The 67,911-nt window shown below is 38.2% G+C and overlaps 2 protein-coding genes across 2 annotated transcripts; both read right to left on the reverse strand.

Annotated features, from left to right (window-relative positions):
- Positions 1-24,586: 24,586 nt before the first annotated feature.
- On the reverse strand, positions 24,587-35,659 carry si:dkey-90l8.3 (LIM domain transcription factor LMO4-B). The gene is made up of 5 exons (XM_033973154.2): positions 35,339-35,659; positions 30,153-30,368; positions 28,701-28,797; positions 27,162-27,320; positions 24,587-24,849 (listed from the first exon to the last, which is right to left on the reverse strand). The coding sequence occupies exons 2-5, from the start codon at positions 30,365-30,367 to the stop codon at positions 24,841-24,843; spliced, it is 480 nt and encodes a 159-aa protein (XP_033829045.1). The 5' UTR covers position 30,368; positions 35,339-35,659; the 3' UTR covers positions 24,587-24,840.
- A 7,679-nt stretch (positions 35,660-43,338) lies between these two features.
- Positions 43,339-49,778, reverse strand: ccn1l2 (cellular communication network factor 1, like 2). The gene is made up of 5 exons (XM_033973390.2): positions 49,564-49,778; positions 48,256-48,469; positions 46,891-47,244; positions 45,416-45,615; positions 43,339-45,068 (listed from the first exon to the last, which is right to left on the reverse strand). The coding sequence occupies exons 1-5, from the start codon at positions 49,630-49,632 to the stop codon at positions 44,781-44,783; spliced, it is 1,125 nt and encodes a 374-aa protein (XP_033829281.1). The 5' UTR covers positions 49,633-49,778; the 3' UTR covers positions 43,339-44,780.
- Positions 49,779-67,911: the final 18,133 nt, after the last annotated feature.

Below are 67,911 nucleotides of genomic sequence, written 5' to 3' on the forward strand. Positions count from 1 at the left end.
TTGGATGCAAGAAGCAATCAAAAGTGAATTCTCATTAAACAACTAATTTGTGGGTTTGCACGTCTTTAGCTCCTCACCTCCTCTAGCCTGCCTCCTGTGTCAGCCTCCCATTGTGCGTCGTGACCAGGTGCGAGTGAGCAGATAAGAAGTACAGGTGCCCCGTGGTTCAAAAAGGTGAGGGTACGGCGGCCCATCTCTGCCCCCCGGCCTTCCGCTGGCATTTCCAACTGCAGCTTATCAACACCGCTCTGAAAAGCAGCCCGACCAGCAGAGCTACGGGGATTTGAACCCTCAACCTGCCACCCAGGACCTAATAGACACGAGCAGACACAGGAGCACTGGAGCGCTCCTCTGTAGGGGTAAAAAACAGTCACCTCTCACCCTGCTCTGCTGCGATATCCCCATTGAAATGCCAGGCCCAGGATACTCTATAGAAGCATACATACAAACTACACATTGTGACATTTCAACACTTTAGACTGAATTGGCCTCAGATCTTCAAAGTTGCACAGATAGAGAAGTGTCACTGTTAAGCTATGCCTTTATCAAACCAGACCGATTCATAAAGGAGATATTCTTTTTGGTGACGTTAAGGGATCGGATGTTATGATTTCCGATGGAGGGCAGGGACTGAAATAATTCAATTAGTGAGTTACTGTTTTTATGAAAAGGGTTTACTGCAACAGAAACATTTAATATTATCTTTAGCGCAGCATCTTCTGAAACAGTTGATTGTTTTGTTATCGCAACAAACCTAGAAACTCTCCAGCTCAATTTTAAACTATCGACAGTTTAGATTAGAATGTTATGATGTCCCAAGAATCCAACCTGTTTTTCCTTAGTCTTGGGCAGCTAGTAATTCAGGAGTAGATTATGTGCCCTCTCACCCGAAGGTTGGCAGTTCAATCCCCACTCCCACCAATGCACACACCAGTGTACAGCGATATGATATTAATGTGTGTGAATTGGTGAGTAGTTCATTGTCGTGAGGTGCTTTGGGTGCTCTTTTATTAGTCAGTGTGTAAATATCCCCAAAGCTCAAAATCCCCTGTTGTGACATCATGAAGCAGCAGTTTTCAAGTTAACACCTACTTTTTACCTTTTGTTCAGTAGACTGTGAACATTCCATTCTGAAACTAAATATGGTGAAAAAAAATATATGGTCAAAAATGCTCTGTTCCATCTTGTGATGTCATGAAGTGATAGTTTTCAACTAACTTTTACCATTTGTTTTGTAGAGATGTTCGATTCCAGATCTAAAATTATTCACATGATTCTAGTAAAACACAGTGGGGCACGTCCTGTATTACCACTTGACATTCTCAGGCGGAATAGAGTGTTTTCAGTTTGAGAGAAAAGCTCAGCACAACGCGAAACAACATCATAACATAGAACAGATTAAGCGTAATATTGGCCCTTTAATGCTCTTGGATATATCTTCTTTGCCTTAAAAGAATGACATGTGGCATCTAATTTGTCTCTCCAGCCAACTACCACCAATCACACACTTACACACGATCGTACAAAAACAAGCTCTAGGACACAACCACAGTAGTCAACACAATTAACACTGCAATGTAACCCCAGGTGCCAATTTGTACCTTGCAACCGACCCATCCATCAACCTATACCAATCTTCTAAACTAGCTAGCCCAAAATGTCAACTGTGTATCCAAAGTAGCTGGCGTACACCTCACACTTGGCTGCCTCCCTGTATTCCATGTCTATTTAAAGCCTTCTTTCTGACTGATCTGTTATATAATGGAAGCGACTTGTAAATGCGATTTCCACTAGTGATGAGTGTCGGCGCACTAACTGGTCCCCTGACAACGCGAGTGTGAACTTATGAAATTCATTGTGAAAGTCAAACTTGACAGGGTTGTGTTTCCATTCACGGGTGCCATCCAAACTTCTGCAGTCAACATTTGAAGCTTTATGAAATTGGTAACTGTTGACACCTTGTTACTTATGTGAATAAACGCAACCCAAACATAACCTGCTTTTACACACTATCCTTTATAGGCTGAAAGGATTCAAGGAGAGATATTATGCATTCATCTGAGTTGTAATGCAAACAGTACTGTATTAGGCTGTGCAATTGTTTGAATTTTAATCAAGATTAGATATTCTTTTTAATGGAGAGAAATACAGGCAATAATTTGTCAGTAAAAGCACGTGGTTTGGAGCAGAGTTTATATTTTGGAGGTATACATTTTTGCTACTTTTTGTGTTAAATGGCACTGATTAAATGTCTGCACTGTTTGTACTCAGGAATTTAATCATTTTATTTATTTAGAATCAAATAGAAAATTGGAATAATAATGCGCAGGGAAAAATGGAGTACAATATATTTCTTTATGTTTTTTTTTTTTTTTTTTTTTTTTTTTTTTTTTTTTTTTTTTGCATATTGCCCAGCTCTATTCTGACCTTGTGCTTGTTTTAGTTCTTCAAAAAAATTGTAGATTCTGGGTCATATAATCTTCAACAATGTCACAATTACATTTTTCATTGAATAAAAACACATTATATATAATTTGCTTGCTACTTTTTGCTATTTACTGATTGCTCAGTGATGGAGCTGGCACTGTCACCTTGTGTTGTGATGGCATTCTGACTGAAGTATAGCATATAGGGCAGGCAAAAATCAAACTGAAAATCTAAAATTTTAAATTGCACAAAAAAACTATGAATTTCACTTGCTGATATACTCGCATGAACCCTGAACATGGTAATATTCACAGTCAATCCAGTGCCGTTTTTGAACACTGCAGCCCACTGCCATGAGGGAGCGATATATGATCCAGGTCATTCATCTTAATTGGACAAATGAGGCCCACAGTGTGAGCTGTGAAGGAGCCCCTCTTACACTGCATACTAAGACGTGTGTGGGAAGTGAAGAGGGAGCCCATTCACAAACACTAACTGAAACAATCTATAATGTTTTCACTTAGGATTTCTTGAGCAATATATGAGGTTCTGTGGCAATTTTTTTCAATACATGATCAGATTATCTCCCACATTTCCAGGTCAGTCCCGATATTGATACTTTGGCTGAAAGTATTTGACAATATACTTTTTTCATCCTACCAGTTCTGAATCTTAAGTAGACATTTCTTTTTTTAATGTACAAGTAACTTAACTATAACTTTTAAGAGTCCGTCACCTGTTTGTCTCCATGAAGTCTTACTGAGAGTAGGGTTGCTTCTCCGCAGATCAGACGTGTAACTGGACCTTGTGGTGTCACCAGGTTATTTCCATGGAGATTACTTTTTTTTTATTGTAAGCCTTTATTGTATCCTGGAACCAATATCTGAACCTGTGGTCTTTTGTGGATTGCCCTATACCTACCATTTGTCATAATTTTCCTGTCATCAATTTCAAGTATTGGCATTTCACTTATGTGTAATAACCAGTGTGTATGGCCTAACAATTTATATACTGCAGTCAAATGAAAATCATGATTTTAGTTGGTGCATTCATCAAATTGCAATGATGGCAATAATTTAATAGAATGTCCTCTGCAAACAAAAAACAAAACAAAACTGTATTGTTATATCTTGCAGTGCATGTAGTTTAGATCTCTACAAGCATGTTCTGAAATGCATGGAATTTTTGTATTAGTTCAGCAATCAAGTCTTAAAAGCATTGTAACATCATTGAAAACATGAAAAAAGAACTGGTTATTTTAAATGTTGAAGTAGTCCAAAGTTATTCCTCACTTACTGTATACATTCTGTGCATCCTAATATTTACCATGACGAGTTTATAAGCACTTTTCACAACACAAGACAAGTGTGCTTTGCTGTGAAGCTAAAGCTAACAACAACTAGCAGGCTAATGTGGAATTAATGGACCTGATTATTGGACAATGAAAAGCATAATCATTAGATGCAGACAGCACGCAGCAGACATATTTTGACCTCAATATCAGTGTTTACAATATATCTACTGGGGCAATTTTGCTCAAATACATGGGGCAAAATTGGAGACAGGGCTTTTAATGATGGAGTTGTTTACAATTTACCCTCTGAACAGAATCCTACTTTTTAAAATATATCACAAATCTAAGTTCGCAACACAATTTAATTATTTTTCCAAATCGTGCTACCCAAGTCTTTAGCTCTCAGGGCGCTTGAGTGAGTGAGACACGGCGGCACATTGTTGCATCTGCTTCTCGTTACAGGGCGCTAATGAACGCACGTGCGCTCCACCTGGTTCACTGGAGCATGGGTGTGTGGGTGGGTGTGTGTGTGTGGGGGGGGTTGGCCTTTCCCTGCTCTTCCGTAGTAAAGGAGAGGGAAGGGAAAAAAACGGTCTCAAGACAAACAGTGCAGCGCAGCCCCCAGACACTCATATGACAACGACCTAATGAAGGTGAAGCTCCTACTGCGTGTGTACCTGCAGACACATGACTCATTACCAGGCTTTGAACATGGGAAAGGGCACGCGGGGCTTTAAGGCAGAGCTGGAGGTTTACAGTTAAAAGTAAGCCTGAACGATTTGGGAAAAATATCTGATAAGCATTACAATTGCGATTAGATTTGCGAGTTGAAAGTTTTAAAATCATCCAGAAGAATTTACAAAACAAAACTTACAAACTAATATAAGAATATGTTTATACAGTTCTAAACTACATGGGTTAGCTGTTTTAGGCAGAATAGGATAGGATATTTTGTTATTTGTGGAGGAAATGATGGTAATTAAATTGAACTGAATTGCGATTTTGATTCGATTGTGAGTTTAAACTGCCAGAACAGTCCCCTCCTTGTGTGTAAACTGTACTTGCATTTTGGATTTTTTGGTTTCGATGACATAGGTAGACGTATTTCATTTTAGAATATTGGCGCTAATGCATGAATCAGGATGAACTATTGCATTAACTCTGTACCATTATTATAATCTGTTACCAGAATTTTACCACAGGCACAAGAAACCTGTCATATGGACTTGAAGGTTCTGCACCCAATTTGTGCAAAACTAGTTCATTCTTAACTATTTGCAGTGGTTCAAAGTTATTCCTCACTTTCCTATTACATTCCGAGCATCCTAGTTATTCACAGCAATGAGTTTATAAGTGCTTTTTACAACTTTCATAAGCCAGAAGAGTGGAGTTTTAGCACCAGCACTAACTAGCACGCTAACTACTTCCTGGTTTGCGGATGATAAAAATGCTTTATAATTAAATTCAGAAATGATTTAAGAGCAGCTTTTACTACATATGTACAAATTTTACTTTATTACATGAAAAAAACTTGAACAACTGGGCTCACACTGCTGATATTGTATTACAGCTCTACCATCAAAACCACATAGACTGCAGAAAACAATTTTGGCCTTTGCAGTTAGGTAAATTGTAACCATTAAAACTGTGATTTTATTATTGATTTTGAAGCCTACAGGATAGTTTTGTCCCTGGGCAATTGGGCTATTCTTAAATTAAATCTGAACTCAAGGTTATCCTCTTCCTGTACAACCCCGAGATAAGAAGAAGTTAAATTTGTCTCATTGGTCTAAATTAGTTTACTTGTGGGTTTAGCTGACTCAGAGGAGCCAAGGTCTTTAATCAAATGAAGGCGGCCATTTTAGAACACGGTGAAAGTCACGTGACAATGGACTTAAACTAATGTTTTGTTTATCAGGGTCCCAAGCCTGGTGACAGTAGATCTGTTGGGTAAAGATTTTCTCCATTATCAAATAGGTTTTTTTGACTTTTGAATCTGAATTTTCTTGATTTTAGAAATCTGTATCAATATATCTCTGTGGATAGTATATAGTGTTGCATATTTTATCGCATTCAATTGTAATGAGCCTTGTGATTCTCAGTGTTAGTTGGTATAGTCCCTGCTTCAACAAATGCTTTCTGTAATTTAGTGTTGTCATGATACAAAAATTTCATACTCGATACTAAGGAATAGATTTGACATTGACATTGATAATAAAAGACGCTCTTTATTTAGACAATATAATGTGATGTGAACGTGGTCTTATACTTGTTCTGATACAGCTCAAGATCATTCTAAAGCTTTTCAGGAAAGGTTCATTTCTGTCCTGGGAATATAACTTTTTTTAGTATCACTACCTGTTCAAATGAGTATCTTATTTTGATACTAGTTTTAGGAGTGATTTGTATCTGATTTTCGATACTTTTGACAACGTTACTGCTATTACGTCATTTTATAAGACACTTCCATCCCTTCTAGTGCTGTTTATACTGAATAGATGAATAGGTGAATAGATATATCTTTGCCTGACCAAGTTACCAGTTTAGATTAAGTTTATTGTCATACTGTGAAACTTTCCAGCATCTCCATAGTGACAACTAATCGATACGAAAACCAATATCAAAACTAGATCGAGTGTCGAGTGAGCTTTATCAGAATGAATATAAGACCTCAAGGACTTTTTTGTATATGAAAATTACATTCTATTGCTAAAAAAGGAGCGTTTTTATCTTCATTGTGTTTATAAGTGTATAACGTATTTGTTATTTTACTCCTGCCAAATCTTACTTTTCTAAGCAGTCAATAGATACGCCTACATTAATGCACATCTGTTAAACATTTCTGAGTAAAATTAAAGGGCAGATAATGGACAGGCCTTACTAATTAGCACAGGCAGCGTCAAACACTTAGCTACAGCTGTCCTCACTGTCCCAGGTGAGGGTGTGGGGTCCCGTGGGTGTAGGGTTCAGTTTGGAGAGGGTCGTCCTGTGTTATCTGGGAATGTACAAGTGTGAACCACATGAGCACATTCATAAGATTAGAGGGTTTTTAATTTGAATATGCTCAGTAGGTCGCAAAAGGGTGAATAGGATGAGACATTTTAGAAGAGATGACTTGTGCTCTTTGAAATGTAACACTGTGTGACACAAATTTGCCTGGGCTAAAGGGTTAAGGTTAGGTGGAGTTCTACTTTGCTCTGCTCCGCTTAGTGCAGTTAGTAACTTGTTAAGTCCATATTGATTGGTATGTCCTGTTTGTGAAGTAATCATATGTTGAAAGTAGGTATTGACCATATTAGCTAAGGTAGTTCTGACCAAGCCAAGCTCCAGAGATGGGTTGCTGAACGCTGTACGGTAGTAGCTCACTGCTCCTGACAGGTTGCCCCAGTGGCCCTGGTGGAAGGATGGGTCAAATGCAGAGAATAAATTTGCTGTCTGCATCTAATTAAAGTGTTTTATTGTCATATAGTTATTAAGTGTGTATTAGCATGCTAGTTGTTGTAAACCCCACTGTCACAGTAAAACTCTGCACTGGTCTCTGAGACTTTCTTCCTGACATCCAGAATATACACTCCTTCAGTACTTTACAGAGATGTGAGTCTGGTCAATGGTGAATCTCCCTGTTTTCAAAAGTGTGTGATTGACAGGTGGATTAGCCAATTGGGGACAAGCACGGTCTGTCTGTATTGGAAAAGTAAAGGAAAAAATAACACAGGAGGCTGAAAAACATTGCAGAAAACTGAGGTGAGACCAAAGAGCTCCACCGTTTCACATGTGTCACTCAAAAAAACCCCAAAACAATCTGAATGTACCATCTGACTGGGCTTTATGAGGGCATGGGGACCAGATATAAAAAAGACAGATATCGTTCTGGATTTGCCAGGCAATGAGAGTTGTGACAAGCACATATTAACTCATCATGGTGAATAATTATGATGCTCTGAATTCATAGGGAGAGTGTGGAATAACTTTGGACTGCTGCAAACCATTTCAAATTAACTTGTTTTGTTTTTTTAAGACATAAAAATCAGATATAGTGCCTTCAACATGCTCTGTTTTGACATCACTGAGCCAAGAGTCAGACCCCTGACCTCTTGCCTTTAAAGCAGCTGACTTCCTGACCATGAAGCACACTTGACACTGAACCTATAAATCCAATTTGATTTTATGGTGAGGTTACAGACTATTACAAACCTCTTGTTTTTGAGCTGATTTGAGGGGAACGAACATATGTCTTTCCACTTGCAGCTGTGCTAGAGGCAATTATATTTAATTCAGCATTTCTTGGACTTGTTCGCTCGATAAATACTTTTGTAGATTAGGGCCCAGGTGTTTAGAACAACAAACATCAAAGCGTTCCTGCCCCAGTTAAAGCCTGAATCACCATTGTTATCTCCTATGACTTTGCTGCTACTTTCAGACTACAGGAAGCCAGCTCTAATTGGCCTGTTACTGTCAGGTAGGGGCCCCTGTAGGCAAACCAGCCCAAATCAGTTCAACAAACCCTATCAGGTGAGTAGTCAGAAATGAATGTGTTGGTCTTCAAAACTTTGGTTAAAAAATCACATCATGTATAACAGAAAAATACAGGTCAGACTATAAGAATTATTACTACCCCATTTACTACTTAGAATTACAGCTGAAGAAGAAACAGTGCATTCTTAACCCCACACACTACGAGATTTTTAAGTCTTAAACGACTTTTAAATGTGCAACAAAAAGCGCACAGCACAGAAAACAGAATCATATGAGATTTTAAATTTACAAGTGCAAGGACTGGAGCAAGATATGGCAGCGAGGAGACCACATACAACGAGCTAAAAGTTGTGAGCTATCAAAACTATAGCTCACCTCACATCGGCTTTTTCCTGTCTACAGTAAAACAACTCACTTTGACATTTTCCAAAGATCAGAGCATTGCACTTCTACTTTAGATCCAAGTCAAAACTCTGTTATTTGTGAAATGTGCTGCAATAATTCAGATACATTCTTTTAATGCACAGAAGGCTGGCAATAAACTATACAGGAAGTAGAATTGTGTTTGCTGCAGCAGCTTCACTCAGATCTGCGCTGGGTGGATGTAAACAGAACCACTTGAAGAACAACTGTTTCCTTTTTAAATAACGCTTAAAACTCGATTAATAGCTCCATTTTGAGGGCACATTCTAATGGATAATGTGGATGGGAATGCAACAGTTTGACAACTTTACAAGAGGTGATTAATAAAGTCAACAAATTATTTTTGCTATTTCCTGAGTTTGCATCTTGCCCCTCTGTGTGTGTCACTCCATCTGTCCCTGACGCACTGTTTTATTGGCTGGTGCAGTGGTGGTGTTTTGTGGTTACAATATGAAACGGCAGCTCGGAATTGCACCAAAACATCAAACACATGACATCAGTGGATTCAAAATCACATACAAAGATCCAAAGTCATGCCACACCTCCCTGAAACCGTGGAGAAGCAAATTGGGGGATTTTTTAATGTCAAAAATCCAAAAAAAGGCCCCCCAAAAATCTGTAATATGCATCGTTTTATCATACTGAGGACAAGATTGGGCCCAACGAGATTATTTGTACCCAGGAAACTTTTTGAATTTTCTGCTACACCCAAAGTTTGAGATTTTGGTATTTTGACTAGTACTTTGTCTATCTCTCTGTGTTTGTAATGTATAAATGAGAGAATCCTCCGTTTCCTGAAGCGTGTCCTCTCTGACAGCCGTGTGTAATGGCGCTCGCTGGAGCTGGGGCCATAACAAAACTCTTAAGTGCTCCTTCATTTATTATGCAAATGAGCCTCTTTTACATCTGAAGGCCGGTTTGTAGAAAAGGATGCAACTACAAAATGTTCCCAAATTTGTGATCAGTGTTGGTTGACTCTCTATATGTGTAACAAAAAGTATTATAGAAACAATTTGATTCTTAAAAATATGCATGGATTAAATCACTTACCAAACATTAGAGAGTAAAGTAAGTGACAAATTTGAATCAACAACCTACTTATTTTTGCTCTACCACCAGAGACACGGTATTCCCAAGTAGATCGACACATGATGGCCAGACTATTTAGGTTATGATAATAATAATGTTTAGGTTATAATTTTTTTTTTTTTTTTTGGATCTCAATACAATCCAATCAGGAAGCAGAATGGAATCCAGTTGGTTTAAACTAGGACCAAAAGCCTCTTTCTTATCTGAACCCTCCTAAACCCCAGCACCTGCAGCCACACATGAATTAGTGCCAGTGCAGCCTTTGCAGCTCAGTGATGTCTGGAGCTTTCACATAAACTAAGAAAAACGTGTATGTGTATTTGCAGGTTAAGACACTGCCAACCCAGTTACTATTAAGAGTGCAAACTATACACAGTTTCTGCCAAGGAGCTATAGAAATGTGTTGTATACAATAACAGATCAACTATTATGAGACAACTCTATTAATCTGTTTTAGTACATCATTTGATTGGCCCAAACCTTAACCTAAATATCCTTATACCCAAACCAGTAAATATTCCTGGATTTATCTTAAAGTAAGGGTGGGTTGCTCGGGAAAGAAACATCAATAGGACTACATAGCAACAGTAGGTGGTAGACTCACTTAGTTGGTAGAGGGTTTGTCCTGTTATCTGACTGTTAGCACTGTCCTGGCATGAAAATCCTTGGTACAGCGGTCAGATCCTCAGGCCTATCATAGGTTGGCGTTCTGGTCCAAGCTCCCTCGAGTGAATACTATCGTCGTATCTTCATAACAGAAAGTTTTCTTGCACAGCGTAAGTAAATTGGAGTTTTGAGTAGACATCTTGCCACCCTGCTCTACTTTCCCTCCTCTCACGTTGGTTAAGAGACAGCAGCACGTTGTATTAAGAGGTGTATTACGGTCCAGATGGCTGCTATTGAACATGTATATAACCGAAACAAGGATCACACATGGAGGTGCCGCTGTTGTCACCTTGGATATGTCCTCCTGTGATACGTGTCAGCTAGCACTACCAGCGCTAAAGTTAATGCCATCCTACATTGTACATACAAGGCAGATCGATTTGGGAAAAGTATGGGCTTTTTTTGCAAACAGTGATGTATTGCACTGAAAAACATACAAAAACAGGCCTTCTTACTCATCTTACGCATCTCCACAAACCTGATTCAGGCCTGGAAGAGGGTTTCGAACAGCTTGTCTCTGTGGAAATGCTGTTCCTTTGGCTATAATATTCCACAGTATGTGTACAGGGAATGTTCCGAAGTATGATTTTAACATCCTAAGTCCATGGAAATAGGTAATTGACATCTGACCTCCAGAGAGTTATCGGCTATCGACCCGAACAGCAGGACAAATACTGGATCAGTATATGCAGATATGTTTCAGCTGCACATATGACATCAAACCAAACTATTTCTAAGTCTTTGCAGTTGCATGCTTGAGCCCCACCTTTGTTTTTTACATATGGGTGCCGCATTGTGCTGGGAGTAAGGTGAGCGTGTTATTGAGGAGGTTGTGTTGTTGATGGGTGGTGGGGGGGTGGATTGTGAATTGCACGCGGTGTTAAGTCAAGCAAGAACCCTCAATGTTGCTAATTTATTTACAGATTTAATTAGATGGATAGAGCCCTCACAGATATAAGAAAAAGAGGAGAGAGGAGAGGAGATGTTGCCAGCGTTACAGCACTTTAATTATTGGTAGCAGGCTCCTGATCCCCGCGCTCCACTGTCTAGGGAGCTAGTTAATTAAAATCCTCATTATTTTACTTTTAATTAGTTCCCCCCTCTTTTGTTTCCTTTCACCATATGGCCGTGTTCCGTGGTCAAATTAACGTAATTGAGCTAATTAAGCCGATCACTTTAATTATTCAAAGCACCGCGATTGGCCAGGAGAAGTTTGCCTCCCTCCTCTCCCCTCCCTGACATTCCGGCGTGAGGCTTTTTTTTTTTTTTGGGGGGGGGGGGGGGGGAGTTGTTGTAAAAGTCGTTTCTTTGTCGTTATTACAGGGGGAGGATGTCGGTTCTTTTAGAAGAGCTACAGTGGTTGGCATGTTTGAAAGCTGTCTCCTGTGCAATGTGAGGTATGCAGTTCAAAGTAAAGCAAAATTCTCATTATAGTGCGTTAGAGGGATGTTTCTCAAAGACTGATGCAATATGTGCGTGTCTTATGTCAGTCTATGTAGGGAGTGGGAATAAATAGAAAAAGGCATGAGATTCTGGATGTCTAACGCAGGAGAAGTTTACTTACGATCAGTAGGGAACCCGACGTCTGAGTGGCTGAAACTGTCCAGTGTCCAGGTTGAGAAGGGTCATCTCCTATCCAACCTGCTCAACCCAGAGTCCAGAAGATGTACAGCTTCTGGAGATATAGGCTCTGCAGTTTGTGTCTGTCCGTGGCAGCGTACTGTCATGGAGAATGTGAGGATTGTATCAATGATGGCCGTTTAGAACCAGACCATTCTCTTTCCTCAGCTGCCACAGGAAGTACATCCTCTGCTCGGCCTCCTTGATGGGTGACAGTAGCTCAGTTGGAGTGTTTTTGTACTCTGGCCCACAGGTTGGCAGTGTCATTCCAGCTCCCACAGATGAATACTGTTGTTGTGTCCTTGGGCAAGACACTAACACTTGTGTGAACGTGTGTGTGAATGGGGGAGTTGTTCCTTGCTGTAAAAGGGTGAAGTCTTTGAAGGTGGAAAAGCGCCACTTGAGGTCCTGGTTAATGGTGGTGCTGAGGAAGAGGAAAGAGTCCACAGTGGTGATGGGGGTGTCAGTTCTGTGACTTTCCTGAAGTCCACCATCGTCTCTACTGTCTTCTGGGCATTGAGATCCAGGTTATCAAGGTTAGCAAGGTCATCAGCTGGCCCACCTCACTCCTGTTGACAGATTCATTACCATTCGTGATGATCATGATGAAGGCTGTGTCGTCCACAAACTTCAGCTTTACAGAGTCATGGCTGGAGATGCAGCAGTTGGGAGAAGAGAAGGGGAGAAAGTACACAGCCCTGTGGAGATCCTGTGCTGATAGTTCCTCAGCCAAATGTGCTGGGGAAAAAATGCTCAAAATTGGCTCTACACGTTGGCATAGCTTATCACCCATCATTTGCTATGAAGTCTGATTTTGTGGAATCCAGAGCAACCCATCTTTAGCAATAATAATTTTGGTTTCCAGAAAAGGAGTGCAGTTTATTTGAGAGTAAGTTGTCTGACATAATAGGACTTCTATATTTCTTTCAAGTCACATTGATTATCTCCTTTGTTTGAGACATTGCCCACATTGCAGAATTCAACAAATAAATACAAAAGATTGCAACACACACAAAGCTCCAAGGCAAACACATTGTCTCTATATAATTAAATTCTTCCATTGATATTCATATTAAGTCATATACACAAAGATCTAAAAGAATGTTGTAGGCTAGCTATTGTAAATATGTGATGGCAATGAGTTGGTAAAGAACATTACCAAGAGGCTCATATATAGCTGATGTTTACTTCTACATTTCTTACAAGTTACCCCAGTTTGCACAATATATCACAATCAATCAGTTCATATTTCAGTCTTCCAGTCTTCAGTCTGTTGCATCGGTAAACTATATCACGACACGATTAATATTATGTTTAAATATGTAATGACCATATTGTTCGCATTGTCACTCCATCTGGAAATGCTAAATAACTCAGAAGCCAGGAGCAGATTGAGGGCGTATGTAATGACACTTATAATATTTTTCGCAAAATAAATGTGAATAATTTGTCACACCCTAACACATTGTCACATGGTACGAAATATTTAAGATATTCCTTCCCCTCCTCTGCACCTGTTGGTTATATCAGGAGCCTATTTTGTTGTGTTGCTTCAGGCATCTTTACACTTTCATACAGCGGAATTGATAAACATTAGAGTTAGAGTTTAGAGTTTAGACTCACTCCATGTACTGATATATTATTTACAAGTCAAATGCAAAATCTTAACAGCCTCTGAAAAACGTGTTTTGTCCCAGTACAGATATATTGTATAAGCAGCTCTTGAGATCAAAATAAGTCTGTTGTGTGCCATCTGCATTTAATTATAAAGAGTTTAATTGTTGGAGAATCCGGATGAGCACTGTTAGCGCTGGCTAGTCGTGGTTAGCATTATCGTTTAATGCCACATTGTGGAAAATTTTAAGCAAAGCAATAACATCTCCAGAATGACCTTCTTACTACATAAGAATAATAATAAGGGTAGGATTCAACATGTAGTGCAATTGCAAGTCCGCTAAATAGATTTTGCGTTAACCAGTAATGCAGTATTAATTTATTTTGTGTAGAAACAGAGAAATATATCTTTTGCGATATATTGTTGAATTAAATATGGATGAGAAACTATAAAACTGAAACTACTTGCCATTGATCCAATAAGCATAAAGCAGAATTATCCACAAAAAGATTGTAAATTAAGTGTACCGTATCTTAATATGTAATCGTATTTGTATCTATAATGATAAGTCAATGTAATAATATTGACAGGCTTAATTGATTTTCATTGTATTTTTAATAAGTCAAAAATAAAATTGATTGCTCAATTCTTTGCTACATATATAGTTTATTTTTTATAGACTGTAATCTTTGTGAACGTTGTTTTTGTAGCACTTGGTTTCTCAAAGACACACTCCCATAAATAGCTTCAGCGGGCCCGTACTGCACAGAAGGATTGCCCGCATAACTAAACGCCATACCCATCATTCAGGAGATTTACAAGGAAGAGATTCTGACATCCAGGTGGCTTCTTTTACTGCTAATACTTTGTTCTTTGTGCCGAAGGCTGGACAAGAACTGGTCCAACAGGTTAAACTTTCCTCCGCTAACTTCTGACAAAGTGTGCAACAACTTTCATTAAGAAGAGGAGCAGCGGAAATGTGCAAATATGTGTGTGACAGGTGTGATTGATCATGATACCTGAGGTTAATGAGTATAAACACTGATTAGAAAGTATTTGGAATCATAAATCAATCATCAATCAGAATCTATTTAATGTAGACTGTTGTATCTGAGCCAAGGTCAGTGTTATTAGTGTGGCGTTTTTAGTATCGGTTTGTATATCTAGTTGTAGTAGGAGTAGTAGTAGAAGTAGTATTCAATTCATTTCAATTCAATTCATTTATTTTTGTAACGCCCAAAATCACAACAACAGTTGTCTCGAAGGGCGTTCATGTTTTGGTTGATGGGGGAAACCGGAGTACCCGGAGGAAACCCATCCAGACACGGGGAGAAACATGAAAAACTCCACACAGAAAGGCCTGGTGACCCGGGGATCGAACCAACCTTCTTGCTGTGAGACATGAGTGATGGCACTCAGTCACCGTGCCGCCAAGACACAAAAAACAAAACAACAGGAAGAATCAGACACAACAAGAAAAATCAGACACAACAGGAAAAATCAGACACAACAGGAAAAATCAGACAACATAAGAAATCGGCCAGGAGACCAGACGAGGAGGAGGAGAGCCGGGCGAGGAGGAGGAGAGCCAGGCAAGGAGGAGGTCCAACTGTCATCGGGGCATCTGAAAGAGATACACTCCACAGGGGGAGTGGGACAGGGGACAACATGTGAATAGCATTGCTGATGAGAAAATAGGGCAAAGTAGAGGATAGTGCTCAGGTTGCCATACTTCCCCCAGCTAGTTACTCCTACTGCAGCTTATCTTATCCCGGGTTTTAATAACCCTAACTCCCTCACTAAGTAACCTGGTCATACGCTATACCGAAGAGGAAGGTTTTAAGCCTGGTCTTAAATACAGAGACTGTGGGGGCCTGTTTAACATCAGCAGGGAGTTGATTCCATAGCACAGGAGCTTGGTAACTGAATGCTCTCCCTCCCACTGTACTTTTGGACACTCTAGGAACCACTAATAGTCCTGCATTCTGAGAGCGGAGTGCTCTGTTTGGCTGGTACGGGACAATAGCATCTTGCAGATAGGATGGGGCCATACCGTTTAGGGCTTTGTATGTCAGGAGGAGGACTTTGAATTTGATTCTAAGCTCGACAGGAAGCCAGTGCAGATATTTTAGTACAGGACTGATGTGGTCTCTTCTTTTAGTTCCTGTTAGGACTCTGGCCGCTGCATTTTGGACCAACTGGAGGCTCCTTATAGTACTTTTGGGGCAGGCGGCAAGCAGGGAATTACAGTAATCAAGTCTGGAAGTAACAAATGCATGGATGAGTTTTTCAGCATCGTTTTTAGGTAAAATATTTCTAATTTTAGTTATATTTCGCAGGTGAAAGTATGCGGTTTTACAAGCTAGGTTTATATGGGCTGTGAATGAGAGATTATGATCAAATAGGACTCCAAGATTTTTTACAGTAGGGCTAGAAGCTATATTCACATTGTCGAGTGAGAATATCTGGTCTGACAGAGAATCTCTTTGACCTTTGGGACCAACGACAATGACCTCTGTTTTTTCAGGATTTAAGAGCAGGTAATTCAAGGTCATCCAGGTTTTGATGTCCTTCACACAGGCACTGAGTTTATCTATTTGATCAGTCTGATTTGGTTTCATTGATAAGTACAGCTGAGTGTCATCAGCGTAGCAGTGAAAATTAATGCCATGTTTTCTGATAATGTTACCCAATGGCAACATATACAGAGTAAATAGGATTGGACCAAGCACAGATCCTTGTGGAACACCACAGGCTACTTTAGAACAGGGAGAGGTGCTCTGGTTTATACTAACAAACTGGTACCTATCTGATAGATAGGATTTAAACCATTTGAGGGCGGTCCCTCTGATTCCAATGTCACATTCTAACCTCTGCAGTAGAATGTTGTGATCAATGGTGTCAAACGCTGCACTGAGGTCCAGTAGGACCAGGACTGAAGCCAGCCCGTTATCAGCAGCTATTAGTAAGTAATTTGTTACTTTAAGCAGTGCAGTCTCTGTGCTGTGGTGAGCTCTGAATCCAGATTGAAATTTTTCAAATATATTATTGTCCTGCAGGTGGCGGCAGAGCTGTTTCACCACAACTCGTTCTAGAATTTTTGAGAGGAAGGGAAAGTGGTAGTAGTTGTTGTTGTAGTAGTAGTAGTAGTAGTAGAGTAGTAGAAGGAGTAATACTAGTTGTTGTTTTTGTTGTTGTTGTTGTTGTTGTTGTTGTAGAAGTAGTAGAAATAATAGTAGTAGCAGTAGTAGTAAGTAGTAGTAGTAGTAGTAGTAGTTGTTGTTGTAGTAGCGGTAGTAGAAGTAGTAGTGGTAGTAGGAGTAGTATCTACATTAATATAGTAGCAGTAGTAGCATTTTTACCAATTGGGTTGTATATCTAGTAGTAGTAGTAGAAGTAGTAGCAGTAGGAGTAGTAGTAGTAGTAGTAGTAGTAGTAGTAGTAGCAGTAGTAGTTGTTGTTGTTGTTGTAGAAGTAGTGGGAGTAGTAGTAGTAGTAGTAGTAGTAGTAGTAGTAGTAGTAGTAGTAGTAGTAGTAGTAGTAGTAGTAGTATCTACATTAATATAGTAGCAGTAGTAGCATTTTTACCAATTGGGTTGTATATCTAGTAGTAGTAGTAGAAGTAGTACCAGTAGCAGTAGTAGTAGTAGCAGTAGTAGCAATAGTAGTAGTAGCAGTATCAGCAGTCGTAGCAGTAGTAGCAGGTAGTAGTAGTAGTAATAGCAGTAATAATAGTAGCAGGTAGTAGTTGCCAGAATGTCACGCCAGAGTACGTAGCTGGACGAGTAGATGCAAACTCTCCACAGAAAATAACACAAACCAAATCTAAATCACACTTATATGAATTCATCTTTCACTTTTCATTGGAAATTTCTGGAGCGTATTTCAACAACAATTGTAGTCAGTTATAATACACTCAAACAATGCAATCGCTAGGGCGCACAATACAGTAACCTCCAAGGCTGTACATTCAATGAAATATGTTTTTTCGCTATAAAGTTTTTATTATAAAGTTGCAATTGTCAAAATAATTAAGTATATTGACATAATGGATTTGTACGATTGCATTCCACTGGTTTCAAGGTTATGTATTGTGTGGTAAAAGTTACATGCCCACTCTGTCAAAATGAGCCTAATAATTTATTTTCTGTTTTGCCAAGGTGAATTGTGAGCTAGGGTGAAATGGTGAGTCTTTTTTCTATTTAACATTTTGGATTAATTAGCATAACTGGAGTACTGAAGCTGTTAGCTGGTATTATTTAAAAATCCCTCACAGTTAAATTACAATAATGTGAATAATCCTAACGCCAAATTAAACGTCCTGTACCTGACTTTTAACCCAAGTATTTGAGCAAAGAGCCTCTGTACAGATATATTGTATTTTCTTGCACATATTACCATGGTAATGTGCTGTTTATTTTACAGCAAAAACTCCGCTCTGGTCTCTGAAAGTTGTGAAAAGCGTTTATAAATTAATTGTGAATAATTATGATGCTCAGAATGCATAAGGTATCACTGCAAACTGTTTAAAATGTTCTGTTCACATTTTAAAGTCAAAATAAGATACAGTGCCTTTAAACTAAAACAAAAAAAAACAAAAAATCAAAACAGAAAGAATAATTTGCCCAGCAGTACAGTGGGTCTTTCTGTGGAGTTTGCATATTCTCCCTTTGCCCCCTGCTATATATTACACATTTTCAAGTCATGTTTTCCTTTCATAAACCATTCTCGTTTTGATTAAGCTCTGAACGTCTTGCTTGGTTCTGATTTTTCACTTAACCTCCCACCATGGCCAGGCACGCACAGTAAAAGTCATTGGTGTCTTGTTAAAACTTTAACACCATTGTTAACTAAAGTGTAAACTGAGCCCCTGTCCCCTGCTGTTCACACGCCGCACATCTGGTGAGACAAAACACAACTATTATTTAGAAAATGGCAGTGCAAAGTTCCAAGCATTCTTTAGTTGTGTTTAAAGCAACTAGAGGGGTTGGTAGTTCGATCCCAGCTCTAGATTGTACATTCTGCTGTTGTGTTCTTGGGCAAAACACTTTAAGTAGTAGTGGCTTACAACTGTTGATTGATTTATTTTCACTAAATTCTTACAGCACTAGTAGTATGTTTTTTTTATTACATTCTACTAGTGCAAAACACATTTACACGCAAGGTTTAGCAAAAGTATCAAAAATCGGATACTGATTGATACTAAAACTAGTATCAAAACTAGTTACTCATTTGAGCAGGTATCAATATTTAAAAAAGTCACATTCAAAGGACAGACATGAGCCCTTCTAGGTCAGATCTGTGGAGAGGAAACCCAGCTCACAGTAAGAATACATGCATTTCAAGTTATTTTGAGCAATAAAAACATCCTTTAATGAGATAAATGAAAGATACATTGAATGCTGTACTGTGGAACATTTCAGGCAAAGCAGTAACATTTCCACGAAGACAAGCAGATGGCTCCTTTATTAAATACTATATGTTAGTTACCGTGTATAGGCAGATGACATGCTGTTGGATAAGTAGCAGCTTTACTACATTCTTCACTGCTCTCACACTGTACAAAGTCTTTCCATCTATGTAATTCTAATTAACACGTCTAAGTTTGCTTCAAAATGTGCTTAATTACTCATATAGAGAGACAGCGTGAGTGGTACATGGATGATATCACGTATCAGGAACCCTGGAAACTTGTGTCTTTTTCATAATCTACCAAACTAGGCTTACTTCAAGTAGTTTTATTGATCAGTATTTGAAATTGAGTAATTATTCTTGATATAGTATCATTCATTTTTTGATTTGTCTGTCCATGTCAACTAATCTGTTAATTATGAGTTCTGGTTTGAAAAGCAATAGGTTGTAAAAAAAAAAAAAAAAAAAGTTGTGAATGTGGCTCTACGCATTATATATGTATTGTATGTCTGACTATTACTAAATAAAAAATAGTTTGTTTGTTGTTTTTAGAAATGCAATTATATTACCCAGAACTTGAGAACTCAAAATGCTGTGTTCTTTCAATTATTGACATATTTCCCTGTCTTAGTTTCAGAATCCAACTTTTTGGGTTACTCTTTTTAACAACTACACCTAATTTAACCTTAACAAAGCATGAAGAAAGATTTCATAATGAACAAATACTTTTTTTTAGAATGATTTATCAGAACTACTTAAATAATACCCTAACTCCTAAGACCTTAATTAGTTGTAGGCTACAGATTTTTTCCATGTAGTTGAGTAAAATTAATTTTGCCCTAGTACATATATATTATAAAAGCATTTCTTATTTTTTAAAGTAGAACTGCTGTCTGTTGTCTGCTTCTAATTATAAAGTGTTTATTGTCAGGGAATCAGGAAGTGTGCTAGCATGCTAATATAATATTAGCATTACCGTAATAGGTAAACTCCATTTTGTCCTCTAAAAGTTGTGAAATGCACTTATAAACTCATCACATTGAATTATTAGGATGCTAGTTCTGTTTTTCATAGATTTTGTCCTCTGCTTTATTAAGTCCTATTAAGGTTTAGTTCACATGTGTCATAAGGATTACCAATTTTGATATTTAACAATGTGTTTCTCATAATGTTTTGAGTAATCATTTGAATTACTACTTGAGCCATAGAGTACCACACAAAAACAACTTTCCCTAATATTTACCAGATTGTCAGCAGTAACCTCAGTGGCCATCTTGGATCTACATCACAGCCTTTGCTTCTCTAAAGTGGGGACCCTGACTGCATGGCCTCTTACACTCCTCTTCATCTTCATCCTCCTCATCATGTAAAAATATCCTGGCATCGCCTTGTGTCTCTTTTGGCGCGGTGAGAGGTGGAGGAGAGCAGGCAATTACACTCATCTGCATGTGTTAATATGATTAATTAGCGAGAATAAACACTTTCCTATGACACAGGCTACATGGTGAGCTGCGCACCTGCATTGGTCTGATAAAAGACAACGCCTCGTGGCATGGAGCCTTTTCAGCAGACCTGCTAATTGGCATCTGAAAACGTTCTGCCTAATTAGAAGGAGGCAGATGAGGCTTGATTAGTTTGAATGCAGAGTGTAACTTGTGGGACGTGAGGGAGGAAAAAAAAAAACCTTGCCGAGATTTTTATTTCTCGATACAAAGATAATTGTAATTGTGATCATTTGCATACGTTAATGAATTTGCGTGACGCTCCTTGATCAGACGTGGAATAAATAATTGATGCGGTATCAGCACCTAACCATGACAAGTGGGACTTTTTTATTTTTTTGAAACAGCTAAGCGCATTAAGGTGCAAGTTTGATGGAACTACGCTCCCTGGCAAGGTGAGAAACCAACAGATGCTATCTTCTTTGCTACTGCGGTCTTCAGTTTCATTGCTTCCATCACCAACTCAGATCATGAAGTTTTTATGAGGAATTTAAAGATGCACACGTTCGACAGGGATGGGATTTTTTCTTTTTTCTTTACTTTTACTTTAAGACGCAGAGAGTGAGTGGTAGAGAACAAAGGCCTTGCACTAAAGGGAACAAACAAGCTACTGCGGGGATTTTAATTGCAACATGGTAAACAGTAAATACATTAGATTGTTTCTAATGCCCAGGACAGAGAGGCAGACCACTCCCCTTTAATTAGGCAGCGTTCAGATTAGGGTTTTATTATTAGCAGCCTATAATAATATTGTACCCAGAGGAAATGTAAGGCCTTGGCAGGGGTACAGTTTAAGTTATTTAGAAACAAATATAACTAAACAGCGTTGCATCCAAACTGTATGGTAAACCAGAACGAAACCAGGTCTAAAAGGTGACGTTTATGAATTGGAACGATATTAGGTCTTCCACGTGGGATTTCAACATTATTTATGATAAACAAATCGCACAACACCACAACACAATCTTAGTTTAAACTTTTCATTCCTCACCAAAAGTACCAGTCCAATATAATGTTACCTTTTCACCTTACTCTGCCTTATACTTTTACTTCTCACTGCTACTAAACGCACTTCTGTTCATGTAGTTAAATGCTATTCCTATTGATTTAAATGGAGAACTAGCGAAAAGAAAATATTATACAAAATAGGTTGATTTGTGCAAAATGTTCAATGTTCGTGCGCATCAATAAGTGAGCAGTTCATCGTTTCTCTGGGTGGCTTGAAAACCGTTGTAGTCTAACTTAGAACTTGTTTGCTGTCAAGATCGGCAGCGGTATACAAAAACATACAATCAGAATGATAACGTGTCGACTTTGTTAAGGTCAATATTGGTGCAGAGTAGTGGCAGTAGTTAAAATAAAAGTTGTTCTCCACCACAATCTCAAAGTATTCTTATGGATCTGATCTCCAGTGAAGTATAAGTTATTCAGCTTCTCTGTGAATTTGGCATTTTGAATATTTTTTGTATTAATTTGATAGTAACCAGCCTCACTCATCATGCCCATAAGTAATACCATTGGTGTAACTTGTCGGTGTGACAATAATGCAGTCCACTACAATAAAACACTTTTCAAATCACCATCTAACAATTTACTGGTAGCTGTTTGAATCCTGCACCTCCTAAGTATATTTGTAACCTCTACTTCAAACAAACTTCAACATTTAAAACCCGCGCGGTGGGGAACGAAAAGCCTGCAATGGGAAAACAAACACGCTATTGTGGGAGCTTTAATTGCAACATGGTAAACAGTAAATACATCAGATTGTTTCTAATGCCCAGGACAGGGGCAGGCCACTCCCTTTAATTAGGCAGCTTTCAGATTAGCAGTTATTATCAGAAGCCAGATAAGCAGTATATTAGCGAGACACGTAAGGCCTTGGCAGAGGTAGGAGGAAGTTTTACAGTTATTTACTGTTTGGATTTAACTAGAACTAAATCAGAGCCACATCAGGTCAAAACTAGGGTGAATCCAGACAGGCTGTTAAACTTGTGCTAGCTGTGGGTTGTTATAGCGATTTCCAATTTAAAGGTGCACTATGTAACCTTTCTGGTGGAAGGGCACTTGCTTGTATCCATAGAGATGATATTGCTTTACTTGAAATGTCCCATGCATTAAACTCTTACTCTTACTTTAATTTTCTTACTGTGAGCAGGGTTGAATAACGATAACAATAACATCAATAACATCTCCATGGAAACAGGTAGGATGGACCCTCACCTCACCAAAACTAAATATATATATTTTTTAAAGGCAAAGAGTCCTCAAAATGTTGATAGAAAAGGGAACTGATTGAATAACAAAACTTGGACTAAACCAGGACTGAAACTGGGCTAAACTGTGATCATTTTTGGACTAAATCAGACCTTGAATCGTTAATGTATAATCAAGACTTGTGTGTGGGGGTTTAATTGCAACATGGTAAACATTAAATACATCTGCCCCTCCCCTTTAATTAGGCCATTCCATTATTATTATTAACGGAGTATGGGCACAGAGCCAACCAGTCAACCAGTCAGCCACGGGACATGCCCTGAGTTTTGCCTCCCAGGCATTCCCATAGATACACAAGGGTCATGTTTAATTGCTTCTGTAAATGGTCAAAAGCTCAGACCCCCTTAATACCATTCCTCAGGGTAATCAGGCATATTTTCACCATACACGGATAAGTAGCGAAAGAGAGAGTGAGGGAGATCTCCGAAGCCAATGCCAGTAGGTACCATGTAACGCACTGCCACTGTAATGCCGTTAAGAATTATTGACGCAGCTTTGGTTCAATGCGTTTGAAACAATCCAGGAAAATTTGTTTAATAGGATATTTTTCACAATGTTTATTTCACACACTGGACGACAGGCATCTGATAAAAGGAATATAATCTCTACACAAGAACAACAAAATGTCAGATCTGTTTTATGGTTTGATAAAAATTTTGTTGTGTGGTAGTAGTGGTTCTCAACTGGCGGCGGGTTGTCAGTGAAATACATGTTTTTTATATGCAGGTATATGTCAATAAATTCAAATAGATTTAATATTGAAAGATTAATGCAAAGTTAATGTAGTATATGGACTATCCTTGCATGTTGGAGCATGTTGTGCATGTTGTTGTGGTTGTTGTTGTGTCCTTGGGCAAAACACTTTACCTACTTCCAACTACAATAATAAAGCATGTTGTATACCCACACAGGTTAAAAGACCTGCAAACTCCAGAAAGGCTCTTCAAACTTCCTAAATCAATGCCACAAACTCCTTGCTATGAGGTACGATATATAGCTTCACATATTCAATGAAGTTGTACTGAGTTTTAATCAAATTTGTCACATCGTAACTGCAGTTTAGGGTGAAAATGAAATTGCTGTTTGCTGTTTTCATTCAAATTAAAATTCTGGTTTATCCTCTGCAATCCAGGAGATGCGCAAAATGAATTAGCATGCTAGTAGTTGTTGTTATTAGCATTAGCGTGATGGCAAATCTCCACTCTGGCTTCTGAAAGTTGTGAAAAGTGCGTATAAACTCAACGTGGTAAATAATTGCTTGGAATGTGTTAGGAAAGTGAGGAATAACTGGACGATAAAGAGTTAAAAATGAATTTGTTTTCATGTAAAAAAATAAGCACAGCGCCTTTAACTGTAACCCAAACTTTTATGTACACGCAGACCTTTTTTTTTTTTTTTTATTTAGCAGAAATATGGTCCCAAAATTTCACCAGTTGAGAATCACTATAATATAAAACCCAACCCTTTTATTCGATTGTTATGGCGTCTTTCGTAAGCAAACAACTTGGACATTTTGTTGCAGTACACCCAGTATTTTTTTCTTTTCTTTTTTCCTTTTTTTCATATGGCAACCTCAGTGCGTAGGATCTCAGATTAACATAGACAACAGAGAGATCAGGAGTTCATTAAAAACAGTGAAGCTCGGGGGAAATAATGCCACATGGCGCAGCTTTGACAGTCATTTCAGAGCAGTCCATCAAACGCTCGCTGAACCATCTTTTGTTCCCCATTCGGCGGCTCATAGCTTTAGCCTCTTATCATTATTATAGTCCTTGTTTCGGCTCCAGCTTTAGTCGAGTCTACTGGGAGCGTTTTTGCAACTAGTCCCCGAAAATTTGCACAGACGACTTCCAAACATTGAACACAAATTAAATGAAAGATGATCGGCATAGTAGAGTTTGTTGTTGTTGTTGATGCGGCTGGCATCCTCTTTGGAAAAACAAAGATGTGTAGACCCAAAATGGAGGCCCACGAATGATAGTAGGATGAGGAGCAGTTGGAGATTGGGAAGAATGGTTGGAAATAGAAAATTATATTGTCGCTCAGCATACCTGCAAAAGAATAACAAAAGGGGACAATGTAGACAGTTAGTATTGGGGTTGTATGAAATCAAATTTTATTATACCATTACGGACAAAAATAATAAATTGCTACTGTTAATTTGTTATTTTACCAGTCAGCAAGTCCGTAATTTATTATTCTTTATTGAATTTATTTGTCGACACTTTTTTTTTTTACCAAATAAAGTTGGAAATATGGTAACTGAAGGCTTTTAGATATAGAATATTTATAAATTAGGCGTATAATTGACAAAAATCACATTTGACATTTGTTTACGAGTCCTTACAGTACAGATAAGGATAAGGATAAAAATATGATAAAGGAAGACATATTGTGCTTTTGTCTGCTGTATAGTCCGTGGATCAATATGCAATATGTTATAATTTGGATATTTTAAGTCGCAATATTGATCTAAAACAACTTATCAAAAGAAACAAGTCAGCCGACTTCCACGTTAGAAAACTGGGAGCTGACGTTGGCACTTCCGATGGATAGCTGCACATCATGTTAGCGAGTAGCGGATTTATTTTAATTTGTACCGTAATGATCACACCACGCTCCCTAATCCTACTTGTATCACTGATTAAAGAGAACGAAGAAGGTATAGAGCAGTGGATGTGAACCGATGTGAATACTTAAACATGCATAAATCACTCTGAATACAACTTTGAGGGTAAATGAGAAGGACAAACAACTACAACATGGTTAAAACCTCTAAAATGTTGCATAATCCGCTATACGATCAATAGTCGACTAGTCACCATTATTTTGATTTGCAGTCCTAGTTGCTGAAAACTGTGGTACGTGCATGAATATATTTTTAACTGTGCCCAAATGCCTTTACAATCCCTTTGCTAATGCTACTTATCAGCAGTGCATTAGCTAGCACAACAGTCATACATAATCCACCTACAGCAGACATCTCCAAAATGATCATCCCTCCTGTATCCCATGGGACTAATTTGGTTGATCGATTTGGTTCTCGTGAAGTCATTTATTTGGACGTGATTTATTTATGCAGTCATGTTAAGTCAACACTTTCTCTATATGCTATTTCATTCAACTATTTAAATGAGTTAAGCCTTTTATAACCTACAGTATATAGCTCTAAAATGATCATTACTTTCCTTTTCATTTCCCAAGGGTGTAGTTATGGTTGATAGATTGGCTTTTTTAGACACCTTCATTCACTTGAAGAATACTCTATAAACCAGTGATTGGCAAACTTTTTAACACTTTAACACTGCAGAATATTTGGCTTTTCAAGTAATATTTTTTGTCTGGAATTAGCTTAGATGTTGACAAATTCAGATGATGAAAATGGGAGTTTCCAGACAAAAAGTGTGACAAAGTGTACTTAGTGCTCAGGAGAGATCACTAGATTACTCAAACATGCATGGATGACATATAAAACCTCCTCTGTTTTTGGTAGAAAGCTCTAAAAAGTCGATTTTGCAAAATACCGCCTCTTTAAACAGGACTGAGTCAGGTCTTCCCAAGCCTTAATCAACTAAACTTCTCCTTAACTTACCAAAACTTATGAAAATGACAAAAAAAGGAATGAAGTGCACTGCCCAAAGACACAACAGTAAAGACACAACAGTAGGCAATAGTACCTCTAAGCTGTGCCTTCATATTACACACTGTATACAATGTTCCTCTTACTTTGGGTTTTTCGGCACAGTAAGAGCATTTGACTGTTACTAATGACATGCCCTGCTGTGACTGTCTTCACTCTGGAAGAATAAGAATACTTTGGTATCTTTTTTTTTAAAATAACTGGAAAAACTGAAAAGCAGACAGAAAAGCTGAAATGAAGTCAAAAAGTTTCTCATTTTATAGACTTATAAATGTCTACTACTGAGTCTCTTTGTAATTTGACCAGTTTAGTCCTGGTTTTATCCTGGTAAGGTCTATTTTTTGTCACATTGTCAGCCTATATCTCTAGTGTTGGTTTTGTCTTTTTTCATAAGACCAAGTTTCCTGTACATTTACTGTGGTACTTTGAAAGTCATACGTTTTCTGAGGTAGTACTTGTGCAAAAACATTGAGAATCACTGTTCTAAATAAGGATGTGCCAAAAAAATATCTACATTGTGATGCTTGTTATTGATATCTGAAGATGCTGTATCCATATATCACCATGAGCATTTTTGGTGAGCATATTCACTGTTTTGATGAAGAATCGTCATATTGAGATATTACTGAATCGTGAGAGACCTTGTGACTCCCAGCCCTACTTCTAAATTTCACTTGCTCCAAATAAACTGCCAAAATGAAGCCTTATTTGGCCTTTCCTCACCTTCTGGTCTGTGAGCACTGAGTTGCTCTGCAGTGGGGGCAGGTGGCTGTTGAGCAGGGCAGCTCCGGGTCTGTCGTGTTCACAGAAGATGTTTCCATTGATGTAGTGGAAGCGATCCCCCGGCATAAGTCTGTTCCTACAGGTGGCACAGCTGAAGCACTGCACAAGAGACAAGTAGACACAATTAAACATAAGATAGGTGAGGAATTGTCCTGAGAAACCAATGGCCGGTAAGATCTGGATATTTTTGGGCCGATATATAGATGGATTGTTTTCCCCAAATTATGTAATATCAATTTACTACAAAGTCATTCACAACGCTTTTTACCACAAACCTAAAGAAGAGCTGTGTAGTCACATTTGTGCAGTTATCTCTTTGCAATAAAGCGTTCAAATAAAGCATTATGTTTAAGGTTGAGAGTTGATCCATTAAAAAGTGAGCAGTCCTATGCATTGGTTACTCAATTTGGAGAATCAAATTTTGAAACATTTGTTAAAGGAATGGACTAATCTTTCCTGGGTATTTAACATGCATATTATCTATTCAAGTGGAGATGTTATTGCCTTTGCCTGGAATGTTCCACAGTATGGTATTAAATTTGTCTCGATGAACACAAGCAGCAGATGCAAACAGGCCACTTGCAGGCATGTGCTTTTAAAGGTTAATTTTCATAGTTTTGTGAGGCCATTCAAAATTCACCCTTTGAATTCTGTTGATGGCAGCTCACAAACTATTTAGCACTTAGCAGTTGGCTGAAATTGTAAACATATATTTTTCAATAGAAAGTTTGAATGTTGCCGGGGGAAACAAGTCAGCTTTTAAAACCTAAGCACAATGCGCCCTTGGTCCTTTGTTGTGCCATTCAGCTTAATAGCATTAAAAATTACACAGCCACAAAGCAAGGCATGCCTTTTGGAGTCAAAGAAATTTAAAATAAACATTATAACACCATGCCAAAGTTTAGTGAGATGTGAAGAATGTTGCAAGCTAAGAGCACTGATTGTAACTGAATTATGTTTTATGAATAAAAGTTACAAAAGGCCAAGGACAAAATGTGCATATTTGTAAAAGACTCTGTAACATTTTCAGATAGACAATGATTTGATTAAAATTATGAGGGATGTTTACTGACAAATAGGTCCAAGCTAAACATCTTTTGTTAAGTGTTGTTTGTATGAAAGTGATTTTGTGTTTTTTCATGTACATTTTGGATTCAACAACGCATATAGTAGGGATGTAAGATTAATCAAAATCAAATCAAAATCACAATTTGAATGGACACAATTAGCAAATCGCAAAGGCTGTGATTTTTGAAGCACCATAATTTCCTAAAAAAAAAAAATTCCAAATCGTCCAGCCCTAGCAGCTAGCTTTTTTAAGACGCAAGTGTGCAACTAATGAATAAGCAGTCCATGGCATATAGCAGTTAAAGGGGAAGTGTCTCTCCATCTCCCCTGTCTCGGCTCCAAATCCCAGATGTTGCTGTCAAACGAGCAGCAGGGGACAGAGGTGGCTGATGGGAAATCGGGGGGACTTACTTTAAGGTGGTAAACATTTCCCTGTGCCCTCATCACCATCTCGTTGGCTGGGATCGACTGGCCGCAGGCAACACACGCCCCGCTGTGCCCGAACAGTCTGCAGACAAAATAAAACAACAAGCTTTCAGGCATGTTTTAGCCCAGCCCGTAATGTCAAACAAGGAAGAACAATGATGATACATAATGATATCCAAATTTCATAATATGCTATTACAATCCAAGACCCTAGATTTTAATAACACTGGGTTTGGCAAATGTATCGATACCCACACATATCCACGCTAAATCTATTATTGAAACTAGATAATAACTGAAACATTGACAAAATCCCATGAATTTTGATTTATATCCTAGTATTATTTTGTGTTAAAAGATTCATTCAATTGTCTCATCACTGTGATATCAAAATCACTATTGAGCCTTTATGTTAGTATCAAAATCAAGTTAGAATCTTAAGTATCACGACAATTACAAAGTATGAGTTTTAATTCAATTCGGCTCCTCCTTTATTATTTCTTTATACTTTACAGTGTCACTCAGTCATAAAATATTCCCAGGGGCAGATCGCCAAAGCTGTGGAACCACCACCAAACACACAGCTATAAAATGTAATGCTGATGGGTTTAACATTCTTGTTGTGTTGTTATCCCCAAATTCAACGGTCTAGAACGTACTACGAATGCCTCTCTAGTATCAAAAACACTGGTTACATTGTCAAGCTAATCTTGGACAATTGGTGACATATAACTCACAATCCCTGTCTACCAATCAATATATTAATACACCAATACCAAGTCTGGCTTACCTCTTAACTGGTGTAGCCACTCACATTCAAAAAGAACCAACATAACAGACCCAAACATTACGATACATAAATTTAAATTAAATACTTTGACTATGATCTGCCAGTATTCGGTGTGAACTGACCTAAACAATTATTATGGTTATTATGGTAAATAGCCTATTCCGATGTGAACTGATTGAGTTAGGCTGAGGCTCTTTCTTCTGGATTGGAATCGATTCCTGATACAATTCCTTATCAATACGGATCAATACAGATGTCCAGTATTTATCTTGCTACTGTGGACGATAACCGATGTAAAAGACAATAACAAAATATATATCTGTGTTAAAGTACTGCCATATGTTTAACCTCCATTTTTACTCATTAGTCTTAAAACAAATCTGATGCACTGAGGACAAGAAATCGGTGCAAATTATTAGCTAAATTTACAATATACAGATATCTTGGGAAAGCCTTCCATAAATCTATATTGATATACGACAAACGTGTTCTGAAATGCACCTGACAATCAGTTTTGCTCAGTCTGTTCTCCAAAATGTGCAAAAAAATACAATCAATCAATCAGAAAAATCCCAATCAAACCTTTTTACAAAACCTTTTCCATGTGTCCTAATTCTCTCACTCCGTCTCCTCCCCTGCCCCCTCACCTGATGTAGTCGCTCCGGCACAGGATCATGCCCCCTTTGCTGTAGCAGGTGGTGCCGATGTCTCCGAGCTGGGCCTGGCAGCAGGAGCACTTGAGGCAGCGCGTGTGCCAGTAGCGCTCCATGGAGAAGAGCAGGAAGCGGTCGGCGATCTTCCCCCCACATCCGGCACACGACCTGGGGGCTGAGGGCACACCTGAGGCCTGGCTGTTCACCATGCTGCCAACAACAACAACACAGAGAGGAGAGGTTAGTGCCATGTGTGGTGACATGTGTGTATTTAAAAGGGAATTTGTAGAGTTTCTAAATTGGAGAGGGGTGGGACAAGACACGATTTCCACGAGACGAAATGGGACACGAGATTTCCTAGACAATGAGACAAGATGAGATTTAGACATTATTTGACATTATAAACTCTGCAGTTCAGTTCAGTTTTGGCCTCACCATTTTTGCACTTAACCCGTTTTCAATCCAAATGTGAACATGGAAAGAAAATATGAGATAATTTTCCTCCTGTGTGCACAATCTTATAGCAGTTTTGTCTCATGAGATCTTGTGGCACTAGATCTTGTTCAATGCCTGAAATTGGATGATGAACTCTAGGTGTTGGGGAACAGCTAAAAACTTTTGGTAATGTGGCTGAAGGATTTGGGGAAAATGGCTAATTGCAATTTTTTGGACCAACATTGCGATTAGATTCATGATTTGATAATTGTGTTGATTCGAATCGTGATTTTGATTCAATTGCGATTAATATTGTAAAACGTATTTGGTACTATCATCTAACTACTGCTGATTCTGACACATGTAAGTGGTTTATTCAATGTTAATTAAGTATTAATTCAGGTTTTACTATGGTCTTATTATCTTATCTAATCTTATTCTGCTGCTGACTACACATTTGCAAACACTTTCCTATGATCAAACTCATTGTTACTGGTTAACCTTTGTGCCTTGATGAAAAGATGAGCATACAATGGGAGTGTTTCATACAAACTGTCATAAAATGGTCAAATGTTCATATTTTTCAATGTAAAAAAAAGGGGGGGGGGGGGTCTCTTTAAAATGACACTATTACCATAAATTACCATATTTGAGTAACCCCTTAGATGCCAGTTTTGTCACATACCACTGACCTCCACCTTGAAAAAAATGTGATAATTCCATTGTGGGACTTTTTTTTTACTCTGTGTGACTGTTCTATCAATGTGGATACTCAGTGGGAACATCGACTTTGGGGCATTTTTTGTATTTGAGTTAAGTCGATTTAAAAAAGAGGTTACCTTAGGAGTGTTTCGTACAAATTCTGTATTTCAATTTTTAAACTGCTGTAAAATCATCAAACATTAATATTTCTGAAGACTTTTTTCATGAAGGAGTTCCTTTCAAATGGCATATTGACTTTAAGTAAGTTACCAAAAAATGATTAACCCCGTAGATGCCTTTTTTCTGTCACACACAGTCTACAGTCTGACTTTGACGAGTGTGACCTCAGTGTGGACATTCAGTGTAAATATGGACTTTAGGACATTTTTTTGTTTTTGTTTTGGTTTAAACCTCCATAAAACTGTCAATGATGAATATTTTTTAAAGATTTAGCTCTTTCCATTGACATATTGATTCCAAACATAACCATAAATAATTAACCCTTTAGATGCCAGTTTATACCTAATACAATGTACAGCAAATTTTAATTATTTGCAACAATTCAATAATAATATACTGTTTTACACCAGCTATAATGAGTGTGACTGACCTATCAGTGTGGATGATTAGTGTGAAGATCGACTTTATGCAAAAACAAAAATGCACCAAAGTCAGTTTGTTGTGTTGCATCTATAGACTCTCATTATAAAATGCGACAATGCACTTTGATTAAAAAACTAAAAATGTTGTTGTCTTTTATTTTATATTTTCCTGTTGAAAATGACATGCAATTATATAAATTATTATTATTATTATTTTTTATTTTTTTTTTCATTAAATTACCACATTTTCCCAGAGCTCTTAAATCCATAGCTCTATTATTGCTCTCTTGTTCTATATTACTAGTTCAGCCATATGAACCAAGAGTGGGAGTTTCTTGCATTTTTTTTTTTTTTTTGGTATACTGTCAGTTTTGCCCATGCTGATCTCTCCCATAGACTTTAATTATAAATGCATAGTTCTCCTATAATGTATGGAGACAAAAACTTTTTTTCTTTTACTTCACATTTTCTAGCAGTAATAGTTTAATGAAATTAGAGAGATTTTCAAAATGACTAAATAAAGATATTTTTCTCCAGCTCTAAATCTTTCCCTAAATGCATGTTTTTGATGAGCAGCTCATTTTCACATACATTTCCTGCGCCATATACAGCCCCACACCAGAAAACCACGTGATTTTGGAGTGAGCACCCACACAAATTCACAAATTTCTTAGATTTCTTGTTACTGTGGCCTGAAATCAGATTTGTTTTTTTATTTATGAAAGTTTTTTTTTTTTTCTAATCTTTTTCACGAGGCATGTTTGCTTCTCTCTATTACACTATATGAAACTATGTAAATCATCCTAATGTGGGTTAAAACATAAAATTTGAAGCCTTAGCTTTAAAATGAAAGCTTATATTCATGGTTTTTTATATATATATATTCCTCAAGTAATCCAAATTTATTGCTTTTATTGCTTTGTTTACAACTATGCTGTTTCCGATTTGAATAGCCACAGAAACACTCCTTGAAATTACTTTTTTTACTCCAATCATTCAGATTCATAGATATTCACTACCAGCACATCCAAACCATTTTTGGTGACGTTCTGTATTTTCATCTGGTTTTCCAGGCACCTATTGTCCAAATGTAAGGACAAATGTAGTATAGGATGACAGTGGAGATCATGGGGGAGGGGCTAAAAGTGAGTACATTTTTGAAAAACATATTTTTTTCTAAAATTAATTTGGTTTACTGTGGAGTGGTGTCAAATGACGAGATTATAATGGAAGTCAAGGGATAAACAGATTTCTGAAACACGCTCAGTGTAAACAAAACTTCTCATGTTACCAATATTTATCTGATTGGGATGAAATTCACATATGTCTAAAAACCTGTAAAACCACATATATGTGTGAATTTTCATGGCAATCGAACAACCACAACCAAAGTTATCACTATAATTCCACCTCAGATGCACATATTTCTATATAAGGACATGTGAGCCTCTGATTCAAATACAGACAGAGGTACTCACTACAAACACATCCAAACCATTTTTGGTGAAAAAAATAAAATCTTCCCTGGTTTCTAGGCACCAATTGTTCAAATTTGGCTATTTTTATATAGGGTCACAATATAAGTGAGGGGGGCTAAAAGTAAAAGTACATTTTTGAAAAACATAATTTTTACTCAAATTCATTGGATTTGCTCCAAAAAAAAAAAAAAAAAAAAAACTTGCACCAAACATGATTTTCACCTTCATTTTTAGTGTAGGGGTCAAAAAATCTGTTTATAATGGAAGTCAAAAATTTCTGAAACTCAGTCTCTAAAACTTCTCTTCAGATCAGAATGAAACCTGTGTGAATTTTCATGACAATCAAACTATGACGAGTTATCACAACAAATTTCCCTTAACACGGCTCCGATGACATTAATTTGACTAGCATGTCAACAGGATGGGCATCTGACATAAAAACATCGCTTTATGCCAGGAGTCATTATTACTGTGTGTATAATTAACCTATTATGGATGTCAGAGATGTTAACTTAGTTGTGATTACTTGCAATTATAAATGTCAAAATAGGACTCAAAGGTTGTTTCAGGCAGACTGACAGAAAAAAACTCAACAATTCAGTTTGGATTAAAGCTGTTCATGATATTTACCAGTGTTTCCTTTTGCGTTACAAGTAGTTATTATAATTTAAAATGAATAGAACTGTAATTATCTTGGCTAAAACTTGGGATTGACATCTCATCTCAATGACTAATAACCCTCTGGCTCAGATCAACAGCTATTTCAAAACTGCTCACCTGTTTATACAACTGTAGCATTAATTATTAAAATATGTAGTGTAGGTGTCAACTGGTGCAATCTAGATTATTGCCCTCCAGTATAACTATCCTGTTTGTTTGAGCTCACGTTTCCACACTTAATATTATTGTAAATAGCTTATGTGGACATGTAACCGTCTGATACATTATGTTAAATCATGTCTATGTTAATTATTATTACTACTTCTATTGACATGAATTGAAACCCAGGTTTTTTTATGATTATCACAAACTTTGGCTGAAGTCTCCAAACCAAAGCAACGCAATCAGGGATGTCGACATGTATTTTTCCATCTGCAGTTGAACGGTGGTGTATTGTTATTACATGTTTAGTGTTGTTTTGAAACCAGAATACCGACAGTCAAACGTAGCATTAAGGGCACTTACAATCAATGTCACAAATGCATGATTATCCCTTATTTTACATTGTTAATGGATTACAGAACCTGTTCAGCTGCTTGCAAAGGGCATAGTAACATTTATGTAGGAGAACATGCCAAATTGAAGTTGGTTGTATGAGTGGATATTAAGTTAGAACCACACATTTTAGCTTTTGGGTTGTTTCAGTGCCTTTAAAATGACAGCATATTGGTTATTTAAGGCCATTACAGGTCTACTAATTGTATAAATGTATTATTCTATAGGTTTTATGATGTGATTCTACATTTAAGGCACGTTCTTAATGTTGGTTTGTTGGTAGAGCAGTTTTTTTTTTTAGGGTAACTTTGCTTACCAGTCAAGTGTGTTGCACAGAGCAGTGAGGTAAGCAGAATAAGACACTAATTACCCGGACAAACGTGGAAGAACAATAAACACTGGATAATTAATAGGTGTAACCAAAACATACGATGCAAACTCACCAAAGTACGCACGCACGTAAAAGTTCTGTACTTGAAAATGAGCACAAACTTGGCGCTTAAAAGATGCACGGGTTTTACAAAGAGACTGGGTTAAAAAGTCACTAAATGGCACTTTTGGTAATATGCCAATTGGGAAATGAAAATGCAGTTTAGATTAAAAATGAAGGGCGACTGCACAAACTTGATCCAAAAACGTTTCCTCATAACGCGTCCATGGACCAAAGCTGTGCGTAAAAAGAACATGGAAAACCATTTGTCAAAGCGCGCGCAGAGAAGGAGAGGAAAAAAAAACATTGGCACGTTACCTTTCCGAGCCAAACGTGTTGCTCCTGAGGTGGAAGTTTGTAATGATGGCGATTATCACGACAACAACCGCAGTTTACAGCTTCAAAACCACGCTTAAACTCGGCATTTCGTCTGTGTGGGAGCAGCAAAACCAGACGAGATGGAGATTGGGAACAACAGTTGATAAAAGTCTCCGAAAATCCCGCTTAAAACAAACCCAAAACTACAAGTTGCTTTGGAGAGCACTCGTGACGCATCGCCGTTTGATCTGTGCGCACAATCGCTCCTTCAGATGTTCCGAGCGCCTTTGACAGTCAGCGACACTATTCATCAAATTGCGCAAGGAGCTATTTAAATTATAGAGAAGGGACGTAGCGGACGTGAGGCGCGTCGGAGCCAATGGGAGCTCACGGGGGGCGAGGCCAGAGTCAAGATGATTTATGGGTTTGTAGTGCCTTATTAATGTGCGCGTTCACGTCTCTTCCCAAAAAAGCTGCCCACATTTTTTCACAACGTGTCCGTGTGCGTGTCCCAAATGGAAAGCAGCTATAAAAACAAATGATAGTAGGCTACAAGGCGCGATTTATACTTGACATACTTTGACACTGTGTGAGTCAAGGGGAGGGATGGTAAAAGAGTGGATTATGCTGCCATGCCCAGACAAAATGATGTTACTGCATTTAGACAAACATGGCATTTAGGATTATAGGACCAGAGAGTCAGTTTGGGCATGAGTTTATACAGTAATTTGACAGTGAATACTTTTATCCTGTTATTTTTCATAAGTTTACCTGTTTATTTTTTACATAATACATTTTTATCATGGCTGTGACTAATAGAACTTGGATTCTTAACCATAAAACCAGGCCCAAAGTAGAGCCATGAACAGTCACCTGAGGGCTGAGATCAGAAGAGTATAATACATTTAAGATTGAAGATTTAAAGTTATATTTTACAGAACAAGTCAGGCACCAAGGTCAGAAACGTTAAGAATCCCTATATAGGACAACAAATACTTAGTTGGGGCGTTCTATTGCTGGGTTTCAGATGGCATTACAGCACTCTATAGGCCAGTAATATTTAATACAGATGGGGGGCAGAAAAATGAATATTGTTAAAATGCAGCTTTCTGTTGTGATACAGTCAGTTTTAGGGTCTAGTCTCTAAAAGAAATGTCCAGGTTCCACATTTGTGAGTTTACCTTTGATATGTTTCAAGTACAATGCTCTCAACAGACCCTTCATCTGGGTCTATTACTTTGTCACATTCTACAATCTGAAAACCACCAATTTAAAATATTTCCAGAGATCGGTATCATAGATCAGTTTTGGGATTGTGATTGTTAATTACACCAAAGTGCTGTGAGTGCCTAGAAGGTGGAAAAGTTCTATATAAAAAGTGTGTAACCACAAGGAAAAATATAGTTAAAGGTTTTTATTTAAATGGTAAATTCAACATGTTTGATGTATCATGTTTGATGAATTTATAAATCCTTTATTTGATGAAATGTTCACCCAGTGTCCTGATATGTTTCAGTGTAATGACGACAACAAGATGAAATGGTTGTTTAATTCTAATGTTTATAAGTCAGCCTCATTTCTTTGTAAAGCCTGGAAGAAGCGGCAGATGAGTTTGTTTAAATGAGTCTTTGGTGGTTGTAAAACACGTCTGGGAACTGTCCTATTGTATTTGTTTAATGGTGTCTTATAAGCTCATTAAAGCGGTATTTTTTGTATGCAAGACACAATAATAAAATCAATCAATCAAAATGTTTTGACTATACATGGGCTTCATCAGGGCTTAGCTAAAATCATTACATTGAAAATACCTGTTTTTATTAACAGTTTAAAAAACAGTTTTTAAACATTATCACAAACTTTGCCTGACGTCTCCAAACCAAAGCAATGCAATCAGGGCATGGCATTTATTTTTCCCACTTGGACTTGAACAGTACATTGTAATTGCATGTTTAGTGTTGTTTTGTAGCCAAAACACCAACACCCAAATGTATCATTAAGGGCACTTACAATCAATGTCATAAATACACGTGTGTATCCAGGCCTACACAACCTGTTCAGCTGCTTATGAAGGACATTGGGACATTTGTCCTGGAGCACCTGCCAAATTCAACTTGTTCTATTGTTGTATGAATGGATCTAAGCTTGTCAAGTACACAGGGAAGTTAAAAACACTACTTTTGACAATTTTTTGTCCATATAAAAAGAAAAGTAAAGATAACTGAGCACTGTTTTCTCATATTGTATTTTCAGATGGAATTCAGTAGAGGGCAGCATTTCGCTTTAGTTTATCCTTTATACAGTATTTCAATGTGTGTTACTCCACATATGGTGCAAACTGTTATGTTTTTATAATGAATCCTGTTATTATATTGGATTTATTTTTCCCCTTTAAGTTAAGATATTATTTTGATCTACAAACCTTGTTTTGCTTGTATTAAAACTGTAATCTGCATAGCCTGTTCAGTATAGTCACCCAAATAGGTCTGACATGTAACTTGGCCTGGTATATTGCAGAACATACCAAATAAAGCGATAACTTCTTTATGGATAAACAGATTACGTAGCCCCAGAAAAGTTACATAGTGCACCTTTATATAATGTCACTATCACCGCCCATACAAAAATCCCTACGTAGCTTGAAGCCAAACACTTTTAGCACCTTTTTTACCATGGAAATATTTTTATCCTCCAGAAGCTGACACGCAGTAACGCCTCCCTCCATGACAGAGAGCAGGCTGTTGACTTGCACAAACTCGTTGGTGCATTTGAACAGTCAGTCACTTCAGACAGAATCCAGGTGAAGCTCAAGTCAGAAACGATCCAAGTGTTCAAACCCCGGGTCTCTGCTGTCAGTGTGGTCTCTTATGTAATGTGACTGCTCTGGTGGCCTCAGTTCATAGACAGTTGCCAGGCATATTGAGGGAGTGGTGGATGAAGAAAGTTGTGTCGTGGGCTTCTAGGAGCTACGAATCGACATAGCAATTAATAATTCAAAGTAAAATTTCCTATCTTTGAATGGTGAAAAGTACTCAAAATGGTGACTATAAACTGGAAACTCAAATGTATCTCATTTAGATTTTTGTTTGGAAATCTGTGGTTAGCAATAGATAGACTTACATTTCTTGTGAAGTGTAGGAAATAATTATTGAAAGTTAATTTTACTTCTTGATCACCAAATATTATATCAGTGATAATAATAATAATAATAATAATAATAATAATAATAATAATAATAATAATAATAATAATAATAATAACATTTGTGGCTCACCATCTCCTGAAAACTAGGCACTGCAGGAGGCCTTAAAGATGCTTTATACTACGGCAACAAATCTGAACTGTTGCCATAGCAGTTAACAATTCAAAACAAAATGTCCAATCTTTTAAATAGTGAAAAGTATTCAAAATGGAACCTTTAAGCGGGAAGCTGAAACGTACCTAGTTTAGAGTTTTGTTTGGAAATCTGTGGCTAGCAACAGAGTTACACAAGGTGATGTGCTATACTTTCTTGTGAGGTAAAGGAAATAATTATTGAAATTTTACTTCCTGACCACCAAATATTATGTTAACCTATTCCTGTGTATTTGTTGGATTATAACCATTATTATGACATCTACCTTCATAGAATCTCCTTATGCTGGTGCTGGTTCTGCAGAAGGCTAAAAGTTCACAGTACTATGAATACCAATGCAGTATTTCAGTTTATGAAGCAACTATTTATCTAAGATGTTTTATATGTGTAATAATTAGTGCTTGGGCATAGATCTTTTTACTAGTTTTAGACTTTTTTGGTAGTTACAGTATTTCAAGCTTTACTATAGGTGGGGTAGTCAACTTGAAATTGAAATAAGAAGACTTGTTGGCAGAAGATATGTCCTGAAACTACATAATGTGTGTTTAGTGTGTTTTAGGAGTACTTAATGACAAAAAGTATGATGTCTGTATCTAATTGTAAAACATTTTATCAACCGCAAAGTTGTAAGAGCCATCACTCTATGACACTTTGAGGTGAGAGCTGATCGGCTGTGGTTTGGTCGTCCTCTCTGCTTCACTTCTCTGTCTAAACCAGCTGTTAAAGTTGTGCATGTGCCTAAAACTTCACCCATTTGAACACTAGTGATGTGCCAATTTGCCAAAGGGTTTGTGAGAGTTAGGAACGAATTGTACTTCCTTTTTTTCATGGTTTGAAAATCAGACACCTCATATTGGATGAATAAAAGGTTACATTAAAAGTCAAGTTGTTTGATTTCATAGAGGTATTGCTTTTTCATGGGGTTGGGTGTATTCTTTAAACAGTTGTTGACGTCAGACCCCTCTCTTGTCTAAACTAACCCTTTGTGCAAGTGTTGACTCCGCTTCAACGAACTCCTGAAAAGAAATATTCCGCCCGTTAAACCCGGACAAGCCAATAACAACTCAACAGTTTGTTTTTCTGTGTTTTGGAGGGAAAGTGGCCGCTTCCTTTTGGACTGGATCTGACGCCCTCTGAAGATTTGTCCATTTCCTCCACATTTCCTGTTCCTGTGTCAGATTCGCAATTCTTCGTGAGGAGGGGGGGAGGGGGGTGACACCTGTAGTTTGGGTCTGGGTTTGTTGCCAAAGTAAACCCCAAAGGAGCATCGGTGCGAAGCGGCTGCCAGGGGCACGCAGGATCAAGTGCTCTCAGTAAGAAGTGTAGAGAACCAAAGATGTTTGAGGACCATGAAGACCATAACAAAGACAGATGAAGGTCCACTATCGTCTTGCCTCCATCGAGATGTTATTGCTTGACCTGTGATGTTCCACAGTATGACATTAATCTTATGTATCTCCATGAAGACAAGCAGATTACACCACCTGACCAAGTTTTTTTTTTTTTTAAACTATTATTAATCCTTTATTGTTTTTGCTTTATTACTGGTTAGCCTCTTGAAACTTCATTTTCCAGAGGGACCTGTTACGAATGAAATCTGTGGAGAGGCAAGCCCCCCCTTAATGTCTTACTATGAACATTTCCAGATAAAGTTATAAAATCTCATTGCAGACCTCCCATCAAAGAGAGAGAAGTTTCATAGTGGTTGGTGTTCCTGTTTGTTTATTTATTTATCAAACTATATCAGTAACAATAATGCATTAGCCCACAATTTTGTGCATTATTCATTCCACTATAGATGGTACTATTGTAACCAAAGCTGCCTTGACGTAGACTGATGGAAAGGAGGCTGTCTGTGCCATCAGTGCAAACTGGGAATTCCGCTGTGGCACATGGAATTCCCAGCAGTCTCCCATCCAAGTCCTAACCAGGCCTTGTCTTGCTTTGTTTTTAAGAGCCAACAAGATCAGGCTTTGACAAGAAGGTTTAGCCACTAACAACAGGCTCTAAAAAAGTTTTCCTTGCAGCGAAGGAGGGTCTAAGGACAAGGGATGTTCAGGGACAGTTATCCATTTGGTTGTTTTTTGCTGATTAATTGCTCCTCCATTATTGGCCAATGTCTGTTTCATTGTTGATTTTCTAACTTTCTATTGGTTAAATCAATGAAGAGGCAATTGCTGTTGTGATTTTGGACTTTACAAAAATAAACTGAATTGAATTGAAGGTGCACTGCGTCACGTTTCCCCCAAATGTAGCATCTTGCAAACTGACACTTATATCTCAGGCATAATCTTATGGACTGCAAAGGTAATTAGTTGAACTTGATTTTACAATTCTGACACTATAACTGATTACGACCTATTACAAAATATGTAACCAATATGTTGATGTTCCCTCAACACTTTTCAACCGACCCTACTCCTTACAATACTATTTGAGCTATTGCAGATGAACTCATATTTCCTGATGACACAATCTGTTTGTTTTTTTTCCACCATTGGCCAGAACAGGGGAGAATTTGAAGTGCCGTAAACTGGAATACTTACCCTAACGACTCACTTGTAAACCAATTTCCTAACGTCATGACCCAAAACGACACCTACGGCCAACAGTTTCACAAACAAACAGAGCCTTTGAGAGCCATGCTGTCCCGGACTGGTGACGCGAACTGGCGCATTTGTCACCACGGTAACGGTCGTATATGTCCTGTGTGCTCTGTGGCTCCTATGTGACAGGGGTCAGGACAAGAATCCATGTGAACCAGAGGAGAATGTCAATTGAAAATGACCTTAGCTTCAATAGGTACATATGCAAAATAACAGACATTTAAGTCAGTATTGGGGCTAGTAGGAAAGTACTTTTTTTTTTTTTTATTTGACAATCTGTTGCGATAATAGATGAGTGAATCAATATGTTGTTTTTACTCTATTATGGAACTATGTGTCCATAATTGTTGAATTACTGTCAAGAAATGTTAACTATTTGAATCCGATTTTGTGGTGACAAATTATAAGGCTTTTTGTCCAAACTCAGATTCAAAAAATGAAAATCTAGAATAATAAACCAACATAGAAAAGGGTTTTATACAGTAGTAAAAATAGTAGACAATAGCAAATACTTTTACTCTAAATAATGCTTGTGTGCCTCTCGGGGTCCCTGTACCAGTGGTTGGGACTTGGAAAACATTATAGACTTTTAGATGCAAAAATCTCATTTATATGTCATTTACACTCCCCCTATAAGTTTTGGAACTGCTATATTTCTTCTCAAAATAGTAATTGTAATAAATTCATGTTGTGACGTTTGAAGTGGTTAACACTCTCAGCTCACAGCAGAAAGGTTCCAAGTTTGACTCCCAGGCAGCATTGAAGGATGGGTCAAATGCAGAGAACAAATTCTTATCCCTCACATGTTTAGAGCAGTCATATAGGACTGTGATTAACCTCAATTTATTGACAGGTTCACAGATGAGGCAGAGCACTTTACTTTAGCCTGACAGCAGGATGTCTAAGGACTTTTTGGACGGCCTGTATTTTGCATGTTTTCCATTGCTGCAGCTATTTCTTCTCACGTCATGCACTTAGGTTAATTGGTCACTTGAATTGGTCTAAATTACCCTGACTTCGAGTTTGGTATGTCAGCATTTTGAAATAGATTTATTTATTTATGTTTTCTTTTCTTTAAGGCATAGGTCCAAAGCTAAGCAGCTGGTTGTGTTCTTTTAGTATGAGTAAAGACTAGTCACCTTGATTATTATCACAGCTTTGCGAAGTCCAAATAATGTTTGATTCATATCACATGTCAAAACAGATTCTAATTATGTTTTGTGCTGAGTTCTGCAGGAGTAGGGTCATTTTGTAATGTTCTAAAGATAACATAATTCTGCTGAGTGTACTTCTAGACTGGTGAGGGAGATTGCAACTGAGCCAAAGTGCTATAGCTTTAGTAATAATGAGTTAATATAACCATTTACAGTCAGGTTTATCACAATCACTTGAAATACAGAACAATATTTTCTCCACAAACATTTAGGCATAATATTTAAAAATGCTAAATGATTAATTTACTACAGTTTAATTGGGGAAAAAAAACTTTGCTTAGTCTTGAATGGTCCACAGTATGGCTTTAAACTCATCTTTGACTATATTTCTACTGAACCTGAGTTGTTAGATCCTTAAACCTCATATAGAGGACAGGACACACACAAGTTTTTCTCAATGATTCTGTTTTCTGATTGGATAATGGTCAAGAACCAAAACGCCAAATTATGACATCAACAACTTGACCATCATGTCCGAAGTGTTTGTCATTAAGAGTAAAACAACAGACCAATTGTTATCTGTAAAACTAATATTTGATTTGACTATGTCTTATCTCATCTCATAGACTACTTCCTTCCGTGAAATCAGTATGCAGAGAAGACAATTTGTTTAACCTTAAGATTCGTATCTCGTAACAGGAAGAATGTTTCAGCCAATCAGAGCCCTCGTTGCTCAGAAGGAGACAGAGGCCAAAGTGAGGAATTTAGTGCCAAGTCGTAATGTTTGTGCTATAGACTCAAAGCAGAAGCATTGAGTAAGCCCTTTGTGAGCTTGTGGACAAGAAAACCTGCAAGAAACCAATGATATGAAAATATGACAATCTATATAACTGTTTGAATGGTTTTATTACATGCACAACAACTTAAACGTAACATAAATATATAGAAAGAATACATTCATCGTTCAAATAAGGCACTATTTACACTAAAAACACACAAAAAATCACACCCCGAAAAATGAGGTGATCCTAAATATATTCACTCCACATTCAAGAGTGAAGTCTATAAAACTAAATATTTCACTATTGTTGGCATTGGCAGTTGCATGATGTACAATCGGTACATTTGTCAGAAACTTGTGTAATCTAACAGTGATTTGTGACAACCACTGATGCGTATGTATGTTTGATCGTATTTGTGTCCATATGTTTGTCCATATGTCACTCTACGTCACCCCCCCGTCATCTAGGAGGGAAGTTTTAAATAAATAATAGTAGTTTCAATCATTTTGTGCCATCACAGTCCTCAGTAAAGCCCATTCTAGACATTGGGTACATCCAGTCGAGGCACACTGATTTTGTGGCAGGAAGCTTAAAGTGCAAGCGAACATATTTTCTGGTTGTTTTTGGAAGGAGCAACAGAAAACCCCACCTCTCTCTCTCCCAAGATTTATTTTTATGGTTTAAATTGGCAAGTTTTGTGGACAATAGGTTGGGTTCACGTGACATCATGACATTCTGAACTGTCCGTAGTTGAACATTGAGCTGAAGGGCAGGTCTAAATACTATGATGGACTTGTTTTTGGTTAATATCAATGACTTAGGCCTATCCAGATGAAACAAAAACTGTCATCAAGTTCAGTATCAAGGCTCTCAGCAAAAATAAATGTAAAATATGTAACTTTGCATGCCGAGGTCACCTGCTTGTCTCTTTGGATATAGTCATGTATAGCCATAGAATAAGTAAAAAGTGGTAGTATTATTCCCTCACACGGACACAAATGTTGTCAGTTGAAAGGACTTAACGCCACAAGTATAATTTGCAGGTTTGTAGACACATTCCCTATACTTGACTATGTTTACATGCACACCACAAATCTGATCATAGTCTGATTTTTGGAGATTATTGAAGTGTAACATGTGACAGTTGCATCTAGTGTGAGTAATCTGACTTCTTTCTGATTGTTCACATCTGTGCAGGTTTTGACAAAGAAAATTATTCAAAACTAATGTGGCATAGACAAAAATTAAAGAAAGATATATTGAAAGGGAGTTATTTTATAATTAACTGGACTTACAAATACAGCAGTTACTCACCAGGTGATTTCAGATTCCTTGTGTGCTTGTAAACACCCAAAACATCACAAATCGGATCTAATTATTGAGTTATTTGATTATGCTTATTTGTTCTGGGCATGTAAGTGTATTTTCTATTTGGTAATTTCCTTCAAAAACCATGAAAACCCCGAAGAAGTATAATAGACCCCTGCCATCAATCTGAAATAATGACAAAACTTTCTAGAATGTCGTGAACACAACCTATCCCTTCCCTCAGTGTGTGAAAATGTGGATGTCGTTATAGACGCTGAGTAAGCGGTCGATTTGGCAGTTGTCGGAGCACTTGCAGCGGTGAATCCACATGACATTTTGGTAAAAGTCCTCTCCGTTGGGACAGTGGAATTGCATGCGGACAGTGCGGGTCCTGGAGGGCATACAGCAGCGGCCGTCTGCACACGTCCCACAGGAGCGGAGCCAGTGGAGCGGGGCCGTGGAGCAGCCGGCAAACGTTAGGCTGACGGGATCCTGGGATTGGGTCATTCGCTGGCACTTCTTTCCTTTCTGGAATATTAACACAGACATTTAGTTAACAGTGAAAATATATTGGACTTTTCTTAAATATTGTATTATGACTTATGACATATTTGTGTCCTCTGCTAAATATGCTAAATATGATGTGAGATGCCCTCAGACCTACCACTGTCCGAGAAATATTTGATCTCTTAATTTTCAAATTTTTTAATTTTTTTATTTGTGTATTATCCCATATAAGTGTCAGATATCAGGGATGGAAATTCTAGTGGGATTATCAAATTTACCAAACTTTAAAACAGAAACACAGATTGACATCACTGACCAGACTAGCTTACAAATACATTACAACAACCTCGTTATGACTGAACTCTTACCTTGACAGTTGCAGGGAGCTGTTCACAGGGCCTGATTTGGCAGAGCCGGATCTGTTTGATTGGCTGGCACTGAGGGTTATGTCTGGTGACCCTGGAGGAGAGGCCCATCCCACAGGTCACAGAGCACTCACTCCAGGAGGACGAGTGTGGGTAACAGCTGGACTCAAGCAGCACCTCTGAACGTGGCATGGACAACATCTCTACAAAGGAATTGAAAGAGAGCACATATTGCTTTTTCTGTTTTATTTGGTAATAAACTTGCGTAGATCGTTATTTTACATTTTGGTCAAAATCACACAACAATTCATGGGCTTCAGCTGCCGTTATATGGAAAACGTTGAAAACTTTTTCTGTTAACTGCTATGGTAACAGTCCAGATTTTTCATAATTCTCTGAACCCAGTGGATAGGTTGCGTTCACGTTCTTGAGTTTGATTATGTCATAATTTCAGATGGTCTGCAGGGCCTAAAATCATATAACTCTATGGTTGATTGATTTTGAAAGAAATATTCAACCAAAAAATCCTCAACATTTGGTATTACTTGTCAGGGACTGGCTCTACAAACTTGTCGTATTAATCTCATGACTTGAAGTAATTTTAACTGACAACAATCAGATCTTTTGGGTTGAATAATGGAACCACTTTCTGAAGCTATTGTGATTTTTTTTTTACTTGTTTATGCGAGTTGACAGAGAAGATGCTGAACTCCGTGCCAGTTTTGTGTCATGTGGCTATGCGAACAATTACAGAGATATTAATGACCATAAACCAGGACAAAACAATTGCATTTTGACAGTTAAGAGATAAATTCTATTATACAATTCTGACCTGCCCTCCAGCTCAATTTTAAACTATGTGCATGTGCAAGAAAAATGTTCTATGCTGCTAGTCCTGGATTTAGCAGCGGCTTTATGGTGCTTTATTGTTGAAAGTGTAAGTTCAACACTATGTGTGTGTGTGTGGATGGATGAGCGGTTCCTTGATGTAAAGCGCTTTGATTGTTGTCATTAATTTGTACTTTATAGATAGAGCTTAGAGGTGAATCCTTCAGGTGTTTATTAGAAAAAAATGCCAAACATAAGTAGAAATACAGTTGTCATTGTTTCAAATTGTTGATTGCATAACTTTCTTTCTTTATTCTTTATTTGACAGGGACCATGTACAAAGGACTTTACATATCCTCTGATATAATGTTAAAGTTGTGATGTGTCCAGCTCCACCCATTTTACGTGAAACTTCACTGAAGCTGAAGACATATATTTAGTATTCAGGCAGTAGAACCAACAGATTCAGCTCTTACTGGAACTCAGAACAGGTTTAAACGGGATCTGCTCCAGACCAACTTCGAGTAAGTGACTTTGGTCAGAGCAGTTTTGATGTCTTTTCCTGTCTTTGTACACAAACATGAAACACTCTCGGTCACCCATTAAGGTTTAGCGTGGATACACTGTGGCGGACTATTTATTTGATGTACCTTTGAAAGTCTTCTCTCTGGGCAGCCTCAGAGGGAGCTGTTCTTGCCCCAGTGGACTGATGTGGTTGGGCAGGGGCAGCCCGTCTGGCAGAGTGGTTAGCCCCGGACCGTCTGGCTCCTCACTGATGTGGTTGTCGTCTTCGCAGACCCACTCCTCGCAGCAGGTGCCCTCTGGCTGGCGCAGGTGTGGCCGGGAGCAGCGCCAGTCAGGCAGGGGCACTTGGTGTGGGCACAGGGGCATGCAGCCCACCACGCGGTTCATACAGGTACACTGGTGCTGGCAGTTGGGCTGGAAGTGCTCCCCATGTTGGTACATGCGCCCGTTGAACTCACAGGGCAGACCCAGGGCCTCAGCTGCCATTCACACAAACAATACAACAGACAAAGCACAGTATTAGAGAGGAGTAGGGGAGCTTATAAGCAGATGACACAAGAGTGAATCATGTCACAGAAAAACATATGGTTTCAACATTTTCTTTTGTTATTTTAAGTCAATTATGAGTCAACTTGGCTAGGAAAAACATAAATACAGCTTTCATTTCAAAAACTGGATGATATACAATCTCACAGTTGAAGGCCAATAGATTTATTAAACATCCTCTAGAGAGAAAAAATGGTACAATTACCCGCTTAGCTTAAAGTGGAACTAAACACTAAATAAACATTTTGGTTTTTTAATAGTCAACTGTTCCTTTTTTGCAATTTTAGTGCAAACTGGGTAAATTTGTAACTTTCAGTAAAAAAAACAAAAAAAACAACTGACTGTGTGCAGCCTCCAGGGGCCACTGCAATGTCAAGTACTACATGACATAACACATGACTGCCCAGACCAGTCATTTTAAAATGTCACAGTCAGCATTTCAAGTATAAAAATTAAAAATCTGATGCTCACTATGGGGAAATTTCACTATGAAAAGCCAGAGCATCTCAGTTCTGCAGTTTTGAACAGGAAGTCAATTAACCCATTATGAAGGCATTTTAGGTTAATACTCCACTTAACAATGAACAAATGGTAAAACATCTATCTACTTATGTTATAGTTGAATAGTAAGTACCTGAAAAAAAATATAATGTGTGTTCTTTAAATCTGGACTGAAGTGGCAATTAAAATTATACACAGCTGCATAAGATTCATCAGTTTCTCAAAAAAAAAAAAAAAAAATCACCATACAATCACTAAAACCAAAAACATGTTTGGTTTTCTTGACCAGGTCTATGACAGCTAAATCATTAGAGGAGAAGGAAATATTATGCATCTGCAAGGTGTCAATATACACTGAGTGGACCAAGTCGACCATGAAACAGCAAAACACTTTCCATCACACCTCACTACTTAAACAAACATCCAACAGTAAGATCACTCACCTCTGCACAGGCCCCGGTGTGGGTCTCCTCCGGCCCCCAGATGGCAGCGCAGTCCCTTGATGTGGTCGCAGGGCTCGGTGGCACTGCAGTCTTCGTTGAACTGTTTGGCACAGACTTTACAGCAGCCACAGTGGTCCAACACCCAGCTGACCCCCCGCGCACACGCTGGGGGAGAGGGGGGGCAGGAGCACTCTGCTGGGCACTCATTCTCCGCCTGTTCACACACACAGAACACCAACATTAGGAAAACTGATAACGTACAAGTATTGACAATCAGAAGTGAGTTAAAATGTATTAAATTGTACGTTGAAGGAGCATTGAGGTTGCACAAGATAAATGGATGAGAATAGCATGATAAGCATGGATAAGCAGTAGAGTTGTTAAAAGTATCAAAATCAGATGATGATTGATACTAAAACTAGAACTGAAACTAGATACTCATTTGATATGAAAGTATAAGACCAAATGAAGTAGTACCCACCCATGGACCTCTATGGAACCTACCTGGACAACTGACAAACATGGTAATATATAAGAAAGTATCTATATATGTACAGTATGGTAATATTGAAGGTACTATGATTTAATGTTGAAAATCACATTCTATTATCTAAATAAAGAGTGTTATTTATTATCATTATCATATCGGAATCAGCACTGAGTATTGAGTCTATTCCTTAGTATCAAAATCGGGCTTAAAATTTTTGTATTGAGGCAACACTAATAACCAGGAAAGATAAATATATTTTTTTCCATATTACTACAAAGAGAATATTAGCCATGCTACCAGGTAATTTTTGCAGTCTTCATACTGGTTGTAAGAGCAGTGTAAGGATTCATCATATTACTGTGGATTATATTATATTACTGTGGAATAAAATGTTCAATTACCACTATTATAAATGTAGTTATTTCATGTCACTACTGTGCTGTAAAGTGCTAAAATAATCTGATGTTTAAATGTATATGCAGTCTGACAGGCCAAACATAAAATAATGCATGTTACAATTACATTACATGAAATACACTGAATTAAATTAGCAAAATAATCCAATGTGACGTTAATCCCTCATTCATCCAGTAGTGGCTCAAGGCTACAAAATCATCTAGGCATCATCCAATTAATGCAATGAAATGTTCTCAATATGCATGATAAGACAGTCAAAAAATAGACTGAGAACCAAAAAAATATGACATAATGAGTCTTGTTAGTTCAAAACTGCAATATCCAAGTATGTAGAAAGCTGTGGTAAAGGTAAGGCTAAAATTGTGTTGGTTATTTATTGAGAAAATATAGTTAAAACTTACCAAAAGTGCTGCACTGCACAGGACAACCAGAGATGAAATAATCCACTGCAATGTTAGACAGAGCAACATTTTGGAAGATATAAGCAGAAGTAAAATCCTTCAAAGTAAAAGTTTGTCTGTTCCTTTCCGAGAGCAGTTCTTAGTAGCAGGATGATAGTATCCTATGGTCTGTGAGAGTAAGAGTCAGCAGTCCAGCTCTGAGCTCCACTTCATACAGAGGTTTCCCTTCACTCAGCCTGTTCTTATGGACACACAGGCCCCGCCCACACTGCGACATCATCAGGGCCAAAGTGTCTGCGGAGTGGAGGGTTGTGTAATTGTGTGTAAATGGTATTATTCATAGTATTTCAACAAGTATGTAGTCTGTTGTAGCTCAGATGTTTAAAAAGTGCAGTATGGGCTTATAAACTACAAATTACTTACGAATGAAATGCTATGATGAAAAGATATAATGCAGAAACTACAGATTTAGTAGTTTTTAGTGAATCATGGCACTTCAAGTATTGTCTGTGCCATGTTCTGGGTCTTTAAATTTGGCAATGTTGTTTGTTTTGTTTTTGAATCCATGTGTGAATCGCTTAACTTGAATTTGACATTTGATACACACCTGGCAATACATCAGAGCACACTAATGTTGCCCAGCAGTTGAACATCAAAAGTCTACCATATTGAAATGCTCGGATCTTGGCAAGCTCACAATCAAATAGAAATTGATTGAAACAGATTGGTGTCTTGTACGTAACCATAACTACTCCATTACATCCAATGAAAATAGTTTAAAGGGTTTACTCCAGGTCAAACTGTATGTCCCATGTCGCTGGGAAACTTCAAGCTGAGCAGGTGTTAGAGGAAGGTTGTGCAGGGAATCCCGTCCTGTACTGTGGTATTTAAACAGAGGAAGTGGTGATGAGGGCTGCTCCTGCTGTTGTGGTTCTGTAGTGTGCTCTGGACTTCCTGTTTCTCTCCATCTCTTTCCTCCTCGGCCTTGCTCCAGGAAACACAGGCTTTGGTTCTTGTTCTTAGAGACAGGGGGAAAAAAAGTACACAGCCATTGTCCAACCAGGGGGATGTTAGTCTGGAGAATGTGGAGATCTCTGCTACAGGAGCTTCCCAGGGACCTTGGGCTGTGGGGAATCATGGGAAATGTAGTTTAAACAAGCCTGATAGATGTTTTCCTCAGGTATTGAATTACATAACTAACCACTACTTACTTGTGCGCAACTGATCAAATTTAAAATATGATTTCTATCAGCTATATTCAGCTACAAAAAATCAAAAATACTATCAAAGGGCCTTTACCCAATTTTTCCCCATGTATCTTAGTCAAATTTGTCTTCCTCCATACAGATATATTGTAAAAGCGGAGCTTGAGGACAAAATTAGTCCATTGTATAGTGTCTGCATCTAATTATAAAGCGTTTTATAGTCTGATAATCAGGAAGTGCGCAATTAGTATGCTAGTTGTCGTTAGCTTTACTGTCACAGCAAAACTCCGCACTGGTCTCTGAGAGTTGTGGAAAGAGCTAATTTTGAAAGTAGGCCTATAGAAGGAATTGTTTGAAATAACCGTGATTTCGATTATGAGCCGAATAATCGTCATTAAAAGTTTGTGCCATATGATTAATTTTAAAAGCAACAATAGAGTTTGAGTTGTGTCATGACACCATGACACATTTTCAGTTATCCAAACAGGAAACCAATGGAGATTTTTATATACCAACTATTGGATTTAGCATTCACACAAAACTATTCTGACTCTAGTGTGATAAATTCATTTACCAGCAGTCACCCAGCACTGGAGTTGTTCCATGGCTCTTTTATTTATTTCTTTTTACAGTGTTTTTGGTACCACATTTGGTAACACTTGATAACAGCTACACATTAATTAGCCTTAATAAAGCATGACAAAAGACTTAATCCATAATAAACAAATACTTTATTAAGAATGATTCTGGCTTAGTAACTACTTAATAAATACCTTAACCCAAAACCCCTTACTTAAGTAATTACTAAACCTGAATCATTTTTAATAAACTTTTTTTTTCAAAAGAATTAAGTCTTTGTTTGTGTTTTATTATATGTTTGATATGTTTGGTGCGTATACCTGATCGTTATATATTTATGTTTTTTAAGAGGCATTTGTAACTTTAAAGTGCCTCATGCAACAAAGAAATGTTGTTTTGTTTTTGTTTGTGTTGTCAAAATATGGAATAATATGGAACAACTAAAACAATGTCCAAATATACACGGGCATATAAAAAAAATTGTGCAATAAAAAATGGTTCTTTCAATGTATCATGCAGGCCACGATCACACAATAGTGATTTGAATTTGAGAGTATGATTACTGAATGTCAATATCTCTATATGTAGTATCCCATATCTAAGCACATTTGGACCAAAAACCTAGGACTAGTTTGTTAAAATATAACTACAGTCGAAGAGGCGTTGAAACTTCAATCCAACATGGCTGACTTCCTGTTCATCTTAGGGCAGTGCTTCAATTCATTTTTTTCGTCTCATCTGATGGATTTCCGTCACTGTTGACAATTTTGTGAGTTTATGCCAAAATGTACCTGTCTCCTCTCCCATAGGGGGGTCCACGTCTAGGTGGCACTGTAGAGTTAGCAGGCATCGAACATTCTTGTGATGGCCATTTTAAACATTTTTTCGTCGGGTTTTATACCTTCATGTGAGACTTTCCATTGATGTTCTGGGGATCAAAAATTTGACTATTTTGGTGTAAAAAAAAGTCAGATAAAAAAAAACAAAAAAACAATACCCAATAATAATAAGAAACCAAGGAAGAACAATGCCTTGCCAGGGCCAATTATGTGTATAGAGTACAGTTTATATCAGATACAGGTTTGAATTATTAGAAAATGAGGAGACTAAATCAATTAAATTCATTTATACTGAACTAATTGCAATACAAATCTTAAAGCCAGGCACCATAATTTTATATTTATGGACCATTATATACCAATATGCTTCTAATATCTTTCAATACGCATTATGTGTAAGATTAAACTCATTACAATTTCGCAATCTCTAATCTTTCTATAGGGCAAGGGCATTCGTTATGTATTATATGTCCAGGAGCTATTTAATAACACAGGCTTTGATTCCTTGGTTGGGCTTATATGTGACATGTTGATAGCACAAGGTCAAAGTTGAACCATAACACTCTCTTCCCAGAAGCAGGTGCTACATGTATACGTATATATGGGGTGGGAGGGTGAGGGGGGTAAGTGCACCTAGTCGGGGCAGAGGAGGGGTGAGTGGTGGGTGGAGGGGGGCAGTCTGGATTCCGGAGATTCCTGGCCCACAAAGGCAGGATGTGTGCACTGGCCACGCTGCGTCGGACACTGATGGAGGAGCGAAAGGGGGTGGGTGGGGGCGGTGGTGTTGGTGGGGGAAGGGGTCTGAGGGGTTGCCAGATTGGACGGTTGCCAGTCATTGTTTGTGAGCCAGGCAAACACTTCCAAAACACGCGGAGGTCAGTAGTCTCCCGATGATCCATCACGCTGGCGCTGTTTGTTTTCGGAGCTAGATATCCGCCAGAGGTGATCGCTCAAATGACCATCGTGAAACCTGAAATCATAATAATTACTTTTCCGTTTTTTTGAAAAGCGCTTTTTGCATCGGGTTAAATATTTTGTCTCGGCCCTCAATGAGTGCTGGTGTGTGTTGGTACGACAATGAAACTACACATTAAAATGTATTACGCAACACTCTTTTCCTCTTAAAGATGCACTATGTAAAACTTCCTCATGGAGATTTTATGGAGATGTTATTGCTTTGCTCGGAAAGTTCTATCTACAGTAAGGCGATATGGACTAGTTTGCACATATTTCATTAAAGGCATGTTTATTGCCGAAAAACCTTTATTCGGGAATGCATCTTTATAGATCTTACCAGTAAATTCGCCTTGTAGTGTCACCTGTTCATGTGCATGTAGAAAAGTTTTATGCTACATGGTTAAATATTCTAGGCAAAGCAACAAAATCTCAACTTTATTTATTTATTTATATATATATTTTTTACTAATTTTAATAACATTTTAATCTAATTATTTCTTGCATATAGTTTTTGTCAGTCTTTGTTGTGAAATTCAAAGGGAGAGGTTTATGGATGTGATAAAAAAAAAAAAACAAAGTGAATAATTGTGGAAATATGAAATTGCTGTTAAATTACTTATTGACCATTATATATCATTATACATCACCAAGTACCACAAAAGACAAGATTTGGCTTTCCGAGTACCACCAGATCTAAATCAATAATATAACAGGACTATTCCAGGTCTAAAAGTAGTCTAAATATGTACTTACAAACATGCTACAGCTTGCATCTCCACAAACCTGACTCTTATTTGGCCTGTAGGGGGGGCTCCTCCTGCTCGTTTCCAAAGAAATGTGGCTCCTTTGACAATATATTTTCCACAGTATGGCATGCAACGTATCTATCTTCATGGAGAATGTTAACAAGTGTGTTTGTAACTTTCTATTTGCAAGGAATCATGCAGGTGATGTGCCAACTCCAGAACGTTACATACTGTACCTTTAAAGTATTGGTGTTCACTAAAGCTACAGTGAAGCCAAAAAGGAGCAACTAAGGCTCATATTTTGATACTATCTCTACACATTAAATCCTAATTCCAGTCATATTCCCGGTACTCCGAGGATAAAGCCCAACTATTTTAATGACTCGTGCATTCTGATTTCCCCTTGACTGTCACCTCAGAAAAATTCCTGTTTTGTCCTGACCTCTAGTTTTTCCCGATAATCGCAACCCAGATACAATTTCATGTGGATTTACAGTAAATCTAACTCTAAAAGGCCTATCACAGAGCTACTATAATTGCAGGTATCTTTCTGTCAGAGGCTCACATTTTTGCATTTTTATCAGATATATTTTAACATGAGGTTAAAAAACAAAACAAAAAACAAGACACATGTGGACAAAACTATTTTGCCTCTTCCAAATGTTATCAAGAAAACATACACTTGATAATCAAATGTATTTTAGTTTTAGTGATAATACAGTTACATTTCATAAAATGTGAATAAAAAATGCTGTAAAAAAAAGTTGTAATATTTTTGAGAAATAGAGCTACACGAGTTCACAGGAAATCGCAGGGTTTTGAGAGGGATGAGATGTGGATTTCTCACAAGAATCCATCATCTGCTCAGGTAAATCACTCCAACTGTTTGTTTGACAGGCTGGGTACAGTCCAGAGGTGAGTAATACTTTAACAAATTATACTTTTTGCTCATTCTGTTAACACAAATCTATAAAAGTAACTGTGCTGTTTAAAAAAGGAGATGCTTAAATATTCTAAGTATATAAAGCCATATAAAACATAGTGGAAAAACAGGTGCAGGTGTGTGTATAAAAATGCATTACTAGATTACTTAATTGCAATTGTGGCACCAAAGTATCCAGTTTTGCTTTTCCTTGTATTCCATTTCATTTTCCTATCTCAATTTTGGTGCGGCCAGTCATGTTATGTTCCCATATCAATTACTAACAAGCAGGTGAGATATTCTGTCAATGAAGTAGTCCTTTATAGATAAATTTCATACAGTGCTGTTCTTTTCTAACACACAGTGATGGCCATCCTACTTCTCCACAGAGTACAGTGATGAGTTTCAAATCCATCACCTGTAATGAAACGAAGAGCCGAGTCAAAGAGTAGATCCAAAGGTTTCAAAGCAGAGGCTGAAGTCTGCATGTACATCACATCTCCATAATCCAGTACACATTTTTTTCCCTGTAATTTTATGGGATACAATATTTGTTTCTGTAATAAAATGACAATTTTGATTTTAAACTGTTAAATAAATCCGAGATATGATTTTCAAAGGAGCCAAAACCCAAGATATTTATAGGTTGTGACTCTTTCAATCGATGTTTAAAACAATAATGCTCCAGATTAGAGCGGCTTGTACTACTTTAAACTGTTTACACTTGTCTTGGTTTCTTCCTGGTTTGACCCCGGTTTAGTCCTGAAGTAGACTTGATTTGGACGTGTTCCAGCCCGGGAATAGTCATGATCTAGTCTAGGTTTAGTGCTGGGTTAAGTCCTGATTTGGTCTGAAATGAAATGTAATGCAAATCGTAAATGCAAACCAAAAAATATGTTGTTATTAAATATAAAACCTGGTAACACTATTTTAAACCTCTACAATGTTCAAAAATGCAAAAAAAAAAGTAAAAAATGTTCACTGTGATCTGAATCTTCATCTAAACAGCACAATTGCAATGCTAGTCGCAAAAATAAACTAGTGATTTTTCCAAGATAGTAGAGAACCTGGGAGAACATCTTATCAGGAACCTAAGGCAAACAAAACACTAGCTACAGTATTTTTTTTTTGCTACAGTTGACCCTAGTATACACGGCGTTAGGTAACTCGATGATCTATCAGCTGAGTGAGAGCCGCGTGCGAGTCACGGCAGCCCCTCTCCCAGTTACGTCTGTACTGCATTCCTCATACTGGTGTCCCTATGGAGCACCGGTACTCCGCAGCCATCACTCATCCCAGACCCGGGCTTAGCTTACCCCTCATAACAAACTGCTCTGTACTGTACGGGCCCGTGCAGGATTGGATTTCATAGAGGAGTGTGAGGGGATTATGTCATGCTCTGTGGTGCGTTCGGATGCCCCTGACTGGCAACAGGCATCTGCGTAAGGTTCTTTCTGCAATAAAACAAGGATTGGTTATAAAATGGATTGAGTTCTGCTTCAAATCCAAAACTATCAACTCAAAGTGTGTTTTTAAATATAGTGTTTTATCATAATGGCATTGGGACTATATCACTACTTTATTACTTCCTAACTATACTGAAATGTTTGGGAGATGTAACATCAGGGTTGATTTATTCATTTATTTTCCCATAATCATCTCTTATATTTTTTTTTAATCAAATCGTTTTTTAAAATAAAGCAAATGTTATAAAAAAACAACAAAAAAACAACAACAATTTAAACTGTTATTTATTGATCACTCCCAAAATCAATCTATAAAGGTAGGCGTAGAAATGCTAATATTTTTTACATTTAGTTCCTGTATTTAAATCCGGATATCCTCTATTTTTAAGAAATTTCTGAAGCACTTGGAGGAAACCTACACAGAGACATGGCATGGACCACCCAGAGGGAGCCTGCCCTTTTTGGAAATCAAACTCGGGACCTTCTTGTTGTGAGCCTGAAGCACAAACCATTCTATCGCTCAACTATAATATTATTCATCTCAAAATTAGCCAGATCCACCTAAGCAACCTGAGAAACTTCCATCTGCTCTCAATGCCCATACAAAATGATGAATAATGGGCTGTAGTTTAGTTTTGCCTGCGTGCTGAAGGCAGGTGTCTTGCTCACTGGCACACACACCCACACACGCACACACACACGCACACACACACACACACACTAAACGCCACAGCCCAGTGGTGATTGGAGCTGGCAGGTGCCCAGAGTCCCAGGGAAGCAGCGCATTCCTCTTGTAGGCCTAATAGGAGCGATGACAGGAGGGGCACACGCGGCAATAAACAGCCCCAGACTGAGGAGCTAGGACCTGGCCTTTGTGTGAGGCCTGAGCAGGTGTGCCCCGGGATGGTTGGAATACTGGTACAAGCACACCCCCACAAACGCATGCAGCAAGAGGCTTCAGTGCTTAGCTTTTATAGTAGAATGCATTGGTTATAATATTAAACTGAATCACAGATAGGGGGCAAGTTTTCCCTATTGATTACATCGCACTTTCCTATGAAATATCCAAAAGGTAAATGCACAAATGTTGAGCCTGATGATTTCTATTTGTGAATAGATCCAAGAACTTATCGTATTACAACAAAAATCTGCACAATATTAATTTTTGCTGCCCACCATGTCATCTGAAACCCGGCAATACACTACATTTTATGGCAAAGTATTCATTCAACCCAAGTCTAAATGAACGCTGAGATTGTGTAAAAGCAACACAAGAAAAATGTGATGACATTCAATAAAGTAAATTTTATCAGCCTAGAATTTAGCAATGTTCAGAAAGGCTATTGCAAATATAATAGCACAATGAATTGAAGAATTGACTATAGTCTCTTACTTACACTTCACCTAATGAAGAAATGCTTTACCTTTCCCTCCAAAGCTGCATTAGATTCTAGTATTACTGTCATATTCTGATTCTGTTTAATAACAGTTTTTTATGACGGTGTTTGTAACTCTCTCTGCCTTTTGCCATGCTGCTGCAACTAACGAAACGATACGATGCTAATATAATATATTATTAAAGTCCATCAACAGCCAACAGTGAATACAATATCATTAAAGACCTGAACTTTATTTTGAATCATGAGAAGAACATGTTTGAGAATGTGTGCAGGGCTAGCAGTTCAAAGTCCCGTGTCTTACTCTGATCTGTCTGGGATCAGTTGTTTCCATATGGATGTCAAACAACACTGTCTCTGATTTGGTAGGATTGTCTGTCCCTGGCAGTCGCTTCCTTGTGGTTATCTTCAAAACTAAATGCCTATTAAAATGTATCAGCAAATCATTCTGTCAATTTTTTTCACATATTTTTTTTTTACAGTTCAGGAGTAAGATATGTTTTTTTGATCGAGAATAAATTAAATCAGGCACAGGACATTTAAAAGTCTGATACTTCAACATTACAAAAATATGTTTTCTGTTACATCGCTGTCTTCTAAATATTTCAAATTGTTCTATCAAAGAACAGCTGAACAAAATGTCATAAAATCTGAATGAAAATACAGATTTTTTCTAAATATATAATCTAGGCTGTACATCAAAACCAATAAGGAGGTACTATATTTGGATCACTATCATCAACTGCACATCATCTTGAAGTACACTCTCTTAACTCGGTATATCAAACATAAACAAATCTATTAAAAACACCTTAAGCACAAATCCACCCGTGTTCCCAGAGTCGAGACATTTATAGACACTTAATAATAGCCTTCCCACTTTAGCATGTGTGTGGACATAGCATAAGTAAATCCGGGGTTAACTTTGGGACGAGGGAGAGGAGCATCCCACATTGATAACAGCTCCACCAAAGCCGAGCTAATACAAACACGTCCGGACTGAAAAACTGAGCAAAAGTCGGACTAAACTGGAAATGACAGAGGGGCTAGAGGGACTAGAGGCACGCACACATATCCAGTCAGACCTGTGGCTCGGTAAACTGCGCGCCGCATATTTAGCAGCGTAGCATAAACAAACTGGCATTTCAAAGGGACTTTAGTGTGGGAGCCATGCTGACAGAGGGTTCCTGTTAGCTAGCAGGGAGGAAGGTGGCACCACTACAGAGCGCGGCCTGTGATTCAGAGGGGAAAATGTTATCGCAGCGGGCCCGTAAACAGAATCCGTTCCAGGGCTCTCCTACGGGAACTGGGGCACTCACACATACAAGCCACTGTGCCTGAGGTTCGTTAGAAAAGCAGGTTACTGTAAAAAAGTCAGGGAGGGACTTTGAATGGAGGGATGACAGTGCTGTGAGTATTGGATGTGAAAGAAGGTGTGGGTAGGTGTGTCAGACTGATCAAGGAAAATTGCCCTTTATAATATATTAGACGGTGAGTGAGATATGCAGTGTTGGGAAGAAACTGTATTTGTAACATATTCCTTTATATGATCCAAACTGTATTTACTTAGAAAACTTTCCCAATATGATCTATATCATAGTTTAAAACATGATATTAAAAACATAATGTTTGTTGAGCAGCCAGTTAGGCATTTATGACTGAAGTTTGAAGCTTCAATTGAACCATCAAATATCACAAAAATTAACTATGGTTGAATATAGTTACTAAAATTTGTGTGGAAATACGTTAAAATATGTATTCAGAATACTGAATCCACCTGAATCCACCTGTCACTTATTTGGAACATGACACAGGCTGACCAATACACGGATGGTCAGCCTCTGGAAAATCATACATTTAAGCGTAATTCTTAGAATATTCCACAGTATGGTATTAAACTTATCCGATCTTGCTGACAGAGAAGACACTGGACTATGGCACTTTTTCTTTCAAAACATCTGCATTTTGACAGTTAAACTGAGCTGTCCTCCAGCTCAGTGTTATGTACATATAATGTTGTGAAGTCACATGAATGTAACCTGTTACACAATCTGTGCACAACTTTAACTGACTAGTTCAATCAGAGGGACAGTCGGCTCAGACATTTCCTACAAAGGTACATTTTCGTGTGCTGGGGCTAATGCTAATTTTGGAGCCTAATAAATATTTGAATAATGCCACTGACTGAAATAATCTACACCTAAAAATAATTTGGTCAACCTACAAAAGATTGAATTTTGTTATCAATGACATCCACTCCCTGTCCACTGCTCTGATCTGTCAGTATTTACTGATTTTACTTCAACTCTGCAAAAACCTCATAAACATTACATTATGCCAAAAATGCTCAGGCCGACTGCTTGGAACTACCCAGCTACTGTTGTGTACAGAGCCAGTTGGTTTATGTAAGAGCGGATGCTAAAATGTAGCCACTGGTCATCACACGTTTGATCACATGGAAATTCAATTCAATTTAAAATGATTATATGATTCTGTAACAGCCCAGAGGTATGTAGTACAGTACATCAAAAAGCCCATATGATTTCAATTAACATTTCACAAAAACAGTACTCTTTGATGAGACTAAACCTATGTAAGTATGAGACCACATAGCACATATATTAAGTAAGACTGTTGCATGGGAACTTTAACCTGCTTATTTCAGTTAGCTTAATTACAACATCTCCTGGCAGCGGACAACATAATCCATGCGTGACTAAAATAACGTATGAGAACAGCAGGTAGGAGACTACATCATACCGTTGACCACAGCAACAGACACATCAACAGCAACACTCATTCATTATCCCACTGACAGCTCCTATAGGCTTATATGGAAGTCTGCCATGCCAGGATACCAATGATTTTACACAGGCAACTGGGCTAAAACTGTATTTATACTGGTGAGTCGCAAGAAATTATAGCAACCCAACAATCTATAATTTATGGATTAGCGTTCAGATAAATCTATAAAATATATATATAAGATTGTCATGGTCGTGGTCATCTAGTTTGATGTATGACTTACGTGATTAAAATGAAAATTCAGTGTTTAAATTTAGATAAAGCAAAAGAAAAAAGTATTAATATATTGGTGTATATAAATGTTTTCTTTCAAAATTTCACACTACAGAGCAATACTCCACAGCTGATCTGCATATTACTGGTCTAATTGGTTCAAGGAGATCCTTTGTGCTTCTTTAAGATGTAACCACAGGGCATTGTTAAACTTAAATTGTCTACTGTTTAGCTTAGTCCACTTATTCTTGAATTGGATCTCTAGGGAAAGATGAATTAACATAAAAGTGCAGAATTGCAAATTATGGTTTATATGCTTCTCTAATATCCCCTGGAAAACTCTAGTGACTTGTACAAAAGCCGTAGGAGTAACAAAATACAATACTGGTACGTGAATGCCTTTTTAGGACCTATTCCTGTATGAATTGCTCTCTTGAACAACAAACCACAATAAAAAATAGCTATGATTTCAATTCAGTTATATTTCTTTGAAGAAAAACTAGATTTTAAACCTTCTTTTCTGGTGACACTGTCTAGTAACCCAATGTGCTCCATCAAAACCTGTTAAAGAATTTTTTTTTTATCATACTGTATCTTTTAATAAACTGCACTTCAAGAGTCACTTCATTCTAAACAAATTATTAAAAATTGCACTGTGTATCTTTTCTGGTGGGTAGTCTACCATCTGTTTATGTCTTTGGAGATGTTACTGCTTTATCTGGACTATTCCACAGTGTGATATTAAACTAACCTAACTATCTATCTTATTACTAAAATAATACCTTTAATATGGTAACTATAGTATTTAACTTGGTCTGGTAGCGTCACTTGTTTGCCTGGGTACAGACAGATGAGTTCAATGCCAAACTGCAACACTCAGCCAAAAGTATAATATCTCTAAGGTAATGAACAGGTGATGGACCATCCACTAGAAAAAATACTTAATATACCTTTAATGTAGAAAAGGTTTCAGAGGTAGTCATCTGGACACTGTTTCTAAAATCAAAACTTTTCGGCTCCCATCCAGAATTTGATGATACTGTCTGAAGATTTATTTAGGGGCATAGTACATGTTTAAGAATATATCAAGATTTGAAAGTGATATTCAAATGACTAGATAGTGACCATGAGTTTATTTTTTATGACCTACTGAGATGAGATGGATCCACGGTGGCAGGGGTAGATCTTTTCTAGCATTTCAGATGTAGCTGAAATGCTAGAAAAGAAAAAAAGTAAAGAAAAGTATTAAAAAGGTAAATAAATGCTACAAACTTGATTGATAAAACTAGATGAATGTCTAACCTGGTTGAATTTCACAGTCCTAGAGGCCAGGAAGTTTCAGGGAGCTGTGATGCCTCTGATGAACAGCTCTGAGTCACTTTGAATGTCACTGTTTAGTTGGTTTAGTTAGTTCCTGTGGGGAAGGAACACATTTGAAATACAGAATAAAGTTTTAGAGGAAAATGCAGTACTTACAAGTCTCCTAGTCTCCTGAAAGTTTCATATCTGTGTTCTTGAAAGCTCTGGGTCTGAATTTGGGGTTCATGATTTAACCTTTTGGATAAGCTGTGAATGAAAGCAAAAAATAAAATATGAGTAAATGGAGGTGGTTAATCTTGACAAAATGAATATATTCTAATATTTTGGGTGATTATCACAATTAAAATACTAAAAAATAATAATAATAATTCTTGCAATCCATCTGAAATGTGATAAAATATGCTTCCAAATGTCATGGTAGGCAACTAAAGCCCAAGAAGTGAACAGCTCAAGTTTCTGTTATTTTAATTTTCACACACTCCTTACATAACTTTTTGACAGTTTTCTTACAGCCAGCGTTTCTCAAACAGAGGTGCGTTTGCTACTTGTGATGTGCAGGCTTCATCTGAAAATATGTTAATGTTTTTGACCTCCTTTGGGTTAATCACTATTTAGGACGACATTGTCCATGCTTTAATGTCATGGTAATCAGAAAGACAAATATTATCTTTGAGTGTACTTGAAAAGTTTGAGACCGTTTATAATTATAATGATAATGTCGGAGTGGTTTTGATCATGATTGTTGAGTAAAAAGTAAGTTTCAAGTGTGTAAGTTTTTAAAAGTAAAATTAGCAAACATTTCTAATAGACTCCCACCTGTATGTGCTCGGTCCATGTCCCTGCAGCCAAAGCTGGGGGGTAGAGGACAGGACTTCAGACTGTCTCTCTGTCTCCACATCTGGATCAGAGGACATCCAGTCTGCAGGGGGAAAAACTCGGACAGGCAGGCTCTTCCAGCGCAAACGTGCCTCTTCAGTCTGCAATCATAAAATAAGTGACAGTGACATCAATTATAACAGGGTTGTTTCATACAATTACATATTCTTTCATAAAAAAATTAATGAAATGAGCTGAGCAATCTTATATAAAGGGTGTCAACAGTATCGATGCTCAGGTACTAAGTGACACAAAAACTAAATACGTTGAAGTATCAATACTTAAAGAAATCACATAAGTAAATAAATAAAGACATCACATAAATAAATACATATATAAATAAATAAATCACATAAAGAAATCAATAAATAATACTGAACTGAATACTAATAATACTGAACATTTCCTGAATAGCTTTACAATGAAGAAATGTAGTACATACGGTAATATTATAAAAAAGTATTATAATTTTGTGTTGAAAACTACAACCTATAATTGTCTAAAAATAGCATTTCTTTACAATCATTGTGGTATTGAAATTGGTATTGAGTGAGAGTAAGTTTGAAATTTTAGTATGGTGACTCATCTTAAAGCTAGGGTACCTGGTTTTCGGTTAAAAGGAGGAAGTGGGTATTCAAGGTTAATAATTTGGCACATCACCATACTTGTATTGTTTTTCCTAAAATGTTCCATAGTATAGCATTTAACGTATCTATCTTTATTACACATGTTTATATTGCTCAAAAATGCCTCAAAAAACAGGCATTATTACTATGAGTGGGGTTGCCTCTCCACAGATCTGACCTGTAACTCGCACTGGTCTGACTCCTGCTTGTCTTGGAGATGAGTAAATACTGTGGAACACTCCAGGCAAACCAATAACACATTCGTGGACAAAATACTCCAAAAAAGTTACACAGTGCACCATCCATCCATCCATCCATTTTCTTCCGCTTATCCGGGGCCGGGTCGCGGGGGCAGCAGTCTAAGCAGGGACTCCCAGACTTCCCTCACCCCGGACACGTCCTCCAGCTCCTCCAGTGGGACCCCAAGGCGTTCCCAGGCCAGCCGAGAGACATAGTCCCTCCAGCGTGTCCTGGGTCTTCCCCGGGGCCTCCCTAGGGAGGCGTCCAGGAGGCATCCTGAGCAGATGCCCGAGCCACCTCAGCTGGTTCCTCTCAACGTGTAGGAGCAGCGGCTCTACTCCGAGCTCCTCCCGTGTGACCGAGCTCCTCACCCTATCCCTAAGGGTGCGCCCGGCCACTCTGCGGAGGAAGCCAATTTCAGCCGCTTGTATCCGCGATCTTGTCCTTTCGGTCATTACCCAGAGCTCATGACCATAGGTGAGGGTAGGAACGTAGATTGACCGGTAAATCGAGAGCTTTGCCTTTGGGCTCAGCTCCTTCTTTACCACAACGGACCAATACAGTGACCGCATCACTGCAGACGCTGCACCGATCCGCCTGTCAATCTCCCGCTCCATCCTTCCCTCACTCGTGAACAAGACCCCGAGATACTTGAACTCCTCCACTTGGGGCAGAGACTCACCACCCACCCGGAGAGGGCAAACCACCTTTTTCCGGTCGAGAACCATGGCCTCGGATTTGGAGGAGCTGATTCTCATCCCAGCCGCTTCAGACTCGGCTGCAAACCGCCCCAGTGCCTGCTGCAGGTCCTGGCTCGAAGAAGCCATCAGGACATCATCATCTGCAAACAGCAGAGATGAAATCCTGTGGTTCCCAAACCAGACCCCCTCCGGCCCCTGGCTGCGCCTAGAAATTCTGTCCATAAATATAATGAACAGAACCGGTGACAAAGGGCAGCCCTGGCGGAGTCCAACATGCACCGGGAACAGGTCTGACTTACTGCCGGCAATGCGAACACAGCTCCTGCTCCGGTCATACAGGGACCGGACAGCCCTTAGCAAAGAGCCCCGGACCCCATACTCCCAGAGCACCCCCCAAAGGACACCACAAGGGACACGGTTGAATGCCTTCTCCAGATCCACAAAACACATGTGGACTGGTTGGGCATCCTCCCATGAGCCCTCGAGGACCCGATGGAGAGTATAGAGCTGGTCCAGTGTTCCACGACCAGGACGAAAACCACACTGCTCCTCCTGAATCCGAGGTTCGACTATCGGTCGGATTCTCCTCTCCAGTACCCTGGAATAGACCTTACCGGGAAGGCTGAGGAGTGTGATTCCCCTGTAATTGGAACACACCCTCCGGTCCCCCTTCTTATACAGAGGGACCACCACCCCGGTCTGCCATTCCACAGGTACTGTCCCCGACCGCCACGCGATGTTGCAGAGACGTGTCAGCCAAGACAGCCCCACAACATCCAGAGACTTGAGGTACTCAGGACGGATCTCATCCACCCCCGGAGCCTTGCCACCGAGGAGCTTGCCAACCACCTCAGTGACTTCAGCCAGGGTGATGGACGAGTCCGCCTCTGGGTCCCCAGTTTCTGCTTCCTCCTCGGAAGACGTGACAGTGGGATTGAGGAGATCCTAAAAGTATTCCTTCCACCGCCCGACAACATCCCCAGTCGAGGTCACAGTGCACCTTTAGTTAAAAATTTAGTTTAAAATGGGCAGTGACCAAACTGCACGTCCCAAATAATTTATGTTAGTCAAGGTCGTCTTCTGTCTGCCTAGTATCTACGGCAGGCTGCATTTGTAATCAGTCAGTAGTGTAAAACTATCACTACACAGTGTCTAATCCAAAATAGTTTACACATTTTCACGTGTTTACACATATTTTTCAACACAAGGACAAAAGTTTACATTCTTCATTTGATGGCCTCCGTTCCAGACAGGTTGTACACACGCCAAGCCCAGGAAGTACGTGACTAGCTATGAGATACCAGACACATTGTAATAAGCTAATGTGCTGTTTGGGTATCAGTGCTGGTATCAGAGGAATTCACACAAACAAGTGTTTTAATGATGAGAAAAACAAAGACAGAAGACAAAACACTGGTGGTGCTGGCGCTGAATAGCTGACAGTAGCAACTCTTCTGATTTCACGCCACATTTAAACAGATAATCAGGAGGGATGGTCCGATATGGATTAATCATTTATTTATTTTTGCAGATACTGATATTTGTCTTGCTGCTGTGTCTGCTTATATTCTTTATGCACACTTAGGGAGCTAGCTGTTTGGGCCAAACTAAATATCAGCCTCTTATTGGTGCGATATATATTAGTCAAACAATGTACTAGCCCATCTTTACTGAGGACAAACTGAGAATGAGACAAAACTGGGCAAATATTGGCTAAATTTCCAATACTGAACCAATAAAAATCACTGATACCAATTTTAGAGCATCAGCCAATAATTATTTAAAAAAACGGTTTTCAAAAATACTATAATCCAAAGTAAACCAATCTCAGGACTCAACTTCAACTGTAAAGCCAAATACTGTTATTCATGAGGTAATAACTTACCTTAAGCATCTTTCTGTCCTGGCTGGTTTCCATTTTGGCTGACATGGGTGTGGTGCAATGACGATGTTTCCTGAGGTTAGAGAAGAAAGTATATTTATTTATTTACCTAATGGAGCTTGGGCCCAGTTCAATCAGAAATTCATGTCAGTCTTCAAAGCGAGAAGTTAATTTTCAAAACGCTCACACCTGACCTGACATTTCTAAAAGGAAAGCCAAGAGAGCTAAATTGCAGTATAAATGCTTAAATATGGCTATTAGATGAAAATTACGAGCAAAACCGGAAAATAGCTCTACTTGATGGGATAATTTGCTCAGACGAGTTCACACCAGTTGTCAAAAGACTTTCTGGAAAAAATGCTGCCATCTTTTGTTCAGAATTTCAAAATGTTGACCCTGTAAAACTTGGATTTGAGCGATTACTGCATAATTTGGTAAGATGATAAGATGTTTGGTGAGATCATGTGTGTATAGGCATGACACATCAACATTGCATTTAAAATTTCAAAATGTTGACCCTGTAAAACTTGGATTTGAGCGATTACTGCAGAATTTGGTAAGATTACAGGATGCTTGGTAAGATGATGTGTGTATAGGTATGATACGTCAACACTGCACTTAAAATTTGGAATGATGACTCTATTATTATGGAAAGAAAATGTTTTAAATACAGGACTATACTGGCTACATAGTCTATTGCAAACTAGGCCTACTAAAAATACACCTATTGTGAGGCTTCCCTAGATGAAGCTTTCAGGCTAATGAAATCCACGTCAATCCAGTTTGCAGCATCCACTAAAGTCATGACAGGAAACCCAGACTCTGAGAGAACAGTGGAAATAAGATTATCACAGTAATCACCGGTTTACAGACGAGCCCACATCTTTTGGGATCTGGACTAGACAAATTAAATCTTTGATACATACAAAAGTCTTTATTATTATTTCATTTATGTGTTGAACTCTATGTAGGAAGGTGTGGTACAGATTTCACTTGTGGTATGCAAAGTCCTCTGCATTTCCAATCTTATAGAAAAGTTTGTTTAGTCACTGTTTTGTTTTGACCTGGAATAGTACTGTTTTAAAGCTTGGTAGGCTACACGGAAACCTCGATATTTTCATAGGAGGTGTGAAAACTCTGAGAACCACTGGTCTGCCACAACTCCTGTATAATATAAATTCCACTGAGCACCAAAGAAACGTGTGATAAATATATACAGGTGTAATATGTAACTTTTCATCTCCAAAGCTCAAAATGCTCTGCTCCACGCTGTGATGTCATGTAGTGGTAGTTTTCAAGCTAGCAGCACCTTTTGCCTTTTGTACAGAAGAGACTCCAGGGATGAAATTATCCAAATGATTCTAGTGAAGATGTATGGAGTTTAAAAACACAGTGGAGCACTTCCTGTATTACCACATGACATCACAAGGTGGAACAGACTGTTTTGCGTTTTTGAGAGAGGAACTCAGCCTAAATATGCAGGGTTTGTGTGTTAAAACATGTGTGAATGAAAAAAACACAACTCCAGGTATTTTTGTGATGAGGAAACAACATAACAGGGAACAGAAAATAGT

Source organism: Periophthalmus magnuspinnatus, chromosome 9, assembly GCF_009829125.3.
Source record: "Periophthalmus magnuspinnatus isolate fPerMag1 chromosome 9, fPerMag1.2.pri, whole genome shotgun sequence".
Lineage (NCBI taxonomy): Eukaryota > Metazoa > Chordata > Actinopteri > Gobiiformes > Gobiidae > Periophthalmus > Periophthalmus magnuspinnatus.

Excerpts from the sequence above, each read along its gene's own strand:
- si:dkey-90l8.3 (XM_033973154.2), bottom strand. The coding sequence starts at position 30,367 with ATGGTGAACAGCCAGGCCTCAGGTGTGCCCTCAGCCCCCAGGTCGTGT. Across the intron at positions 28,798-30,152 it reads TGCCGGAGCGACTACATCAG|ACTGTTCGGGCACAGCGGGG; the intron begins GTGAGGGGGCAG and ends TTTTGTCTGCAG. Across the intron at positions 27,321-28,700 it reads GAAATGTTTACCACCTTAAA|TGCTTCAGCTGTGCCACCTG; the intron begins GTAAGTCCCCCC and ends TCTCTTGTGCAG.
- ccn1l2 (XM_033973390.2), bottom strand. The coding sequence starts at position 49,632 with ATGTTGCTCTGTCTAACATTGCAGTGGATTATTTCATCTCTGGTTGTC. Across the intron at positions 48,470-49,563 it reads TGTGCAGTGCAGCACTTTTG|GCGGAGAATGAGTGCCCAGC; the intron begins GTAAGTTTTAAC and ends GTGTGTGAACAG. Across the intron at positions 45,616-46,890 it reads CAGAGAGAAGACTTTCAAAG|AGATGTTGTCCATGCCACGT; the intron begins GTACATCAAATA and ends ATTCCTTTGTAG.